Source organism: Gorilla gorilla, chromosome 14, assembly GCF_029281585.2.
Source record: "Gorilla gorilla gorilla isolate KB3781 chromosome 14, NHGRI_mGorGor1-v2.1_pri, whole genome shotgun sequence".
In the NCBI taxonomy this organism is placed as follows: Eukaryota; Metazoa; Chordata; class Mammalia; order Primates; family Hominidae; genus Gorilla; species Gorilla gorilla.
The window spans coordinates 58,627,115-58,689,106 of record NC_073238.2 but is presented as its reverse complement, the minus strand read 5'-3'; the positions used below and the strand labels follow the sequence as shown (position 1 = coordinate 58,689,106).

The 61,992-nt window shown below is 45.4% G+C and overlaps 1 protein-coding gene across 4 annotated transcripts; it reads right to left on the bottom strand.

The window, feature by feature from the left end:
• Window positions 1-2,416: 2,416 nt before the first annotated feature.
• SERP2 (stress associated endoplasmic reticulum protein family member 2) lies at window positions 2,417-42,159 on the bottom strand. 4 transcript variants are annotated; one of them, XR_010130560.1, is made up of 5 exons: window positions 41,907-42,149; window positions 41,555-41,665; window positions 35,993-36,065; window positions 23,009-23,163; window positions 17,878-18,320 (listed from the first exon to the last, which is right to left on the bottom strand). XR_010130560.1 is itself a non-coding variant. In XM_055359571.2 (4 exons), the coding sequence occupies exons 2-4, from the start codon at window positions 41,636-41,638 to the stop codon at window positions 2,479-2,481; spliced, it is 264 nt and encodes an 87-aa protein (XP_055215546.2). In that variant the 5' UTR covers window positions 41,639-41,665; window positions 41,907-42,159; the 3' UTR covers window positions 2,417-2,478. The 4 variants fall into 4 exon arrangements, 2 of the variants coding, with proteins under 2 accessions (XP_055215546.2, XP_030857314.1); XM_055359571.2 differs by lacking the exons at window positions 17,878-18,320; window positions 23,009-23,163 and adding an exon at window positions 2,417-2,585 and having other exon boundaries at window positions 41,907-42,159; XR_010130559.1 differs by lacking the exons at window positions 23,009-23,163; window positions 41,907-42,149 and adding an exon at window positions 25,013-25,233 and having other exon boundaries at window positions 41,555-41,898.
• Between the last annotated feature and the right edge of the window lie 19,833 nt (window positions 42,160-61,992).

Sequence of the window (61,992 nt, the reverse complement as noted above, 5' to 3'; positions counted from 1 at the left end):
GGCTTAAAATCTCTTTAAAATAAATTCTCACCAGACCTATATCTAAGCATATAAATAACTGAGTTTTATAAGCAATCTGAATTAAACATTTACTCGTGATGTTTCTGAACAAACAAAGCGACACAGTAAACACTGTATAGGACATTTGGAGGCACCCAGGGACACTGCTGAATCCACGCCTCGCTGGTAAGGAGTTGCATGACATTGGGGAGTCAACCACACTCTCTAAGCCTGAGTTTATTCACCGTAAAATGAATCGGTTGGATTAGAATCATGGCTTGGTTTCCTTTCAGCTCTGGGTCTAGCTTTTTTTTCTTCTTCCAGATGGAGTCGTCCTCTGTTGCCCAGGCTGGAATGCAATGGCACGATCTCGGCTCACTGCAACCTCCGCCTCCCAAACTCAAGTGATTCTCCTGGCTCAGCCTCCAGCATAGCTGGGATTACAGATGCCTGCCACCGTGCCCAGCTAATTTTTCTATTTTTTAGTAGAGACACGGTTTCACTATGTCGGCCAGGCTGGTCTCGCACTCCCTGACCTCAGGTGATCCGCCCGCCTCAACTTTCGAAAGTACTGGGATTACAGGCGTGAGCTACCACGCCTGGCCGGAGCTAGCATTAAGGGCAATGAAATGTGAACCTGGTTTTAGTTACCCGATATACTTGAAAATTAAATGTCAGGTCTTCTTTAAAAGCATGGATACAGAAGGCAGGCGGAAGGAGACAGTGGAGTCGCCGGCGCGCAAGTCTAGGAGTCGGCCAGCCGCTGCGCTGAGGCCACTCCGACTCTGACTCTGACCCTGGCTGGTTCCCAGTGTTACCAGAAAGGAGGGTCGGTGGGTCACTCGGTCAGCAGCCCAGCCTCCCAGACGTGACAGCTGCTGTGCTGGAAGCGCGCACACGCCCACTGTGTCCGGAATTGGTGGGTTCTTGGTCTCACTAACTTCAAGAATGAAGCCGCGGACCCTCACCGTGAGTGTTACAGCTTTTAAAGGTGGCGCGCCTGGAGTTTGTTCTTTCTGAAGTTCGGATGTGTTTGGAGTTTGTTCTTTCTGGTCGGTTCGTGGTCTCGCTGGCTCAGGCGTGAGGCTGTAGACCTTCGCGGTGAGTGTTACAGCTCTTACAGCAGCCCGTCTGAAGTTGTTCATTTCTTCTGGTGGGGTCGTGGGTTCGCTGGCTTCAGGAGTGAAGCTGCAGACCTTCACAGCAACTGTTACAGCTCATAAAAGCAGTGTGGACCCAAAGAGTGAGCAGTGGCTCATTTGCAAAGAGCCAAAGAACAAAGCTCCAAAGTATGGAAGGGAACCTGAGCCAGTTGCCACTGCTGGCTCAGGGCAGCCTGCCTTTATTCTGTTATCTGGCCCTACCCACGTCCTGCTGATTGGTAGAGCCCAGTGGTCTGTTTTTGTCAGGGCACTGATTGGTGCGTTTACAATCCCTGAGCTAGACATAAAGGTGCTCCAAGGCCCCACCACAGGAGCTAGATACAGAGTGTCCATTGGTGCATTCATAAACCCTGAGCTAGACACAGGGTGCTGATTGGTGTGTTTACAAACTTTGAGCTAGATACCGAGTGCCGATTGGTGTATTTACAATCCCTGAGCTAGACACAAAGGTTCTCCACGTCCCCACCAGACTCAGGAGACTGAGAGCTCCAGCACTGCGCCTGGAGCAGGAGGCAGTGCTCTTCGGGGAGGCTTGGGCGGCAGAGGAGCCCACGGAGGGGGTGGGAGGCTCAGGCATGGCGGGCTGCAAGTCCCGAGCCCTGCCCCGCGGGAAGGCAGCTAAGGCCCTGCGAGAAATCGAGCGCAGCGCCGGTGGGCTGGCACTGCTGGGGGACCCAGTACACCCTCCGCAGCCGCTGGCCCGGGTGCTAAGCCCCTCATTGCCCGGGCCGGCAGGGCCGGCCGCCTGCTCCGAGTGCGGGGTCCGCCGAGCCCACGCCCACCCGGAACTCACGCTGGCCCGCAAGCACCGCGCGCAGCCCCGGTTCCCGCCCGCGCCTCTCCCTCCACACCTACCCGCAAGCTGAGGGAGCCGGCTCCGGCTCCGGCCTTGGCCAGCCCAGAAAGGGACTCCCACAGTGCAGCGGCGGGCTAAAGGGCTTCTCAAGTGCCGCCAAAGTGGGAGCCCAGGCAGAGGCGGCGCCGAGAGCGAGCGAGGGCTGTGACGACTGCCAGCACGCTGTCACCTCTCACCATGACCACTGCAAACACAGTCGCTGCCCTTGTTGTGTTTCCAGTTAGTTGAGGAAGCGAGATAGTGAACAAGTTCCAGAAATGAATGAAAAAATTCTAAGGCCATGGGTGAGTCACTGAATTTCTCTGGGCTTCAATTTCCTTCCCTGTAAGATGAGATATAAAATGTTTAACTCAAGGGCTGTTATGAGAGTAAATGTGCTAACGTGGTTTATTCGCATTTGGCGGGGCTTGTGGAGATGCATTCAGTACCAGGAGAGTTAAATAAATGAGGACAGAGTGGTCAAGTTATAAGGACATGAAGGCAGGGTGAATGAATCTTCAAACAGCAGAATGGTGGCCCCCAAGAGTTGCAAGCAGTGGGCTGCAAATTCAGTTCCTGATTCCAAGCTATCAAAGAAAGAAGGAAAGATGATCAGTCTGATGGCATTGCTTCTGGCTTTGAATTTTTCAACAGCTTCCTGTGGCTCTTAGATAAAATCCCAGCCCCTTCCTCTGTCTCACACCCTCCTCTCCTCTTGCCAGCTCTTCAGTTCCACAGCACGGAGAAACCAAATTTCTCCCTTTCTGGGGCCAGCTGTGTGCTGTCTCATTCTTCATTCCCAGCTCTGCTCACCAGCCCCTTCCTCTGTGACTCTTCTCCGCCCTGGGTCAGTCGCCGGAGGCTTCCTCGTGCGCTCCCCTTGCCTGCCTGTAAATGTGGGCCTGTCTTCTGTCTAGTCACCACCCCATCCCTCTCAGGGTGCTTGACACCGAGTAGGTGTTCGGGAAATGTCAGTAGAATGAGCGGATCTGCTGAAAGTACACAGTTTTCCCCATCCTGAGATCTCCGTGTCAGGATCCCCCCGGATCTTCAGAAAGAGAGAGCCACGTAACGTGGTGGACACACCGCTTGGCCCAGGGCCTGTCTGCTCAGATTGCAAAAATGGTGATCTAAGAGGACCGAAGGAGGTTGGTGGAGAAACAATTTGAGATGATGAGACCTGAAGTGGGAGTTTACTGAAAGCAGGGAGGGAAAGGAGAAGGGGCAAACAGTGAGTTTTAAGGTAGTTTACACAAAACTTGCAAAGGGCGCATTAGGAAGCCTGCTTTCTATGACCACCGCCTGTAAGGTACATCTGTAAAAGTTAGTGAGGTTTTTGGAAGTAAACAAAAGGTCAGCCCCAGAAAAGAAAGCCGAGGACAGTACAAACCCATAGAGTCAGGGGACACATTAAGGCAAAGATCACAAAGGTGAAGGGCCAGTAACTAGTCATGAATTATCCACAGTGTAGACGGCTAACAGGAAATCAGAAGTTCACATGGTAAAAGCTTTTCAGACATGTTGAGCTGGGAAGATGGTATATATGGTAAACCTCAAGGTAAAATATCGCCAGAACCTTGAAAAGTCATAGCAACCACTCCACACAGCATTTCACAACTAGACAGTGCTCCAAAGATCTTTATTTCCTCTCTCTCTCCCTCCCTCCCCTCCCCCCTCCCTCTCTCTCTCTCTCTCTCTCTCTCTCTCTCTCTCTCTCTCTCTCTCTCTCTCCCTCTCTCCCTCTCCCCCTCACTGTTACTCTGCCACACTGGAGAGAGTTGCTTCAAAACAGTAGAACATGTCCTTTTCAGACATCTTCCACAGTAACGATTCCAGAATCTTCACACCATACTGCTTGTTGAATTACATTGGATTCAAAGGATTGGAGATGTGTAGTTTTCAGATGTAGGGAAGACATGCTAAGTTTAATGACATAGGTCAGCATTTCAGGTGGTTTAAAAAGAATTATTGGCCGGGCGCAGTGGCTCACACCTGTAATCTCAGCACTTTGGGAGGCTGAGGAGGGCGGATCACTTGAGGCCAGGAGTTTGAGACCAGCCTGGCCAACACAGTGAAACCCTGTCTCTACTAAAAATACAAGAAATTAGCTGGGCTTGGTGACACGTGCTTGTAATCCCAGCTACTCTGAAGGCAGAAGCAGGAGAATTGCTTGAACCCTGGAGGCGGAGGTTGCAGTGATCCATGATCATGCCACTACACTCTAGCCTGGGCAACAGAGCAAGACTCCGTCTCAAAAAAAAAATTACCCACGCACACAAAAATTACCACTTGTAAAAATATTTACTTGCCAATTAAAAAATGATCCAGAGCCTACATGAAAAAAAACCTTAGGGCTTTAAGACAATACTGTTTTCCATGTGAGCCATCACAGTGAGATGACTTCCAGGAAAATCCTCAGGCCCCATGCGGTGTGTTCATAAAAGTGTGTGATGGTGCCTTCCTCCATTGGAGTATTGTTCTGTTGTGGGCCCTGTGTCTTCTATAGGACATGGATAAACTCAGAATGCTTTCAGGGGGAAAGCGATCATGCTTTCAGGAAGGAGAAGACCCTCAAAGTTATGAGATGTGGGAAAAAACGGAAGCAAGATTCCATTCATGCCACCATCCACCTTCCCACCCAAACCGGAAACTTGCTACTAATTGTAGACTCTTGTACTTTACTCAGTCCCTCTGGGATCCAAGAACCGCTCTCCATTCCCTAGGGTTCCCAGCTGAGTTCTGGTGCCTGCTGTGTCTCCCGCGGCTTCCTCCGGGCTGGCTCACCTCCACCCATCTTCCACACAGCTATCAGAGGGAGCTTTCTAAGATGCACCTCTGTGTGTGTCCCCTCTGTTAAAATCCTTAATGAATACTCATGCGTTCCCCATCTGACCCAAGCCTTTCATGATCTGACCCACACTCACTGTGAAGCCTTCTCCTAGGTCCCCATTCACAGGCACCCTGGGTTCTGGCCAGGCCATACGCCCAGCAGGTTCCTCACCAGGCCAAGTGCCTTCTCCTCTCCATGCTTCTGCACCTGCAGGGTGCGCTAGGACAGAAATTCAGCTTCAAGACTGCAAGGACAGAAACTCACACTCAAACAAAAAGAGAAACGATCAACATGAATACAGTAGTATATGCCCAACTAGAAGGTAACCCTCAGTGAAAAACATGTCCCAGTAAAATTTCTGCCCCACCCCAATTTTTTCCTAAGTTGAATATGTATGCTTATTGGGATAGGGAGGAGATGGCAGAATAGTTTCAACTCTGCAGCCTCTCAGTCTCCTGAATTCAGAGGCAAGAGACAGTTTTTGTCACTAGTGGAAGATCCCCAGGGAAGACTCTGAGGGGCTGTGGCCAGGGAATAGGAGCATACTCTGATTTGCTACCCTGTACCAGAGAAGGACGGCACTGTTCTGAGATCCTACTAGGACCACGTGGAGGGAGGGAAGCAGGGAAGGCAGCTCTTCAAAGGAAAGGATGCTTGGAGACAGAACACTGGACTTCTTTCTTGCAAGCCTTCCCCAACCTCCCCAGGAGTTGAGCGCTTCCTCCTGGGTGCTTCCGGAAGTCGTCATTAATACCTCTCTTCCAGCATGAGTTATGGCACCACTGTGGTTTTTCTGATGATGTGCCTTCTCATCCATCCAATTCAAGTTCCCAGCAGGCAGTAATTTTGTCTGTCTGCCCTCCATATCCACCCTCCACCCTTTCCCCACTGCTCTCCCATGTGGATGGCACCCTGGTGTCCTGTGCCCTCTGGCTTCTGGGGGCATTTGGCCAATGCGGCTCACCATCAGCAGGAGATGAGAGCTGAGCTCTTGGTCTCTCTGGCAGCTTCCCTACAGGGTTCCTGTGAGCTGGTGGCCTCCTGACTAAAGGCGACAGCCTCTCTAGCTACATATACCCCCCCACATAGCTTCAGGTTCTGGAAGCAGCTCCCTTCCCTCAGCCTTGCCCACCTTGTTCTGCTGTTCATGGCCCTGGAGTCTGCACTGTCTCCTTAGGGTTCCCTATACTCTTCCCACACTGAATCAATATGTCCTTTATTAAACTCTTCTCCTATGAGCCAATCGGGGTGTGCCCTCTACCACCCTGGTTCCTGCCTGGACTGTGGCACACAGTGTCCTGTTCATCTTCATTGCCCCAGGATCCAGCTCAGTGCCTTCCACACCACAGGTACTGAATAAGCTCATGGACTATGGAATGATTAAACGTCAGCTCGATATGGGAGTATTGAGACCTATATAGAAAATGGATCAGAGTAGCCGCCTTCAAAATTTTTTTGACCAGGTCTCATAGTAAGAAATATTTCATAATGCAATGCAGTAGACACATCATAATTATATATAACTGAACAAGAAATTTCATGAAGGAAGACTTACTTTTCTATGTGCAATGCCCTGTGGTCTTTTCTATTTCATTCTGCTCTATTTCAATTTTCAAATGAAATTCTCATTATGGTCCGCTGCATTGATTTCACGGCATGCGAAATGATAGCAACCCACAGGTTAGGAAGCATGAGCCTAGTGATGTTTAGCTTTCCCTCTAGGTTGGAGAATCTGTGATTCCTGAAGTAGAATTCGAAGGCACAATGAATGAGGATGCAGTAATGTCGCAGTGACGATGCATTTAGTGGGAGTTGACTTTATTGCCTTGAAAAAGCAAAGGAGGGCAGGCGAGGGGGCTCATGCCTGTAGTCTCAGCACTTTGAGAGGCCGAGGCAGGCAGATCACTTGAGGTCAGGAGTTCAAGACCAGTCTGGCCAACATGGCAAAACCCCATCACTGCCAAAAATACAAAAAAATTAGACAAGTGTGGTGGCACGCGCCTGTAGCCCCAGCTATTCAGGAGGCTGAGGCAGGAAAATCACTTGAACTTGGGAGGCGGAGGTTGCAGTGAACCAAAATTGCGCCACTGCACTCCAGCCTGGGCAACAGAGCAAGACTCCATCTAAAAAAAAAAAAAAAAAAAAAAAAAAAAGCAAAGGAACTTGCCATTCTATCTTCAGTTTTTCATAGAACTCTTACTCAAAGTTGGCTTTGTTTTAGGTAAACCTAATTTGGGAGCAAGGAGGTGGGGAGATTGGAGTCCTTTTTTTTTTTTTCTAAGACAGGGTCTCACTCTGTTGCCTAGGCTGGAGTACAGTGGTGAAATTTCAGCTCACTGCAATCTCCACCTCCCGGGTTTAAGCAATTCTCCTGCCTCAGTCTCCCAAGTAGCTGGGATCACAGGTACCCACCACCACGCCCTGCTAATTTTTTGTATTTTTAGTAGAGAATGGGTTTCACCACATTGGCCAGGCTAGTCTCGAACTCCTGGTCTCAAGTGATCCACCCGCATTGACTTCCCAAAGTGCTGGGATTACAGGCATGAGCCACCACGCCTGGCCCTGGAGTTCATAATGCATGCCAATGTCCATGAGCAATTTTAAGCATCAGGTTCATAAGCATTAGTGTCTAGGAACCACAGACCCTGAGAGCCAGCCGCGCCTATGAGGGTTCAGGGTGAGCCTGAAGTGGAGGCTAATCAGGTGAGCTTGCCTCAGGCCTCCTGGAGCACTTCCCTGTGTCCTTGCTGGCACCAGCAGCTTCTCTTTAGCAAACACATTTCTTAGTGCCCTGGTTATGTGCAGGGCTAGACTGAATGCGCAACACAGGCCCATCCACATCGCCAGGGCTCTGCGACCCACTTGCGGTTGGATATTCTCTCAATGCTTCAAACTCAGCTGAAGTCTGTGATCTTGTCCACCTCAAAAATCGTATGATTCTATTTTAAAAACTGAGTTACGTATGTTCACTAAAATGGAATCTCCCCTCTTAATTCACTCCCTGTCATTCTTCTGGTATCTAAACCGTAAGGCCAAGTTAAAAGGGTAGAAGATGATCATAGATATATAGCTGTGATTCTGAGTCAAATTCCCAAACCCTGTCATCACCTCCCTGCAAGGTTCTTGAGAGAGAAAAATGCAAAAAAGGTAAGCCTCAGTAGGTGGGCTTGTGGCCAGGTGGGGGCATTGGGCTCAAATTTCCAAGGGGAGCCCTGGCAAGCTGGGTAGACACCCCCATTTCCTTGTTTCCTCATCATCCTTCAAATTCATATGAGCACCTACAATCTTTCAAGCATAGGGGAGAGAACAGTGAACAAAACAGAGCCCCTGTCCTCCTGAAGCTTATATTCTAGTTGGGGAAACAGAAAATAAATAAATAAAGATATATATACCAGCATAGGAGATGGTGGTTAGTGCTGTGCAGAAATCTGCTACGGCACGTGGTGGGCAGAATGTGTGTGTGTGTGTGCGCGCACGTGCATGTACATGCTTTATTATAGTTAGTGGTGTCAGTGAGGGCTTTTTGAGGAGTGACATTTGAAGAAAGAGCTGAGTGAATTTCAGTCATGGAAATATTGAGGGGAAAAGCATCGGGTGAAAGGAAGAGCATGTGCAAAGGCCCTTTGGTCTCACGCCGGGGGGGTGGAGGCAGGCTTCGGGCCTTATCATAGAGGTCTGGGCAGCGTCATTTCTCCTCCCCCTCAACCCTTGCCAAACCCTGGCCACTTTTTGGACACATACTCAACAATTTTTTAAATTATTATTTTTAATTGTGGTGAAATGCACATAAATTTAACATCTTAGCCATGTTTAAGTGTACAATTTGGCAGCATTAAATATATTTATTATTGTGCAACCGTCATCATCACCCATTTCCGGAATGTTCTCATAATCCCAAACCAGAACTCTGTGCCCAGGAAACACCAACTCCCCGTTCCTTCCTCCCCTGAGCTGCTGGCAGCCACTGTTTCCTTTCTGTCTCTATAAATGGGACCACTCCAGGTACCTCACACAAGTGGAATCACACAGTATCTATCTTTTTGTGAGTGGCTTATTTCGCTTAAGCATAATGTTCTCCAGGTTCATCCATGTGGGGGCATGTGTCAGAATGTCCTTCTTTTTCATTGACGAATAGTGTTCCATGGGTGTGGATGTGCCACGTTCAGTTTACCCGTTCATCCTCTACGGTCGGTGGACACCTGGGTTGCTTCTGCCCCTTGGCTATAGTGGATAATGCCGCTATGAACATGGCTGTACAAGCATCTCTCCAAGTCCCTCTTTCAGTTCTTTTGGGGACATTCCTAGAAGTAGATAGACAGTTTTAGCTCCCTTTTCCTTGAGTTGATCCACTGTGCTTTGCACGCTGCCCCTTGTTAGTTTGTGTCACTGTTAGGGAGAGCGTGTTGATCAGCTCACCTGTTTCCCTCCTCTCAGCTGTAAGTTCCTGGGGAATAGGGAGTGGTGCTTGGCACTACACCCCCTGATGCCATGGAAGGCGCACAGTCTGTGCCCAACAGGATTTATTCAGTGAGCAAGTCTGGAAAGGGCTGCTCCAGAAGGAGGGTGAAGGCTGGGCTGCACAGAGCCTGCACCTTCTTTGTATTTTTACATTGGGCTTCTCTGACTGCCCCTAAAATAAAAATGGGGATAATCCATCTTCCTGTGAGAGAAATGAAAACCCATGAAGACTAAATGTCCTGTCCGCTGTCCAGGTGCAGTGAGGGGCGTGGCCAGGACCAGAATCCCTGCTTCCCTGTTCTCTAGTCAGTGCTGCTGCTGGAAACCAGAGTCTTCTTTTGTTTTCCCTGTCACCTCTGGGTGCCTCTCTCTCCCCTCAAAGGTCAGAGCAGTGTCAAGGACAGAAGAGAGAGTAGATCCAGCCTTGGCCCTGCTAGGCTGGGCAGCCTGGCAGGTAGAGTCAGCAGGGGTAGAGCTTGCTTTCCTGTTCACGATCTTCAACCAAGTTCAGGGAGGTCTGAGTACTGAGGCCTTCATAGCCACTGCACCCCAGGTAGCTCAGGAGAACCTCCGAGTGCAGGAGTGCAAAGGCTGGCATTCTTCAGGCTCTGAGGCTCTCCCTCCCGGTGGAGGTGAACTGCTTCTTATTGGTGTGGACAAGACTGTGGGTATGTGTCTGAGTGTGTGGAGGTGATACAGAGAGGCCTAAGGGGTGTGTGTGTGTGTGTGTGTGTGTGTGTGTGTGTGTGTGTGTGTGTCAGGGGGTGAGTGTGTGTATGAGAGAGGCAGAGGCAGCAGGAGAGAAAGAGAGCGCAATGCAGAGAAGAAGGCAGAACCTTCCTCATAGAGTTTTGGGGGTTACGTGATCTGAAAAGCACTTGGAACAGTACCTTGCTCACAGCAATGGCTGCGTTGATGATTTTTATTGTTATAGAGGCACAGACACAGAGAAAGGCAGAGAGGGAGAGGGGAGAGTGAGGAAGGAAGGTGGGAGGCGGCAGGAGCGAGGAAGAACTACATTCTGGAAACCTCAGAGATTTAACAAAAGGGTGGAATCTGGGAAAAGCTCCCCTGCCTGCTTGTTCTCTTATAAAGCTGATTATGCTTACCTTCCTCCCCCATGGTATTTTAAACTTAAATAACACAGTCTCCATTGTGTAAAGCAAAATAATTTTCCAGATTCCCTGTGTACCTCAGTGCACCATGCTTAGGGAATCTGCCCGGCAACACAGACAGACTGTGGGAGTCTGCCGCGGAGGCTGCGTCCCCCGCTTGCTGGTTAGGGTGCTCCTGTGTGCCCAGCCTTCCAGGCCTGGCCTCCCCCCAGCCCCCCAGCCAGCCCCCAAAACAAATCATTTGGGCTTTATCTTATCTTTAGCAGGAGAATGCTTCCCAGATGTGTAGGATTAATGGTGAATATTACACAGCATCCCCTGGACAGAGATGGGTCCTGGGTGACTCCAGGCCCTAAAAACCTTTCTCCAGCGTGGACTAGCGGGGAGCTCCAGCCCCCACCTGAGAGTGGAAGGAGCATCCCCTCCCTGCTTTGCGATGGCTCCAGAGACAAGACGTGTGCCCCGCCCCCACGCCACATCGTCTACTTTGATTTACAGCACAGCCATCACAGGGGGACCTTTTTGGTTAACATTTACAAAAGTGCTTTCTGTCTGGTTTCTAGATGGAGACTGACAGGATCCTGGCTTGGGGGCCTTCCGGCAGGGCTGGTTGCTGGGCTGGCAGGCTCTGGCGCTCCCCTTCCCCAGAACTGACTTTGTCCCTGGCAGCCATGGTGGCTGCACTAACCACATTCTTCCTCCACCTTTGCACTAAGAAAAGCAAATAAGCAGACCAAAGAACTGTTTGCATTTGCCCCAGATGCTCCCTGGCTGCGGGAAGAGGTCAGTAGGGAGCATGCAGGGAGAGGGGAAGGGAGACCAGCTTCTGCAGGGAGGGCACGCTGGCCACCTAGGCCTGGGGAGGGACGAAGGGAAGGCTTGTCCAGCCCAGCACAAGCCTGCGGAGGGGCACTGTGGGCACAGTGCATGAAGTCTGAAGAGGTGATGTGCTAGATACCCCAATCCCTGGCATATTCTGCATTTCAAAACAGAGAATAAGTAGTCTTGCCACTATAAAGTGGCAAGAGCTGTTCCTTAGCAAGAGAAAGAGACAGAAACAAAGACAGAGAGAAACAGACACAGAGAGACAGAGACGGAGACAGAAAAATACACAGAGAAACGGAGAGACAGAGAGAGAGACATACAGATAGACAAAGGCGTAAAGAGGCCCCCCCCGCACCCTAGGGATATGTTGTCAAGGGTGGCTTTTTTGTTATGAAGATTTGCAGCCTATTTTGCACGGCTGGCCGGCCTGGGCCTCCTGCGGTCATTGCTGCCCCAGGGAAGGCTGCTTGCTGGCTTCCTCCCATCCCCTTGCCACTGGCAGCAAAACCAAGCTGGGTTATGACATCAGCGACTTTTCCCCTTCTCAGCCTCGGGGTAGATGGGCCAGGTTGGAAAGCAGCAGGAAACTTTTCCAACACTAACAAACAATGAGCTCAGGTAGCAAGCCCTGATATTAGAAAACGGGAGAGACTCTTAGGGGTTTCACTCAGCCTGAAAGGGAGCCATGTCTTTCCCAGAGCCAAGTCCCAGTCCCTTTTCAGGGCAGCCGGCCAAGCTGGGAGATTGGGAGCTGGAAAGATGTCCCCTGAAATACAGGTTTGGTGACTCTAACCGTGAATGGCCCCGATTCACAGGGGAGGGTTGCTGTTCCTTTGCCATCCTTTGCCTATTTGCAGCACTTGCTGAAAGATAGAAAGAAACACCCAGACAGGAGCTTGGGCTGTATAGGCAGGGGACAAATGAAATGTTTTCCTACTGTGTAAAAAGTCCAAGTGTTCCCATATATGCAGAGCTTGGAACAATGTCATCAACTCCTCTTCGTTTTTTTCCAAATAACCTCCTTTAAGACACAGCAAACAGCAGTGCTGCGGAGGTATGTCTAATTGCAGATACATTTTGTTCATCATCATATTGAACGTCGTTGCGTGTTCCAGCAGCCATCAACTTCCTCAGGAGGAAAATTCAATTGTGCACTGAGCGACAGCGTGAAGAGACCGGGCCAAGCAGGCAGGGTGCTGCAGGTCAACAAGGTGCTGCTGTGCTCCTGAAGCCTTCAGGAGCCTCAGCCTGGGAGCTCAGGAAAGGGTGGGGCTCCAGCCCACCTGGCTTTCTGCCTTACTGAGCTCCAAACACAGGCTTGTTCCACGTCACGGAGAGCCCTTATCCTGCATGTGCATCTCGCTCCCTGACAAGCCTATTTGTGCCTTGTCACCAGAAATGTACCTTTTTTCTTCTCTCATCTGTCCCTGACACCCCCAGCTTATCTAGCCGGAAGAGAGGCTATCAAAATGGTAATAGCCAGATGGAAAACAAGGAAAAATAAGCCCTTTCCCATAAGGAAGCAATACGGATTTTGGAACCGGAGAAATTTCTACTATTCTCCCAACATCATTCCCTCCGCCTTGGGTGTGCTTCCGAGAGGGTTGGACATGTCACCTGCCGTACCCTAGGACTGGCTGAGGGAAGACACACCTGGAGATTTCCTGTAAATGAAAAAGTGAATCACTAAAAGGGGGAGCTGTCATCCCCTGGCATTTCTCTGTGCACAGGCGACCTAGTGTTGGGATGGCAGCAGAACCCAGACAACTGAGCCAACAAGTGGAGGGAAGCCCTCACTAGCCTGCATTCGACTTGTGTGAGAGAGAAGTGAACGTTTACGTGCAAAGCCACTGAGCTTTTGTTGTTGTTCCTGCAGCACAGGGCATTCTAACCTGCCTAATACTGAAACGAGTACTGTTAGGCTCAATCTGTGAAGAGGAGAACATAAAAGACCTGCATATTCTCTTTTAGGTCCTAAAAATGCAGTGCTCTCTTCTTGGCCTTGCTCTGACCAGGCTGTTTAAAATCTGTCACCCCGCCAGTTGCCACTGTATTATCTTGCTTTATTTTTCTTCATAGTATTTATTGATAATTTATGTGCTTATTACGTCTCCCTGACTGGAATGTAAGTTTCATGAAGGCCAGGACTTGTGCCTTAAAACAGGGCCTGGCACAGAGTAGGCACTTAATGTGTATTTTTGAAAGTGAATTGTGGGCTGAAAATTCTGATTTTTCAAAAAAGTTAATAAAGGTGAAGGCCTTCCTTGCCTTTATTAAATGCTTAAAATGGATCAGTGGTGGGGTAGAGATGGAAGGAGTCACACACATACTGTACCTTCAACGGGTTTCAGTCTAACTGGGAGACAAAATATAGAAACATGAAACAAGCAGAGAGCAAATCTCTAGGTACATAAGAGTTAATTAAGTACTAAGGGTGTACTTAAATTTGTGAGGGAGAAAGGGGAAGAGGACTGTCCAGGGGTATGGCTAACCACCAAAAACTCTCTGGAGCAGACAGGTTTGGCAGCAGACTGAGAGCAGGGTTCTCCAATTTGAGCTTGCAGAAGAATCACCTGGAAGGCTTCTAAAACCTACACTATTGGCCCCACCCCCAGAGTTTCTGATTCACTAGATCTGGATTATACCTGGGGATCGTTTTTTTTTAGACAGAGTCTTGCTCTGTTACCCAGGCTGGAGTGCAGTGGCACTATCATAGCTCACTGCAACCTCGAACTCCCCGGTTCAAGGGATCCTCCCACCTCAGCCTCCCCAGTAACTGGGATTTCAGGCATGTGCCACCAAGCCCGGCTAACTTTTTTTTTTTTTTTTTTTTTTTGAGATGGAGTTTCATTCTTGTTGCCCAGGCTGGAGTGCAATGGTGCAATCTCAGCTCACTGCAACCTCTGCCTCCTGGGTTCAAGTGATTCTCCAGCCTTGCCTCCTGAGTAGCTAGGATTACAGGCATGTGCCACCACGCCCAGCTAATTTTGTATTTTTAGTAGAGATGGGGTCTCACCGTGTTGGCCAGGCTGGTCTTGCACTCCTGACCTCAGGTGATCCACCCACCTCATCCTCCCAAAGTGCTGGGATTACAGGTGCCCACTGCCGTGCCCAGCTTAATTTCAGTATTTTTAGTAGAGATAGGGTTTCTCTATGTTGGCCAGGCTAGTCTCGAACTCCTGACCTCAGGCAATCCACCCACCTTGGCCTCCCAAAGTGCTGGGATTACAGGCCTGAGCCACCACACCTGGCTTCACCTGTATTTTAAATTGAGTTTTACTGGGTAACAGCCATGGTCATTCATTTACATATTGTCAAAGGCTGCTTTCAAGCTACAACAGCAGAATTTAACAGTCTCAAGACCATATGGCCTGCAAAGCCTAAAATATTTACTGGCCCTTTACAGATAAAGTTTGCTGACCCCTAGAGAGGAAGTCATGGCCCATTGCTGGCAGATGGAAGCCTCAGGACCTGAAGATTTCTCAAAGAAAGGGACCTGCTGCTGACAGCGATTAATATATGTTCACAGCTTGCAGCTGAAGCCTGATGATGGCTGTAGGAGAAAGGACATCACCCAGATGACATTTTGCCTCCAAAGCTCTGGGGACCAATTGTGGAAGAACTGCAGGGATATTATGTTAGAATGTTCTTGTGTCTGGATAGGATGAGAACTGTCTATAACAAAGTGCAGCCCCCATGTCTGAGGGCATGTTTCCTGTGTTTAGGCACTTCCGAAGCAGGGAGCACCTTCAAGGGGCACTGGCCTTCCCCGAAACAGTGTTTGACCTGTGATGATGTCCTGGGGGAGGGGACCTAGGAAAAGACCTTAGCCTTTCCATAAGGCACGATTATTCTCCTCTATAGAGCCTCAAAAGTCGAGTCAAGTAGCAAGCACACTGTGCTCCAGTCTGTGGCCACAGACACACACAAGGACTGGAGCAAAACCAAACATAGTGTATCATCACCGCTGAACCCCCAGGAGCCCCCAGATGCTTCTGAACGTCAAAGGAGAAAGAAGCTGTCAGAGATCAGGTTGAATGTGGTGGGTTAGGTGTGCGGCATTGCCTCTGGGTCCCTGCTTTGGTTTAATTAAACTAAGTCTGGTGGTGAATTGGTTCCCAAATGTTCATTGGTGGATGGGCGGCATCAGAATTGTCTACATCTTTTAAAAAACACGTACGCAAAACCTATGCATGTCTTCCTCTGAGAGTTTGATTTTCAGCAGGCTTGGGGTGGATTCCTACTTTTAAGAACTCCCCACACCCGTCCTAAGTGATTGTGATTCCCAGTAAGTGAATGCTGACAAATTGAACCTGCCAGCATGGACATTTATTTATGAAATAAATGGACATTAATTTCACAGTCTTTCTATGGATTCGAGGTGGTGCTGGATCCACAGGCTCACCTGGCCCCCTAGCTTTCTCTGCAGAATCTGCCAATGTGCCTTCAATCCCAAAAGAAGTCGCTTTTCATGTGCCGATGGAGCTTTTGATTGGCGGTGACTGAGATGGGACTTTAAGTTCTCACCAGGATGCAAAGTGGGGTTCCAACTTTACTGCTTTCTGAACCCTGCTGATCTGTCCCCAACCAAGGCTTGATTTTCTTCTGAAGTGCAGTATTTTTTAAACTGTGGTTGAAATCTATTCATGGGTTATAAAATCAGTTGTTCAGGATGCAACCATTTTAAATTAATTTTTAATTCAAAAAATTAGACTAGAAATTTTTAATTTTAATTCAAAAAACAGACTAGAAAAAAATTAGATTGCATCATGTATGGTAGGGATAAGTGTAATTCTTTCTGTAAAACTTGTTTTGGAGGGTATGTTGTGCATTGGGCTTCTGTGTATTTCTTACTAGGTTTCACAGGGAAACTGCTGTCATCTCTGCAGTACAATATAGATCAACAATGGCGCTAACTTCCTTAAGACAGCTCTCATGTCTGCTTGCAGAGAACAGATGGAAAAAGTCACCAGGGAGGGTAGACTGCCATATACAAGTACTTCAGGGAGGCTACCTGGAAACTAATAGAAAACCAGTTTGTGGGTGATTGCAGAGCCTGGGGAGAGAAATCAATCTTGGACAGTTTTATGGATGGCAGCCAACAGCCTACCATGCTCAGCCCATCGCACCTGACACCTGGGGACAAGCAGGGTCTATCTGGAACGGACTCTGGCCAGGATTCAGTTTCCCTTTCCTCGAAATGGGGATAATCACCCTCTTGACTATTGCTGTTATGGGAAAGGCCAAATTAGGGGAAAAAATTCTGTCCAATAAGGGATGAACCACAAAGCTCAGGCCAGTAATGGCCTCTATGGGTGGTTTGGGAGGTATGCTTGTATGGGCATTAAGGGAGAAAGAGAAGGTCTGCACTCTAATCAAGTCTAGGCAATGTGGGAGTTGGAAAGAGACACGTGGGAACACAGACCCAGTCACCTGAAGGCAAGAGCCTTTCTTTTTCCTCCTCTTGGCAGGCAGCATGGGCTCCCGGGCCCCAAGCAGGATCCCTTAGGGCTGATCTCTTACCACACACTGGTCTGACTTGGTGACCTAGAAGAGGATAGTCAGAGCCAACAGGATGAGGGGACCAGCTTGGAGAGCATCTATTGTATGCCACCCTTGAGTGGCTGGAAATGTCTTCTGCCACTTTCCAAGGGGCTTCGGGCTGGGGAGTGGGAGTGGCAAGGGAACACGGGGTGGTAGACTGTTCCCAGGGCTGCTGATTTTGGAGCAGTCTGACTACCCTCTCTTCTTAGTGGGAAAGAAATGAGGAAGAAGGGGGAAGGGATGCTTTTGGAGGGGAGCTCAAAGGGTGGGAGAAAAGAAAGCCTGAAAGAACATCACTAAAGGGTCTGAAGTTAAAGACTCCAATGAACAAAAAGCCCCCTAATTCAAACAGTGCCACTAACACCAAAACCTGTAAAGTGGTCCAGAGAGACCCTGGTCATGTCTGTCACTTTCCTTTTTAAAGCTCTCATGAAGTTAATGAATGAAAAAAATTGCTAATGCAAAGATGGAAATTAATAAAAACAAAAGCATGCTTCATATTGCAGGGTGACCACCTCTAATCCTACCAGTGATCCTGTGGCTGTCCCTGTAACTTCCTTTGGCAACACCATGCTTTGAGAAGCTGTGGGGAAGGCTGGCCAGGGAGAGAGCCTCACCCCCCAATTCTGCCAGCTGATCCCCCAGAGGGCTGCAAGGCTCCTGATTTACCCAGACCTCTGGAGTGGCTGAGGCTGGGCTCTGGGGTTGGATGGTTCTCACCAAGAGGCCTGGGACATCTGCTTTGTGCTAAGCTCCGAGGCAGACCACAGAGGAGATAATGACTAATCGGACCTTCACATACATTGTACATGCCTTTTCTGAACTGAAAAAGAGAAGAACAAACAAGATAAAAATATTGAAAAAAAAGAAGAAGAATCAAATGTGTAGAAAATGCAAGGTCATTAGAACTGCCCAGGGCTTCATTCAGGCAAAGATCTTGAGGGTCTGGCCAGGGACCTGCTGAGTAAATCTAGCTCTGGTTCCCCTCCCACAGATTCCCTGCGCCTCCTCCAACTGCATAACCAAATCTCCCCACCTCCCAACTTTCCTTGAGCTATTTTGCTGTTTTCTTCACTTTAGTTTTCTCACTATAACCCACACATGGTATAAGGTTGAACGAAGACATTTATTTGTAAAATCAATTCTCAATGGAGGAGAGATTGTATCCATAGAAAGTAAACCAGTGATCGTTCAGAGGGCCACATGCACGCATTAGTGAAACCAAGGGAAAAACCAAAAAGACAGCACTGCTGCGGACGACCCGCGTGGCTACTAATCCTGCCAACAGAAAAGCAAAATGTCCTTTCCGCTTGAGAACACGGATGCACCAAGATGTCCTGTGAGAAGGCAATTTGGTCTGACATCCACGATGAAGTGATCAGGGAACAAGTGGGGGAGCGTTTTTTTCTATTCCGTGTGGCCTGCTTGTTTCCCGCAGAAACTGGCTGACCGCTTCCGTTGTCCTCCCCCCTCCAGTGGGAGGGAGGTGGTGTCAAATCCCTGGCTTTCTCACATGCCCATCCTTATGCTCTGAATGATCTGAAAGATAGCTGAAAAGAGGAAAACACCACAGCTCAGACACCAGACTGCACACAGCTGGAAACCCAGCCCACAGTGAGCCCGGCTTCTGCAGACCCCTGGGCCCTGACGTGTTAGCTCGCAGCTGATTAGATATTTCCTAACAAGGAGTTAAGTTAACAAGAGGTCAGTGAACTTCTTTAAAAAGGCAGCCTCGCTCAGTCGGCTGATGGATGCCTCAGGGATTTATAGATAACTCCTGCTAATTCCACCAGCAGTTAAGGCCAGAAATCCCTCAGGCACTGAGAGGAGATTTGGCCCCCTTCCCCAGCAAAGTTCTGGGGCTGCCTGGGAGAGGGATATGGGCTTTCGTGCAGAAACTGCACTCATTAAACAGGTCAGTGAGTCTGCCTTTTCAAAATGGCTGTGACCTGTAAAACAATGAGCCCTGTGCTGGGAAGGCAGACCAGGTGCTCGGAGCAGCCCACGGGGCCCGGCCTCTGGCTGCCCAGAACCCTCCATGCATGAGTATCTTCCAGCTGCTTGGAACTCTCTGAAAGGCAGCTGTCTCTTATGGAGAGCGGCACTTATTTATTCAGGGCTCAACCTTTAATAACTGGAGTTGTCAAGGGGGTGGGTAGCTTGTAAGCCCACAGAGAACTCCTGGGACCCTTGCCCATGTGGATAAGAGCTGGTTACATAGCTTCAGCCTGCTTCCAGCTATTGGGTTTCAAATGTGTCCCAGGAGCAGAAGATCCCAACTTCTTTTTCACATCTTCCCCAGTGAGCAACCTTGGTCAGTGTTGACAAAGATGATGGTAATGATAAGAGTAACTACCATGTATTGAATGGCTTTTTTTTTTTTTTTTTGAAGGAGGGTGGGTATCATCTCATCTAACCATGTGTAAAAACAGAATAAACACTGAGCTCTCAGGGGTCTTACCCCTTCTCGCCTTCTTAAAGTCATCCTGGAATACATCCAGGATCCACGGTAAAACAGAGTTATCCAGAACCCTAGGAAACAAGCCATTCAAGTTTCATCATCTGGCATCAGTGAGCACATCCTATGTGTCAGACACTGCACTTCAAGGATAGAAAGAGAAATGATGCACAGGGCCTTGGGGAATTGTTCTTGGACAGCTGGGTTTTAAGAGTAGACAAACATGAATGCATTTTTTGGCTTTTTTTCCCTGTAAAAACACTGTACCCATCATCACTAACTTTCTAAATTGGAGATACCAACATATTTCAATGCTAACTTTTCATGAGTGTTCAGTGTCACCATAATGAAAACCAGTAACTGATGAGACGTGCTGTGATCTCATTACAGAGGAGGCAGCGTGTGATCTGACACTGAAATGCTTCTGGTCAGCTGCACTTCTGGGCTCCCATTTCTGCTTCTGATCATTTTTTGGGTCTCTTTCTTCTCATCTCTGGTCACATCTCTTGTATTACTACACCAATCTGCAGTGGGTCCTCTACTATTATTTTGTTGCTGTAGACTAAGCTGAAAACAAACTGTTAGAATTATGAGTCAAATCAGAGTCAATCAGCTCCATGTGAGTGTCAGGGACTCATCTGTAGATATGGTGAAGGTGTTGGTCCAACAACTTGTGATATTTAATTCTGGATGTGCTCAGATGTTTTCTTAGCTAAGTTTGGGTTCTTGGGTGGGTCTTTTTTTTTTTTTTTTTTTTGAGACGGAGTGTTGCTCTGTCACCCAGGTTGGAGTGCAGTGGTGCGATCTCGGCTCACTGCAAGCTCCGCCTCCCCGGTTCATGCCATTCTCCTGCCTCAGGCTCCCGAGTAGCTGGGACTACAGGTGCCCGTCACCATGCCCGGCTAATTTTTTGTATTTTTAGTAGAGACGGGGTTTCACTGTGTTAGCCAGAATGGTCTCGATCTCCTGACCTCGTGATCCACCCACCTCAGCCTCCCAAAGTCCTGGGATTATAGGCGTGAGCCACCGTGCCCGGCCTTGGGTGGGTCTTAACAGGAGCAGTTGGAAGAGAAAGTACCCTACAACAATTTATAAGCTTGCAGAAATATCTGATGTTTCTTTCCTCCCCACCAAGGCTCACAAGGAGTAAAAATTAAATAAACATTCTGTATTCTGGCTCAATAGGAATGCCAGGAGGCAGCTGTATATTCAACATTAGGAAAAAAAAATTACATCTACCATGCCTCAGACTTTGTTCTTGTGATCAGGGAACTATCGCTAATCCTGACAAACAAGTTGACTTTAGAGCAGAAAGTTAGGATCAGATGGAATTGGGTTGAATATCAGCTCTTTGCTGAAAAGCTGTGTGACTGGACAAATAATTAACCTCTTAAAGGCTGCTTCCTGTTCTGTAAAATGAGGATCATGGCCTTTGCAGGGCTGTCACAGGGATTAAACCATATGACATATAGGAAGGGTCCTCACACATGGAGGACTCACTGCCTGGTAGCTACTGCTATCATCACTGTTACTATGACTACAACAACTGCTGCTTCTCCCTGTCCCAGCATGTAGACCAGTGCTTAGCACTATCTGCCACCCTACAAAGCTGTGAACTTTGGGAAATTACTACACAGTTCTGAGCCCTGCTTTCTCTACCTGTAACACTGTGGATATTAGGTACCTCAAAGGATGGCAAGGAATAAATACGATGACATAAGTAGATGCTCAAAAATATTACTTCTCACTTACTCTTGCCCTTAGACAAAAACTTATCAGCAGGATATAAGTCAACAAATAGGAAACCATCTGTGTCTTAGTCCATGTAGCCCCCATATTAAGTTAATTCATAACTTCAAAAGTTCGAGGTAATAATAAGAAACCATGCAATTCTTTTTTAAGGAACTGTTACAAATCTCTTTAAAGAATCTAAGACAGTCCAGCTGTGGTGGCTCATGCCTGTAATCTCAGCACTTTGGGAGGCCAAGGTGGGCAGATCATGAGGTCAAGAGATTGAGACCATCCTGGCCAACATGGTGAAACCCCGTCTCTACTAAAAATACAAAAATTAACTGGGTATGGTAGTGCCAGCTACTTGGGAGGCTGAGGCAGGAGAATCGCTTGAACCTGGGAGGTGGAGGTTGCAGTGAGCCGAGATTGCGCCACTGCACTCCAGCCTGGGTGACAGAGCAAGACTCCGTCTCAAAAAAAAAAAAAATAAAAATAATAAAAAGAAAGAATCTAAGATAAAGTTTGCACGTCTCAGAACAGCGACACTGATATTAAAACAACTTATCTAGTTCTTTGAGTTTGCTTTAAAAACTGAGGATCATTCCTGATCATAATTGAATCCATGAATTAACATATAAGAGTCCAGCGATCCTTAACATGTTCACAGATGAACCTTCTTGGAGACACTACTTTGAATAAAGTCTATTTTTTTAAGTTCACCATTTACCTCCACAAGATAACAGAGAGATGACTGTGTTTATTATTTCTTTTTCAGTTGTATCATTGTCTTTAAGAAAACTTACACATACTAATTATATTAACTGTAATTCTGTGTACCTGCCAATACTGACCTGCAGAGTAACCTCAGCCTTCCAAATGCTGACTTTCTGAGGCGGCAAATGGGAAGGGAGCCAGCAGTGAGTTCAAAAGAGGGAAAGGAAGCGGGGAGTCTAGACCCTGACAAGTTAATAACTTAACAGTGGGTGAACAAAGCTGAGAAAACAGCAGAACAGGCTGCAGGAGAGGAACTGTGGGCAGGCGAGACAGCGGGGAGGAGAGATGCCAAGAAAGGGAGGGACAGCAGGCGTTCCAGGGCAGGCGATCAGGGCGTGGGCAGGTCCCAGAGGTTCAGAAAAGTCCAGGGGAGAGCAGGAGCTACCAGACCGATGAAGCCTCTGCATCCTCCTACCTGTGTCAAGGATCCTGGCCCTTGGTAACCTTAGATGATCCCATTTCTCTTTTTTCAGCACCCCTTTCAACAAAGTCTTTAGGCTTTAACATGCTAGGAGCACTCCCACTGAAAAATCAAATACACCAGAGCTATCTGCCTGACTCCACATCCCCATCCACGGGGCCCTCTCTTCCTCTTCACAACCATTTCTAAAGAGCTGTCTATGCTCACTTTCTGCACTCTCTTACCTGCTATTCTCGCGTCAATCCACCTCATTTTAGCTTCTGCTCTCTTCCCTCCATTGAATATCTTTTGCTAAAGTCACAAATGACTTTTGAGTCACTTAGTGTAACAGGCGTTCTTCCACCTTCTTTTGCCTTACCCCCTGCTCACCCCCGCTGGGCACTTCCTGCTTGAAACTCTTTTCCCTTGGCCTCTGTGAAACCATGGTCTTCTAGGTTCTAATTTTCCTCCTTCTCTTGGATCTTTCCTCTAAACTTGTTTTAGAGGAAACAATCCACTTGACCATTAAACATAGCGCTGACATTCTGCAATGAACGTCACTGGCTTTCTTCTCCTTACGTTCTTTCTCCTTAGGCAATGCCACCCAGCCCACAGTTTGAATTGCCACCTAGCTGTTGATGATGCACAAATGTGTATCTCCAGCCCTGACTTCTCTGAGCTCCAGCACACCTTCCACTATCTAGTTGATATCTACAGCTGGGTGGCTCAGAGGTACCTCGGACTCAACAGGACCTTCTCATGATCTCGTCCCACTGCTAAAACTGGCATCATTATCTTCCATCTTGGATGTAGACTCAAAACACCACAGTCCTTCCTGACACCTCCAATTGATAACCAAGACCTGTGGATTTTACCTGGGAATCTTGTGATTATGCACCCTTCTTTCCATTCCTCAGAAGCCACCTTAGTCCAAGTTACCATCATCCTCCCCAAGACCCCAGTGAGGCCCTCCCAGTGCTCGACTCTTGCTCTTCTTCCGTCCTTTCTCCATACTGTAGCTAGAATTATCCTTTCAATAAAAGCAAATAATATATTGTCACTCCCGTGTTTACTGCACATCAAAAGCTTCCCGTTGCCCAATCCCTGATGAGGCCTCCATGACCTGCACATCATGGCCCCTGTCCAGATCTGTCAGACTCAGCTTGTATCACTCTTCTCCTTGCTTGGGGTACTCCCTCATGTTTTCAAAAGCTCCCTGCTCTCCTGCTCTCACCACAGGGCTTTTTTTTTTTTTTTTTTTTTTGAGACGGAGTCTCACTCTGTCACCAGCCTAGAGAGCAGTGGCACGATCTCGGCTTACTGCAACCTCTGCCTTCCGGGTTCAAGCGATTCTCCAGCCTTAGCCTCCTGAGTAGCTGGGACTACAGGAGCGCACCACCATGCCCAGCTAATTTTTTTTGTATTTTTAATAGAGACGGGGTTTCACTGTGTTGGCCAGGATGGTGTCAATCTCTTGGTCTCATGACCCACCCGCCTCGGCCTCCCAAAGTGCTGGGATTTACAGGAGTGAGACCACAGGGCTTTTACACATGCCATTCTTTCTGTCTGAAATACTTCTACCCCACCCTATTCCCTAGTTTCCTTCATCAACCAAAATTTAATGTCTTCAGAGAAGCCTTCTTTGATCACCTGGAGCAGAGGTTCTCAGACTTGAGCATGCATCACAGTCTCTTGGGGACAGGTTAAAGTGCAAATGCTGGACACCTTCCCCCCAAACCCTGGAGTTAAGGGACTGAGAATCTGTGTTTCTAACAAGTTCACAGGAGATGTTGAGATGCCTGTCCAGGGACCACACTTTGAGAAGCACTTACCTGAGAGTACACCAGTCCTTTGCATTATATGATTTCATAGCCCCATGTGCCTCTCCTTTACATCGTTTCATGGCTGAAATTGTACAGTTTCATGGCTGAATTGAAAGTGTTTTGGTGTGATTACTTGATTAACTCATCTTTCTTTGCCATTAGACTATAAGCTCCAGGATAACAGGGACCAGGTATGGCACAAAGTAGGTCCTCTGTAAATATTATTGAATTACTGAAAAGTGAACGATTGCAAAGAGCACAGAGGAAATTACATTTTAAAAACCTCAAATGACTACTTTGCAAACCCAAAGAGTCAGCATCAAATGGCTGCCTTTAGATCCAAATGTCTCTAAAGCTCAGTCTTCGAAGGGGAAGTACAAGACCATAAACTCCTAAAGGCCTGATAATGGGCCATCCCAACCGACTCTCACCCTGGGGACTGACCCTCCCCAGCTAAGAGGGAGTGCCAGGACACAGGGATGACATAACAAGTGGGTCCCATAGGAAAGTGTCAGAAAGCTGGAACCCTGCCAGATAACAGGAGGCTTCCTAAAGCCACTTTTATTGACAATAAATTGATGATAAAAGAGATCAAGGGAGTTGCTGAGAAGAGAGATTAAGAGAGGCCGGAAGAAGAATATCCTTTAGGAGAAGAAGACAACCTAGAAATCATACAGTTTTGCTTATTTTTCATTAAAGAAAATGAAAATGATGAAAGAGCTGGTAGAAAGCAAAGTACAGGCCCTCTGAGAAACAAGCTGAAATGTTAGGAGACAAGACATTGCAAAGTGGATCACTAAGTTCTCTAAAAGAATCAGCACAAAGAAAGTCAAAAGCAAGATGCCATTTTCTGGTGGCTTCTCTAGAGATGGAGAAGAGGGAAAAAAGAGAGATGCTGGAGACAGCCAGGGCAAGGAGGCACTATTAAAACCCAGATGTTATTAGCAAAGAATGTAAAGCTTTCTATCCGCATTAAAATAACAGAAAGATGCTTCTGAGAGAGAGCCTCTACACAATCCCAAATGCCCCCAGGGCACAAAGGAGGCTGCAGGTCACCTTAAGGGAGCCGATGGCTGATGAGATGTCTTCAGGCTGTGCATCTCAGATCCCAAGGATGAACTCCAGAGCAGATGAATGGCCTCAGTCTTTCCTTCAGGGCCAGCCAGTTCCTGAAACATCTCAGTTGCCGGTCTTGGGGGTGGGGTGACTCCCTCTGGATGTTACAACTTTGAGAAAGTTCTGGCAGTCTCCAGGAAAGGCCAATTTATGTGGCTGACCTGCAAATATGGCGAATTCAAGTCTGTCCTGGAGCAAGTGTCCAGGGCAGGTGGGTGGGGACACCGGTGGCCCAACCAAGAGGCAGCCTGTGGCTGGGTCAAGTCTTTCTCCATCTGGGAGCAAGACCCAGGATGGCTGCACATCAGGAACCTCTGGAAAATACACTTTTTCTGGCAGGAAAAATAGGGGATGTTTTAGCAGGAGCTTTTTTCAATACACAGTCATATGCTAAAGGCCTAAATTGGTGGAAAACTTTTGCTCCATAGAACTTCTAGGGAAACAGTAAGAGAGAGGGAATGCAGGGTAATGGAAAACAGATGGGTTTTAGAGTCTGAAAGAAGTAGGTTTGGGGACTAGCTCTCTTACTTTTTAGCTATGGGACATTGGCCAAATTCCTCTATGAGCCTCAGTTTCGTGATTTGGAAAAATGAGTGTAATGGCATCTTTGCAGGGATTGTGTGACCAGAGGAGAAGATGTATGTGTAGAGCCTGGCATTACAAGTAGTCAGTCCTCAATAAATGGTAGCCAAAACAGTTGTATGAACAGATCTTGCTCACCCTCATGGGCTAGTTTATAAAGAATTCTTTCTAGACTTAGAGAGGTTCTAGCTATCCCTGTAGAGGTGACACCACTGACTCTCTGGTTTACAAACCCTATCCTTTATCTATCCAGGGGGGCTGCTGGTCTCGGCTCATGGAGGTTCCCCAATATCTCAGTGCTATGCTCACCCACTACAAATTTTCTCACCATCAAAAAGCAAAGCTACCAAAATGGGCAAAATTTTATTTCTTCCCTCTTAAGCATTCAGAGCTTTAGTAAGGACCTTCCCAGGGAGGTGGAGAGTTGGGAGGGCAGGGTGAGCAAGACCATAAACATAATTACAAGAACAGCAAACACTTATAAAGCCAATACTGTCACTCCACTAAACATTCCACATGCATTGCCTCAGTTAATCCTCAGGATTAATAGTCCTGAGAGTCTCAGGAGTTAGGAACCAGTACCATCCTCTTTTAAGAAGAGAAGAACTGAGTCTTAGAGTCGGTGTAAGTATCTTAGACAAGGCTACATAGCTAGTAGGTGGTTTCAAATACACAAAGTCTGGCCCTGAAGTTGTAGCTCTTAGCAACCATGTTAACTTCCTCCCTATGGCATGTGCACATGCTAGTGTGGTGGCTTTCACCCAATACACCACAAAATATAGACCTTCCTCAAATTTTGTGTCCCCAAAAGATTTCAGAGAGCACCTAACATTTCACAAAGAAACGTTTCTTAGTTGTTGCAAAAGGCTCCATTCTGGCTCCTCAACCTTTGGGCTCAAAGACATTTTGCCACAAAACTTGTAGCCACACGGGGAGCGGGAGGAGAGAGCACTGAAAAGAGTGTCTCTTTGGCCTCCCATATGTCCCTGGCATGTGTGTGACGTACTTTTCTTCTTCCTCACCATCCTTAACAGAACAGCCAGTCCTGGGGCAAGTTTGGGTGTGGCCCTTCCAGAAATGGAGAGGCCTCCAGCACATTCATACAGGGAGAGACCTGGACCATCCAAAACACAAGGCTGGGAGAATGGGAGGATTCAGGCCCTGCCAAGGACATCTCAGAGAATCACTTCTTCACATCTGTTCTGAAAAGGCTGTCCTGAAAAAGGACCTGTCTGTGACATGATCTCTCTCCCCTCCCCCGACCCGCAGCAGGCAGAGGCCCTGGAGAATACAGGGGGAAAGTGCTGCCTGTTAACTGACAGACGAAAGGAATGTCCTTGCACAGAAATGGCAGAGCGACTCCCAACGGATGGTGCCTGATAAACCTCACAGGCTCTTTGTTGAAAGGCATTAACTCTGCAATAACAGAGGCCAGCCCTGGAGCCAGGCACAATTTCCTATTTGATGGGCAAAGAGAGTCTAGATGTGTGCTCCCTTTTGGCGATAAGAAAGTCATAATATCCAGCAACATAGGGAGATATACTGTACATACACACAGACATGCAAGCATGCATATGCATGCATATACATACGCACACATTCATGAACACACTAACACATATGCATTCACAAATACACACACATGGAAACACACACACAAAAAAACCCACATATACAAACACACACACACAAATGCAAACAGAAACATACACAGACTTCACTTCAACCAGAACAGCTGCTGTTTCATTTATTTCCCTCTAAGATTTGAACAAAGTTCTGCAGCTTAAAAAAAAAAAAGACCAAAAACCACTAGTCTAGATTTTTTTAAACACATTTTTTTCTGCTTATAAAAGTAATATATGCTGATTGACAAATTTGGAAACTATAGGAAACTGAAGAAAATAACAGTCACTAGTTAATCCTGTTACCCCAGAGGTTTCCCTTTGATGGGAATAAACGTTTGTCAGTTTCAAGAATAGCCAGGCTTTGGTCACCATTAAGATCCTCATAATCTCTAATTAGGAAATGAATATCAGGGTTGGCCAGAGAAAGAGAAATAAAATTGAAATTAGGAATACATGAGGGAGAAATAGTCTGAGGGATGGAACTGGGGCATGGCTGGTATTTAAGAGTTTCCCTCTGAGAGTCCAAGGATGATGGGAATTAGATGGTGACTCCATTGATGCTGCCTGAAACTATCACTGAGACATCAGGACAGAGAGAAATACAACCGTATTGCAAAGAGTGGCATCTCAGATTGCTGCATCCTGTCAATGTAGGGTATCACACCCAGAGCTCAGAAAAGGTAAATAATACTGTGAGACCACAAGAAACATGTATAGGCTGACTCTGAATAAAATTATCCAAACAGGTAGCATATTAAGGAAAAGACCTCGTTTCACCAAGTCCAGGAGGCATTCTGGTCAAAGAGGAAAGCTGGAAATGCCGAAGACAGCTGTCTTGTGAATACCGTGGCAATAACCTTATAAAAAGTTTAGGCTAAGGACAGCAAAGATGAGGACGTGGCCCTGCCAGCCATATTGTGTTCAGGACAGACATTACCAATCAACTGCAGCCCACTTTCCCACTAAGCATTGGTATAGCCCGAGAGTCCTTCTCAGTAAGGCTCACACAAGAGCTGGGGACAAAAGGGAAAGAAAACGCCCAGAGGAGAGGGCTCTGGGCACGAACAGCAGTGACTAGGTCCATGAATGGGCTGGGGAAGCATGTCAAGTCTGCAAGTGCCTTGAGAAGATAGCAGTTGACCTATCTGTGTGACAGTATCTTTGTGGGGAACGGTCTCAGACAGACATTCCAGCTAATGCTTGCCTCTGAGTCTTGAGATAAAAGCAAGCATTCTTCAGAAGCTTTCAAACAGCTCTCCAAAGAGGCAGGTTTCAAAACCCGGGACTGACAGAGCCAGGATGAGCTGCTTATCTGGAAAGAGGCCCCACTGCCTGCAGAAATGGAAGATAATACTTGTATTAAAAGGGGAGAGAAAAAAAGGGCAAAGTCTCTTATGAGGGCACTGAAATCCCTTGGCCTTCGATGTGGATCTGGGTCCTAGTAGATCAAGTAGAGGCAAATCCAGCCAGTTAAACAGACTCAAGCAAAACAAAATCCCAGGCTAAGGTTTGACAAGAAGTTTCTGGCCTATTTGGGTTAATAATCTGAGCAGACCCATAACAGGTATTGATTAAGAAATGGGTTTTTGATTTCTTACATAATCTATATATTAACAAAGCTGTCTGGGTGCGGTGGCTCACGCCTGTAATCCCAGCACTTTGGGAGGCCGAGGAGGGCCGATCACTTGAGGCCAGGAGTTTGAGACCAGCCTCAACAACAGGGTGAAACCCTGTCTCTACTAAAAATACAAAAATTAGCTGGGCATGGTGGCGCATGCCTATAATCCCAGCTACTTGGGAAGCTGAGACAGGAGAATCACTTGAACCCAGGAGGTGGAGGCTGCAGTGAGCTAAGATGGTGCCAATGCACTCCAGCCTGAGCAACAGTGAGACTGTCTCAAAAAAGAAAAAAAAAAACTGGTTATCAAATTAAACAACAAGAAACAAGATACAGCCCTGAGATGTTCTAATTGGATAATACCGTGTCTCAGAAGAATATACTATTCCCAAAGCTTTTGTATCTCATAAAGATAACTTTTACAGCAAAAGAGTGGTGGATTGGGGTTGCTTTAAGGAAATGAAACTCACATTTTTTTTTTCCTGACATTCAAATTAAAGGACAAACTGCTGTTCATTGATTGTGGTCTGCATATTGGTGTTCCTTCTCCCTCTGTGGGGAAGACTTGACGCTTTATCACATGGGAAAACAGCCTCATGCATCCAAAGTGTTATCACTTACATTGCTCCCACTCATCCGTGGAGTGAAGAGGCAGGGCCCATGGGTTGCTGATAGATTGAGACCAATGTGAGAGGTCGAGTCTGCAACTGAACATGCAGCCTGGAAGGATGAAAGGCATGTGGGAGTTGAAGCACCCCACAGCACAACCGATGGTCCCGTGGTGCCCCTGTTTCCCATGAGGGCTACAAGGACAGAGGTGGTGGTGACTGTAGCTGCAGGCTTTGGGCTTGCTATGGGCCTGCACTTAGATCCCCAGAGCTGCTCAATGCCAGGACACCTTGGGAGGGCTGCTCATTATCCCCATTTTCTTGATAAGGGAATGAATACCAAGAGTAAATACCTTGTCCAAGGTCATTCAGCTGACAAAAGTGAATCTAGGCCCAAAACTGACATCTGGCAGATCCTGAAACTATCCTCCCTTCAGAGGCCTCCTATTCTGAGTGCCAGTTGGTCAGTTTTCAAAGCAGTCCCTTGCCTAAGACAACTTTTGCAATCATGGAAAGTAGAAATTTGCTTATTCTGAAAAGGGTGTATTTAGATAACCTCCCCAAACTCCCTCTCACCAGGGCAATGTATTAGAGGTTTCCACCAAGTGCCTAAGACAGAACAGGGCTGGGGTTCGCTCAGATCTGGGGGGCGTGGGGCAGCCCCGGGAGGTCTGTTGCTCCCATCTGGCTTTGCAGTGAGGGGTGGCATTCCCTGAGTGCGTGTTTATGCCAGGGGTCTCTGGGTGCCTGGACTGTGTCCCCTCACTACTCTCCCAGTCCTCATTCCTTCCTTTTCATTATCTTGCTCTTACTAGGATGGCAGGCATGAAAGGCACATGCAGAGGAGGAGGAAGCCACAGGAGAGAAGCTGAGAAGCAGGAGGCAAGTGATGGCAGTGACCCACAACTGTCTATAAGAAAGGGGTCCTGTAGACTTTTTACAGGCTTGTTAACCTGTTTTTCCACATAAAACAGAGAAAGGGTGACCAATAAGTGAGCACATACTTAAATGCCAGCTTCTTACCAGTCCTAACTCTTTCCCAGAAGACAGCCAGAAAAACAGATAAAATGTGCATTCATTACTGTCTGCCTGACCTGAATATTTATTTACCCTAGGTACACTGGCACTATTTCTAAAAAGAGCACTTTGCCCAACCAATCACCAATGAGAAAAGTGGGTTAATAGAGTAAGGTAATGAAAGCAAGTGAGACTGTCAAGAGACTCACATCAATGATCAACATCTTTATTAATATTAGAAGATTTCGCCTTTTTCCTTAGCATCTGTATAAAAACATATAAAATAAGAGTAACCAACCACATGAATGCAAAGAAAGGCCATATGACCTCCAAGGTCCCACTGGAACCTGGTGAAATGGAACTTGAGCCTGGCATAGGGGTGTATCTTGTTCAAAGGAGAGCTAATAGAAGGGAATAGGAAAAGGGTCTATCTGTCTGCAGATATGTGGAAATCCTACAAGACACTCCAGTGCATTTGGCCTGAGTGTTGCAGGCCAGGGCAGGTGTGCGGGTGCAGGTGTGCATGCTGCAAACAGGCAGATGTGAGATGTAGGGGATTTTCCTATTTCAGATTACAAAGCTGGAACAGAGGTGAGACATACCACCGATGAGAGCTTCAACTATCCCAGCACCTACCAGAAAGCTCATTACCTAAAGCAAAGCAGCTGACAAATGGGCTAGACTTGAGGACCGCACATTCGTTTAAATGTAGAGAAAAGAAGGGTAGGCACTTATGGCCTGTGACCCTAAAACAGGATAAACTCAAGAGGGAATCGTCGGTTCTGCAAGAAGAAATGAATCGTGACTAAGTCCAGAGAGGTGGCAACAGGGACGGATCTAAAGGAGCTATTGTGTTTCCCATGACATGTTCCGTTTAGAAAAGGACATGTACAAAGATAGAAGGAAGAGCACAGTACCAAGGACAAGCTGAGAAGAGTGACACATTTCTGTGAGAACCGTGCCCGACTTGAGCTGAGGCTTGCAAAAAAATTGCTAAAGTTGGCAAGAAAAAAAAAAGGTGGTGGTGAATTATTTTTAGTTATGATTAAAAAAGGGATGAGGCCCATTGCTTAGGGATCACGATAGCATGTTAACAGAAGACAGAGAAAGTAAGATGGCTCAACTCTCGTTTCATGTCTAACCTCTCCATAAAAGCAAAATGGCTTTATAACTAGAAAGCTTTAAATCAGCATCATTGAAAGAGCCCTGGGTGGCCGAGCGCATTGGCTCATGCCTGTAATCCCAGCACTTTGGGAGGCCAAGGTGGGCGGATCATGAGGTCAAGAGATCAAGACCATCCTGGCCAACATGGTGAAACCCCATCACTACTAAAAAAAAAAAAAAAATTAGCTGGGCATGGTGGCGCGTGCCTGCAGTTCCAGCTACTCAGGAGGCTGAGGCAGGAGAATCGCTTGAACCTGGGAGGTGGAGGTTGCAGTGGGCCGAGATTGCGCCACTGCACTCCAGCCTGGCAATAGAACGAGACTCTGTCTCAAAAAAAAAAAAAAACCAAACCTCCAGAGAGGTGGAGCTAACATACTTAATCCCTAGGAAACCGCTGGAGACCAGGAGAGTTCCAAAAGATGCTTGTTAGCAAATGTCCCAATTTACCCAAGAGGGAAAGATACAGGTCCTGCTGTATGGGCTGGTAAGCCAGGCAAAAGTTTAGGCCATATAATAGTTTTTTAAGCCCTCCAAAAAGGAAGAGATGGGTTTTGAGAGTTGGCATGGGTTTGAGAAAAATAAGCCACGCCAAATGACTTTACTGGCTTTTTCCCTTATAGGCTGCCTAAGGGGGAAGACTGGAGAAGGCCACAGTTACTGTGTATCTTGAAGCCTATATATATCTTTATCTACTTAGACCCTTGACAATACAGGTGGCTTGGTCACGGGGCTCAGGGATGCCTGAGAGTAGGCTTTGGCCATTCTGAGCACCTTATATTCTTGAGCCCAGCACATTCTCTGAAGCCACCATGCCACCGCCACATAGTGTTCCCATGCAGAGTCACCTTCCTCACACCCTTTGTCTGGCTGTTTGTTCTTCAAGACTCCGCTCAAACAGCACCTCCCCTTGGAAACTTTCTCTTCTGCTGAGTATGATTTAGAAGTTCCTTATCCATGCCAGCCAAGCACCCTGTAAACTCTGCTGTCACTATCGCAGTGCGCTTTCCCTGGGCTGCAACTGACAGCTTCCTTATCTGCCTCTCCCAATGCCTGCAAGTACCCAAACAGGATTGTATTTCCAAAGCCCGGCACAGTGCCAGGCACAGAGGGGACCCTCAAGACATGATGATTGCTTCAATGAGTTTTGCTTAGAGGCTCAAAGTCAACCTGAAAGAGGTTGTCTCTAATTGTGTTCTGTGGGTTTCTCCAAGTCTAGACTTTTATCAGTGACTTGGAAGAATAATATACTTTCAGAGACCATAACACTGGGAAAAAAGGGTAAGTAGATCAGAGGCTTAAAGTTCAAGGTCTGACAATCTACAGACTGGTCATACAGCCTGAAAACATAGCTAACTTTTTTGTACAGGTTTATTTTCTTGATTTTCCTGTGGTATGATAAAGGCATAGTTTTGTTTGTTTTTATTTTGTTCTTGGTTGAAAACCAGAGACAGATCATCTGAGGCAATGCATCACAGATGAATATGTAGGTATTGATGGAAATGCTGCATTAATGTACCATATTCATTGCAATTTTGCACAGTGCTTGGACTTACACATTACTAATGAAGGACAATACATGAATATCTCATGTAATGTCATTGACCATATTATATATTATAATGTAATATCAGTAAGCCATTTATTATACATGTTAATCTATGTTTCTGAACTTTATGGACATGGCATAAAAAGATAAATGATAACCAACAATAAATTTTTTTTTTTTTTGAGATGGAGTCTCGCTCTGTCGCCCAGGCTGGAATGCAGTGGCGCAATCTCGGCTCACTGCAAGCTCCACCTCCCGGGTTCACGCCATTCTCCTGCCTCAGCCTCCCAAGTAGCTGGGACTACAGGCACCTGCCACCAGGTCCGGCTAATTTTTTTGTATTTTTAGTAGAGACGGGGCTTCATCGTTGTTAGCCAGGATGGTCTTATCTCCTGACCTCATGATCTGCCCGCCTCGGCCTCCCAAATGCTGGGATTACAGGAGTGAGCCACCGCACCCAGCCTAAAATTTTAATAGAAGTAATCATTCTTCTTTGAGAATTAAAAAAAAGTCATAAAGTTTTATATTAGGTCTCAAAAAAGGTCAACTAGATATCTACAGTATGAGGAATATCTGGCTTTATCCATCCATCCATCCATCCATCCATCCATCCATCCATCCATCCATCCATCCTAAGCACTAACTATTGCTAAATACTAAACTAGGATCTACAAATTTAATGAAAAGTAAACACTGTCTCCCCTGAGCTTATATCCTACTGGAGGGAAATGAACCTAAGTAAGTAAACTAAATAACTGCAACTGCTGATGAGGGTCATGAGTAAAATAAAATAATATGTGATGGAGACAGGAGAGACTTGGGATAAAGGGGTATGTAGATGTGTTTCTGGGGTTGCAGGAAGTTTATCTGAGGAAGAGCTGGGTGGCACCTGGCTGGCCATCAGCTAGACGTGAGTCAAGGATGTGCTGCAACTGTTAAAAAGTAACTGCAAGCCTGGGTCACATTAATAGAGGCAGAGAGGTGAGCAAAATCAAGGGCAGTGACAATCCTACTGCCTCTGTGGTGGTCACACTGCTTCTAGACCACCTTCTGCAGTTGCAAATGCTATACTTTTTTTTTGAGACGGAGTCTCGCTCAGTTGCCCAGGAAGGAGTACAATGGCATGATCTCGGCTCACTGCAAGCTCCACCTCTGCAGTTCAAGTGATTCTCCTGCCTCAGCCTCCTGAGTAGCTGGGACTACAGGTGCGTGCCACCATGTCCAGCTCATTTTTTGAGACGGAGTTTCACTCTTGTTGCCCAGGCTGGAGTGCAATGGCGCGATCTCTGGCTCATGGCAACCTCTGCCTTCTGGGTTCAAGTGATTCTCCTGCCTCAGTCTCCCAAGTAGCTGGGATTACAGGCATGCGCTGCCAAATGCTACCCTTTAAGAAAGTCATTGAGCAGATCCAGAAGAGGAGTCTAGAAACCATATCTTATGAGGCAAGGTCGAGAGATTTAGGGAAGCTTAGTTTGCAGAAGGAGCCACCAGGCAGTCATCTTTAAAATATCTGATGATTCAAGGTGCTTTGAGGAGAACGAGTCCATTCCGTGTTACCCTAGGAGTTCAAATCTGAACAACTGAGAAGACAGCATAGTGTAATTCAAAACAGGAGAGCTATTTCTAATAGAATTCCAGCAGACATGGAATAGGCTTTTTGAAGAAGTATTCAAATAGGGATTGGGTAAACAGCTGTTTAAAAGACATCCTTAAAGATACTTCTTTGGGAATAGAGTAGAACTGTGTTTCTTTGAGTGTAAGATTTTCTCATCTTGGAATGCCAAATCATCTTTAAAATATTTGAGCCACAAGCAACAATAATGCCAAGTACTTTGGATCCTTCCTTCCTCCTAAGAGTTTTTGCTTCTTTGGAAGAGTGGTCTCTTGAAGATAAAAGGAACTGATCCATCTTAAATTTTTTTTTTAATTTTCATGATTTTAGGTTTGAATGCATGATTCATCTTTAGTCATGGGCTCCTCTTGTCATTGGGGCAGAGGCTGTCTTGCTGGGAGGCCTAAGCCTGAGCAGGAAGATGTGGACCTTCTGCCTCCCTGCCCTCAGTAACAGTGAGATGATGGAGGGTGGGAATCCCTCAAGGCATGCTGTGTAGTTAGAAGAAGTGACCTCCACTCACAAGGATTTCTGAGACCCAACATATGGGGATCAGGAACCATGTCAAGGCTAGTTCAGCATGTAACTAGAAACAATGGCACAATGCTTCTGCTCATCTTCCCTGCATTTGTGTGTATGTGTGTATCTGCATGTGTGTAAGTAAAGCTCTCAACTTGCCACCTTACAGTATCAGGTGACCCATACCTTAAGGCTTGGGTCAAAGGCTCAGTTGTATCTAGGAAGTTGTATCTAGGAGCTCTGCAGAACTTTCTCATAAGGCATAAGGCCTCTCCCTTTCTCGGAATGTGGATTTATCACAGGCACACAGGTGTTTCACCTTCTGTTCTAATGCCCTTTTAAGGCTATGTCTGCACAAAAAGACTTTACTGAACTCTACAGTGTATACAGCCACTTTAACTACTCAGTGTAATCATTTTATGATTAGGATTTGATAGTGTATTAATTCTGTCTCTACCTATATTTGGAATAGAAACTAAATCAAAACCCATTAAGATTAAGGCTTAAGGCAGTGATAAACTTGAATCCCATACCAATATGTTTTTCATCTATTTGCTTTGTGAAGAAAACGTGTGTTTTTCAAAGTCCAGTGGAGAACATGGGATATAAGTTCAGTGAAACACCCATACCTGAGCCACAGACAACAAAAACAAACAGTGCCAACAGCCATGGTCCCACAGGATATTTCTCCTCTTGCGGCCTCTAAAAGGGAATGGGAAAAAGTAAGATTAGGTTCATTGACTCAATAAACAATTATTTGAGTATCACTAGGCATTGTGCTAGGTGCTGGGGATTCTACTGCGAACGAGACAGACTTGGTTTCAATCCCTCAGTGGACAGATACAGATGAATGAAGTCCATTAAAAGGATTGAGATAGGTTTGTAAAAATTCATCCATAACCTTATTAACATCCCTGTAACTCAGTGAACTTGGTGGTCTTAAATATTCTGGGGACAGATATGGTATGAATACATAAACCAATACGGCGATTTAGGAACCAAAATGATATTAATAATAACTTGCCATCTGCTGAGGTATGCTCTGTGTCAGGCACTACACTAGGCAGTCTGCATTCATTATTTCTGGCAAGTATTATTATTTCCATTTTGGAGTTGAGAAACTGAGCCTCAAAGTTTGTTAACTTGAGCAAGAGCTGGGATTCAAATTTAGGTCTGCCTCATTATAAAGCCTGGGTGTTTTCCATTAACAGATTCAATATTTAGTTTTTGCATCTGTGAATTCCAAGCAGGATCACAGAGCACAGACATTTTCTGAAAACCTTTTACATACCCCCAAATTAGGAAGTCAGTACAGTGGAAATCCTTGCAACAATAGAAGCACCACAGCAATTGTGAATGGTTATGAGTGAAGCAGCATTTTGTAATAAAGCTCCTAAGCCTTAATAAAGCTTGCACTTGGGAGAAGTCTCTGAATTCTCCGGGAAGCAGAAGGGGACTGTCAAAACTGCATGAATGAAGCCCTACAGACCTCCTGCTTTTTCAAACCAAAAGCACAGACATAATAAGATCTTCCCTCCAGAACACCTCCAGGTCTATGTGCAGGTAGGGCTTGGTCCTTAAACCCAAATCAGTCAGAACAACAAATATTTTCTGAGAGATGCATCAGAAAAGAAGTGAATGTCTCAAATAGAATGGGAGAGTGAAAAAAAAAACAACAACAAAGAACTCACTAATTATTTTCTGATTAGCTTGAAAAATAGGCTGCATTCAACACACGTTAAAGAATTCACATGCAAAACACACAAAGAAAAACGTGTTGGTAGAGTGGAATGTTCACAAGTATTGATTTGTGGTTGATCTCATAAAACCCAATTCCAGATTTCAATTAAATGTTGTTGACATTTAAACATTGTATTCAACATTGTAAAATATGGGCTAAAAGGTATGTTCATATCCATACAAATACCACAGCTTGACATTCAGACTGAAGGTATGTAATGGTGTTTCAAAAAAAACAAGTGGTGCTATCATCAAGGATGTAAGTTTTTGAAATGTTGAACAAGTTTTAGTAATGTTTCTAACAAAAACGTCTTTAAAAAAGGATAATCTTCCTTTGATTTTCACTGTAGTTGCTTTCCTAGAAAATTTATCATATATTAAAACTAAAATCTATATGTGTTGTATTTATATGTAAAATTAAGTTCTAGGCTAATGTAAATATAAACTGGCTTCTCATCTAAAAAAGGAATTTATTTTATCATAGATAAGGCAACAGTTCTTTAGTTTTCAGCTTACCAAAGAGCCCTTCTCTTTTACCTCACTTGGGTCCACTCGTCACTTGTATGGCCACATACTTTTTCTTGATAGCATGTGTCACAGTTTGTAGGTCTATATTTATTCTTGTGATAATTAATGTGTTTAATATCTGTCTCTCTATGAGACTACAGACCCCACAAGGGCAGGGACTATGTCTTGTTCATGTAGTAATATATAGAAATGCCTGGCACAGAACTTAAACATAGGAGATAATAAGCGTTCATCAAAGAACAAATAAACATACAAGTTTCATTAAATAAGATTTCTTAGGTTAGGCAGAGTAAACACAGGTTCTAGGAAGGATATTGTCTTTTTAGTAATAATTCCTAATTGGTGTAGGATTATCCCTGTATCTCTCCTACACGAGAAATATGGATTAAAGTGTCAACGGCAGGTAGACTTTGACTAAGGATTAAGACATTCACTTCTCTGTCCTTGACTAAGCCTGTATCTACCACCACTTACATGCCGGCAAGTCACACTGCAAAGGAATCGGTGGCTGCTCTTAATCAGACGAGGACAAGATCAGTCTTAAATAATTGCATAAGATAACTGTGCCATTTTTTGGCCCTTAAGGCCAGGCCAAGTTCAGATCCGGTAAACAACATTCATAAAGCTACCTGAACAAAGTGTGACATTCCCCCTTCCCACCCTCTTTCACCACCTTCCCAGGAACTTGTCACAGTTGCCCAGAAACCAGTTCTGTTGCTGTTGTGCCACTGATGCTATATAAAAAAATTCATTTTATCTCTATTTCCAGCAAAGCTAATAAGTGAATTCAGAAGCCTATAATGAATTACTTGCCCAGGACAGATACCAAATAGAGTCCTTTATTTTTCATATGCAGAAAAAACAGATGATCAGCATGTAGAGCTTGGAGCATATAACACAAAAACCTTTTGGATGACATTCTCCAGGGAATCAACATTATTTGGGGACTTTGGCTGATCATAGTACCCATATATCTTTTTTTTGACAGCTTTGGGTGACTACTTTTTAGAAGGGGTGCCCAGCACAATCCCATTGGGACAATTCACATAAACCTGACTCTATGGCTGGAAAAGGTGGGGAAAACTAGTAGTGATTCTGCAAATGACATGGTTTACTCCAAACATGAGTTTGCTACTTCTTGAGGCTCCAAAAATGTCAGGGAATGGCTTTCCCTGTGATTAAGATACCCGTAGGGTAACTCAGAACTCTGAAATTTAAATTCCCCCTTCATTCTGGAGAAGTTACTACTGTATAATCACAAAACGATTATTCCATTTCTCTGTTTCCTTTTTTTTTTTAGACGGAGTCTTGCTCTGTCACCCAGACTGGAGTGCGGTGGCGTGATCTCGGCTGTCTGCAACCTCTGCCTCCCGGGTTCAAGCGATTCTCATGCCTCAGCCTCCTGAGTAGCTGGGATTACAGGCGCCCACCACCACGCCTGGCTAATTTTTGTATTTTTAGTAGATACGGGGTTGTGCCATGTTGGCCAGGCTGGTTTCGAACTCCTGACCTCAGGTGATCCATCCGCCTTGGCCTCCGAAAGTGCTGAGATTACAGAAAGTGCGGAGCCACCACGCCCGGCCTTGTTTCTTGGATTAGTCTGCTATCTGGGAGAATAATATTAATTTATCCATAAGCTATTAGCTAATAATAAAATACTGAAGCATCTGCATACAATTAAAGAAGTTTATTTCTGAATAATTAGTCTGAATTTTCAGTTGGAATCTATACTTGTTCCCATTTAATGAATTTCATCCTGAATAGTGATCTTTTGCAAGTTACTTTTAACAAAGTATAATCATATTTGACTTGTAATTGAGAACATGAGATTTAGGATTTATCAAGTTTCTCTTTGAAAGAAAATTTCATTTTTCTATTGGATGGTAATCTATTTACAATTACGTTAACCAAAATCCCCCCAAGCAATGCAAAGCAAACATTGATTGTGGCTTGGTCTGGAAACCTTTCATTACAAATTTAGCTGGGCCATTTAAAAACTCTTATAGGTGCAAGGCACTATGAGAGTTTCTTGGGGGCCACCCCATGACATATCAGAGCATATTAAAATGAACTCATACTGTACATTAAATATAATTTAAATGTAGCTCTGAACATTGAGTTGAATGGCAGGTGACTGGTACCTTTTCTAGGTATTTAAACAATGTTTTCCCAATTTTTGCATTTTCTTCTTTTATTTTGGAGCTAATAATTTTTGTTTTGGGTCCCAAACATCTTCTAGTTTTCTTGAAGAACTTGAGGTGGCAGACACTGAGTCTACAGAACCTAATAGATACAACAGCCTTAGAAATTAGTTCTTGTTTTCTTCTTACTTTTGTAATCAGATAAGCTGTCAACTGAGATCTGACAACTGAACTCTGGTTTTTTAGTTCATGAAAAAGAGCCACATGACTAGTTATTTTTCACTGTGTCAGTTAGCAGGTCTGATCCCTTGAGAAGGAAGAATTGATCTCTTAGGGTTATAAAACCCTGCATGCCTTAACATCAATTATAAGTTGCTTCTCAATGTCAACCCGGGCAGCCATTTTTTTTTCCTCGGTAAAAATAGGGAAAACATAAATCAATGTGACAAAATGGTTCCAATTTGATGGCATCTTGGCATTTTGCTGCCTAATCACAACTGAGTGATATAATTCCTAAATGAGAGAATTTTAAGGATTACTTAGGTCTTGTGTATAAAGCTCTGAGTAGAGTTGAGTTATGCTTAGACTTGTGTATAAAGCTCTGAGTAGAGTTGAGTTTGGTCCTAGAGTTTCTCTGCCATAATACTGCTTGGTTTTGCAAGAATTCTGGTGTGATGATTACAGATCTAGCTTTTTGCTTAGTTAATCAAACCAATATAGTTTCTTTGGCTAAAAGGAATTGATTCATCAAATCTGCAAGCTTTCCCAGCCAAACTCCAGGCTTCAGCTGGATTTCCACTTAACTGTACGGGGTAACAGATCCCAGGCGCCTTTGCTCATATACTTGGAGACCAACTTCGCCAAACTACCCATGCGACTCATGCCTCTGAATGTCCAAAGTCACAGGCCTCGCATTTTCTGTTGAAGATAATCTGCTTTGCTAAAAGAAACTCCTGAGTGTAAGACACAGGTTTTACTTAAAAGTCCAGTTGCAAAGCTTGAATTTACAGTTCTAGGGACACCGAATGCCTGACAATAAACTGGTCTCTAAAGTTATACCATGAGAATGAGTCTGAATTCACCAAGTGGAAAGAATAGTAATGCTGCCCTTAGACTTTAGCCTAGGGGCTGAGGGAGGTCTCGCTGGAAGAGAGGTAAAAGAGAAAAAAGAGGCTGGAGGGAATGTGGGTCCAAATCTCACTCCCCATTTTGAGCTCTTTCAACACCTCCAGTGAAACCCTCACAAAGGGGCTGGAAAGAAAACTTGATCCTGGTGCAAGTCTGTTGGGGAGGGAAGACAGGTGGAGTCTGGGAGGAGGAGATGACAAGTGGCCTCCATTTAGCCATTGATTCATTCATTCATTCAACAAACGTTCTAGAACATACTAGGTTCCAGGCTCTGTGTCATGCAGTTGACTTAACTGGCCCCTAAGGATGAGGCTTTCCGTCTTTCTCCGGGACAAGGCCCAGCTGTCTCCCGGGCAGGGGGACGGGGGGTGCGGGTGGGGGAGGAGGGCTCCTCTGCGCCTCCCTGGTAGCCCAGGCGGCCACTCCCAGAGGGGCCACGACCAACCAGGGCCCTCTCCGCCCACGAGGACGCCAAGCAGACCGCGCCGCCGTGAACCCAGCTCTCAGCCCCCACTCTGCAGGACCCCGCAGAAGGGGCGGGCCGGGAGCCGGGAGGCCGGACCCTGCGCCGATACCCGCCCGACCCCGCCCCCCCTCCGCCCCCACCCCGCCCGGCTGCAGGGCTCTGCCCGGCCGGCGCCGACCCCGCCTTACCAGGGTTTTGGCTACGTTCCCCCTCTGGGTGATGTTTTTGCTGTGCTTCTCGTTAGCCATCCGGATCCGCTGTTTGGCCACCATGGCTTGTGCGCTCTGAAATGCTCCCACCTGCAAGGATTCCCCCTGCGTTAGCTCCTGCGACAGGGCCGAGCGCGTCCCGCCGAGGCCCCAGCGGCCCACCCGGGCGCTGCAGGTGGCAAGGCGTGGCCCCGAGCCCTGCGCACCCCGCTCCCCGAGCCCCGGCTAGCCGACTCCAGAGAGAGGCCGCAGCCCGGACGGAAGTAATCTCTCATCTCAGGAAACCCTCTCCGACTTCCTCGCCATCCTTCCGGTCCCCGCAGCCACCTACCCCGCGCGGCCACCGAGGCAGGCGCGACCGCGCGTCCTCCCGCGCCGAGCGGCCGGAGCGCAGCGCGCAGAGCCGGGGCCCTGCAGTGTCGCGGTCCTGTAGCCGAATGCTGCGGGGCCGAAGGTTCGGGCGACCACGGCGTTTGTGAGCGCGTCGGGGACGGGGGCGCGGCCCCTCCTGTGTTTGTCGGCCGGTGACCCACCCCAGCCCTGGGGAAGGGATGAGGGCGGCCGCGCTTCAGGCTGGGCCGCGCGGTCTCCCCTGCACCGCCGCCCCCTGGACGAGGGCTGGACCCAAGGCGGTGGTCAGGGACCTCAGAACACAAGTAGAACCAGGCCAGGCCCGGGCCTGCGCTGCCCGGGTATGGTGCACCAAACGAGCCTTCTCTTTAAGGGTCTCGGGAAGGGCCCCACGCTGGGGGACCCCACTGCAGAACTGTTCGTGAGGGCTGCAAGGAGGGCCGCGTTGTAAAATAAAGAGGAGACACGAAGCGGCATCCCCTGAGGGTTGGGGATCAGGCCGTGAGGATGGAGTTGGGACAGGCCTTTTTGCTTTGGTAGTTGTAGGGGTTACATTGGAAGATGGGCCAGCGGCAGAGCGGAGCATGCAGGAAAGAGGAAGAGGCCTTGGACCTGCAGCCCAGGTCGGATTTGGTGGTTACTGTCTAAATCTGAAGCTTTGGCCTGCCTTGACTCCCCACCCACCCAGGGCAGCTTGGACCTCTCTCTAGCCACCCTTGTGCCGAGGGGTCTGAGTGTCTCCCAGACTAAACTGGGCATTTTCTGCAGTGGAAGGATAAAAATGGAAGCGTTTACGCGCCTCCCAGACACTGGTATTAGGGCTCAAGAGCTCTACAGATTGCCTGGGGAGGTAGGGGTGGAAGGGGTTCAGTTCCTCACTTGGAGTTAGCTCTTAGAAGCTCAGAAGAGTGGAGGCGAAGAGGGGACATTCAGCCTGGGAGATCTGGGGCAGGGGGAAGTGGGGATACCGGGTTGGGGTGAAGGCAAGCAGCAGCACCCCCAGCATGGGGAAGAAGGCCTGAGGCTGTCTCTGGCCACTGCATCTCTAGGCCTTCTCTTGCAGCGGGAGGTGGCTGGGTTTCCAGGGAATTTTGTGTGAGTAAAATTTTCCCATGTCATTGGAGAGCTAGGAAGAGCTCCTCTTTTGGGGCCTTTCTCCAAGCAGGTCCCCCTCACCCCGCTACAGGCTTCTTGTCACTCAGGCTTCAGTAAAGGCCATTCTGGGAGCTGCTTGCTGTAACCTAGAAGACAGAATTACCTAGCATCATTAGTAGGGTCATTTTTTTTTTTCCTACTCTACAGGCCAATTAATTTGAAACAAGCTTCTATGGTCTTTTAACTGTTAGCATCACCACTGTTGTAACAGGACCATAAACCCAGTCTGCCCCACTCTAGTCCCATGTTTTTAATAACTGTTGGCTCTTTTTTAGGGGTTTGGGTGGGGGGATTCCTACCTCAGTGATCCCTGCTGAGCCTGGCTGTTGTCTGTGGTCCAGAAGGTTCCTTTACCTGACTCACTCCTCTCAGATCATGTCCAAATACCAGGAGACTGACCCAGGTCCTCACCAGGTGAGTAGAGGTCTGGCTCTGAGCGACATTAAGGAAAAGACACAGACAGAGCCTGTTTTCTCTTTGGGTCTTCACGTTCAGTGAGTACAGTTAAGAAGTGTTCTTAACTGAGAGAAGCCCCTTTTGGGGAAAATTTTTCTTTACTCTTGACTCCTTTTTCCTGCTATGCTTCACTTTTCCGGCATTTTAAATTTGTTTTAATTATGAGTAGACTACATCCACACAGTAAATAGTCAAACAGAAATAGGATAGAAAATGAAAAGTAAAGGTCTCTCTTTCCTTGCCACCCTCCCCAAAAAGTTCCCACGGTTCCTGGGTTGCCCTTCCAGTATATACAAGACTATTTGTATATTCCCTTCTAAAAAAAAAATGGAATAGTATGCAAACTGTTCTGCCACGTGCTCTTCTAACTTAATATATCAACATTATCATATCACTTATATATGACCTCTTTCTTGTAGTTGTGTTATGTCTCATAGTATGATTATACAGTAATATATTGAACTGATATAACCATGGATGATTATTTCAAGTTTTTCTTTTTTTTTTTTTTCTTTTTTTGTGGTTGCCAACAATGCTTCAGTGAATATCCCTGTACATAGATCAGTGTGTACTTGTGCAGGTATATCTGCATGTGATATTGTGAAATATATATTTGATTGTATTCCCTGTTTCCTGACCTAAAACTCTTAAATTCCTTGGACTCTCCAGAGTGATGAAAATATCTTACCTTTTGTATGCTAATGAGATGGTTGGTGACTTGGAGCCCCTAGATAGCTTCAGGATGGGGACTGGTCACCAGAAAGATCAAGGCAGGATTAGAGGGTTGGGACTTTTAGTCCCACCCTGTCCCCCCAGACCTCCACAGAGAGGAGAGGGGCTGAAAGTTAAGTTGATCACCAGTGACCAATGATGTAATCAATCAGACATATGCAATGAAGCCTGTATAAAAGCCCAAAGGATAGGGTTTGTTGAGTTCTGGAGAGCAGAACATCAGGTTCCTAGAGGGTGGCGTGCCCAGAGAGGATATGGAAGCGCCACAGCCCTTCCCACATTTCTTGCCCTATGCATCTCTTCCATCTCACTGTTCATCTATATGCTTTGTAATATCCTTCCTCATAAATGAGCAAACAGAAGTAAAGTGTTTCACTGAGTTCTATGATCCACTCTAGCAAATTAGTCCGAACAAGGAGTGGGTTGGGGGAACTCCAGTTTATAGCTGGGCAGGCAGAGGTACAGGAGACAACCTACTACCTGGGATTGGCATCTGAAATGGGGGGCGGTCTCATAGGATCAAACCCTGAGCCCCTGCTATTTCCAGGTACATAGTGCCAGAATTGAATTGAATTAAAGGACACCCAGCCGGTGTCTGTTGCAGAATTGCTTGGTATGTGGGGAAACATCCCCCACACATCTGGTGTTAAAAGTGTGCTGGCTGTGTGAGAGTGGGAGACAACACTTTGGTTTCTCCTATATCACAACACTGGAATTAGATTCCTGGAAGTGAAATTGCTGCAACTTTTTATGTCCTTGGTTGGATGAAGAAGCCTCGTGCTGTGACCTCCACTTTACCTACTCACACCCCTGCTTTTGTCCTCTGCAGTCAGGCCAGCTCCTCTGCAGGTCTCAGTCCTGTTTATTGCCTTGAGGATCACCATCATGGACCAAGCAGTTTCCCAGCATGGATCCTGGCCCTTCTTATACTCAGCCTCCAGACCCTTCTGTGGGGAGCTGGGGCTAGAGTCTATAAGCTGTGTTCCTGGAGTTCCAGAGTCACTACTAGACTACGAAGGAGCAAAGCATGGAGTCGTCTTGCTCTTTCGAGGACTTAGGAGGGGAAAATGGAAACTTGATTAAGGAGAACTTCTCCTGGGTTCATCTATGGTAGCAGCATGGAGTTTTGTAATATACCACTAGCATGCAGTGCTCAACCACAACTTTTAAAATTGTTATGCGCAAAGTACCAGGAAACTGCTAACTAGTTAAAATTTAATTTTGGCTGGTAAAATTTTCAGCCTTTATTTTTTTATTTTTATTTTTGAGACAGAGTCTCACTCTGTCGCCCAGGTTGGGGTGCAGTGGTGCAATCTTGGCTCACTGCAACCTCTGCCTCCCAGGTTCAAGTAATCCTCCTGCCTTAGCCTCCTGAGTAGCTGGGATTACAGGCGTGCACCACCACGCCTGGCTTTTTATATTTTTAGCAGAGACAGGGTTTCACCATATTGGCCAGGGTGGTCTTGAACTCCTGTCCTCAAGTGATCTGCCCACCTCAGCCTCCCAAAATGCAGGGATTACAGGTGTGAGCCACCATGCCCAGCCAATTTTCAGCCTTTAGAGCAAGAAATCCTAACAAGCCTATGCCCATTAATCATAAATCTGCCCCACTTAGGGCACTGGATGTGTGGCTGTACAGACTGAGTTTTACCCATCTTTATAAATGATGCTACACTATTAAACTCTGATGCATTGGACATCTCTCATTTTTCTGTGGCTGACCAGCATGCAAACATTCTTTATATTTGGGGCACTCCATCACTGTGAGAGTCTTAGGACCTTCTTTCCCACCGTGGAGCATAAGGGGGCCACATACTTGGTCTCCCAACCCCTCACAGCTAGGGTGGCGTGTGATCTGGCCAATGAGATTCTCCTTTTGGGAACTGTGCATCTTGATCAAGTGGTGCAAAGACAGAGACACATTAAAATTCATCTTGGTGGTCGAGTTTCTAGAGACTGGTAGTACCTAGCAGTCATGGTGGAACCAGTGACAGTATCCTTTTTATTCCGTGGTACCTGAAATCCTTACAATAAATTCTTCCGCTTCAATCAGCCGAGTGAGTTTGTCTTATTTACAACCAAGAACCCTGACTCATGTACATGAAAACAAACAAAAAACCAGAATGTCTTCCTTTGTCATTTCCCCTTCCAGATCTGGAGTGACTGTCATGTCACTTGAAGCTTTCACACATTGTTAGCTAGTGGTCTCTCTTCACCTTATCTCACTAAGGGGAACTGAGTATAGAGGCCTTGACGACAGGTGCTGTGGGTGGCTGGTCTCAATTATGGATGGGAGTGGTTAACAGGCACACCCTGTGTAAATAAAACCAGCAGATAACCGACACTTCAAATGAATACTTTCTTCTTTTTCCAAACCATTTTCAGTACTGCTAGAAAAGAGGAAAATTTGGCAAATCTCAGGTCATCTCCTTTTATACATGTTACTTACATTCTGGTGGAAATGTTCATGAAGTTGTCTCAATAGTGGGCAGAGAAAAACAAGAAAGCTGACAGCAAATGTTATCTGCCACATGCATTGGAGTCAACTCAATGCACTAGATTATGATTTTATGGAATCATGTTATGTTGTAACTGGAAGGAAACCCAGACAGTCATTTATTCATTCGTTTAGTGTTTATTGAGTGTCTGCTATATACCAGACACTATTTTAGACACTGAGAATTCAATGGTTGCTAGAAGAGTGTCTGCTTTAGAGAGCTCTAAGTTTTGTGGAGAGGACAAGTAAATGTCGTGAGATTGTCCAAATTTCACAAATGAGTAAAAGCCTCAGAATTGCAAAGGGAATTGTAGCAGACCTGAAAGCAGAATTGTGGCCTCCTGACGTCTCATTTTTCCCAAAAGTAGCTTTACTAGCTAAACTTGAATGGGAGCCAGGGTAACAGGGCACCCTCATGGCTGAGCTTTGGAGCAACTTATACATGCACAGAAAATAAATCTCTCTCTCTCTCTCTCTTTCAGCTTATACATGCACGGAAAATAAATCTCCTCTCTCTCTGTCTCTTTCTCTTTCTGCCTCACCCTGCCCCGCCACCCCCCCCCCCCACCCCCCCACACTGCAGAACAAAGATAAACTATTTCAGACCTCAAAGGCTTGAACTTTGGTCCACAAGTGGTGGCACAAGACAGACTTTATCCATTATGATAGCTATGTAATTCCTTGACCCTGGAGGTGATCAGATTAAGCTTTAAAATGCAAGATGTGATCAACCATCTTAAGTCTGTAATTGCCTGGCCACATCTGTTATTAATAGCAGTAAAACCATCATATCCCGAAGGAAAAAAAACACACCCTGCTACAGTACTTTCCCTAATGACCTCCCATGGCAATTCACTCACAACTGAAGAAAGGAGAGATGCTTCCACATGTTTGAGCCCAAGCTGTGGCCGTGTGTCTGCTACAATTTCATCAGTTATTTCAGAATAAAGCCACTTTGTTTCTGTTCAATCAGGTGCATGTTTTTAATGGCTGGAAGAGTTTCCTGGTAGGGAAGAGTTTCCTGGTAGGGCAGGAATAACATCGGTAATCATATCTAGCGTTTCCTAAACACCTACTGAGGGCCAGACACTTCACCTGCACTTTCTCACTCCTTATCACAGCCTTATAAATGTACATGCATCCTGGAAACAGACACATCTTCCTGACTCTTCCACTTATTAGTTTGATGATACAGGTTTTCTTCCTGTCCAGGTGTGGTGGCTCACCTGTAACCCCAGTGATTTGGGAGGCTGAAGCAGGAGGATCTTTGAGGCCAGAGTTCGAGAGCAGCCTGCACAATATAATGAGACCCTGTCTGTACACAAAATTTTAAAAAAATTAGCCAGGCATGGTGGTACATGCCTCTAGTCCCAGCTACTTGGGAAGAGGGGGGTGGGAGGGAGGCTGAGGTGAGAGGATCACTTGAATCTAGGAGTTTCAAGCTGCAGCGAGCTATGATTGCACCACTGCACTCCAGCCTGGGTAATACAGCAAGACTTTGTCTCAAAGATAAAAATAAAAAGTCTCTTTTCTCGTCTATAAAATGGGGATGATAGCAAAACTAATCAGGGTTGTTTTGAGATTGGATAAAATAATCCACATTAAAAGCACTAAGCACACAGCCTGGACCCACGCTAGTTACTTAATAAATATCAGTGACCACTATTAGGATCATTTCCATTTTACCATTGAGAAAACAGGTTTACAGAAGTTACAGAGCTTGCCCAAGGAAGGTCCAAACAAATGAGCCATAGTCCCTGCCCTCAAGTAGTTTGGAGTCCATTTGAGGCACTCAAACATACTGGGTGTTGTAGGCACAGATGAGCACCAGGAGCCACTGAAGTGGCAGACAGGACGTGGGGACAAAGGTTTTCAGGTCATTTTTATCTTGTTAATTATTCTACAGTTCTGGGGGAAAAAAAAATTCAAGCATTACCATACCAAAGGAATATAGAGAAAAGTAGATTCTCGTTATCCCTGACACTAAATTCAAAGCAACCTCTGTTACTACTTCTGCAGGTGTCTATGTATATTCAAGCATGCATGCATAATGTATTTGTGATATATGTGCATATATTATATGCTCGTTTGTGTATCATATATTTTTAAAAACTTTTATTTTTTAAAAGCTCATTTGTATATATTTTAAAAAATTCTTTTAATCCCTTTAAGAATCTCAATGGTATCATGTTATTCATTATAACCTGCACCATATTTTTGCTTTTTTTTCAATTAATAATAGTTCAGAAAGACTGATCCAGGGCGGGCACGGTGGCTCATGCCTGTAATCCCAGCACTTTGAGAGGCCAAGGCAGACAGCTCATGAGGTCAGGAGTTCGAGAGCAGCCTGTCCAACATGGTGAAACCCCATCTCTACTAAAAATACAAAAATTAGCCGGGTGTGGTGGAGAGCGCCTGTAGTCCCAGCTACTGAGGAGGCTGAGGCAGGGGAATTGCTTGAACCTGGGAGGTGGAGGTTGCAGTAAGCCGAGATTGCGCCACTGCACTCCAGCCTGGGAGACAGAGCAAGATTCCGTCTCGGAAAAAACAAAAAAGATGATCCATATCATTACATTTATATCTATTTCGTTCTTTAAAAATGACCACATGGTGTTGCATTGTCTGATGATACTGTAATTGATTCAACCAATTCCCTATGGATGAATATTTAGATTGTTGTAGTTTTTTGCTGCTATAAATTGACAGATAGCCTTGTATATGTGTTTTTGCAAACACACATGTGTATGGAAAGTCCTACTGGAGGACTTCTTAGAAGTGTAATTCACTGGGTCAAAAGTTATATGCATAGAAGTGACGGACGTTGCCAGGTTATCCTCACTTTCTCCAGTTGAGAGGTTTATCACTTTATATTCCCTCCATAATGTATATGAGTATGTTCAGGCTAGTTTTTTTTTTTATAGTTATGTGACATTGGACAAGCAATTCTGGGTAAGTAGCATTACTTCTTTCTGTTTATAGACTTTACTAGTTTGATTGAGTGCTACGTTTATGAGGCCAAGGTCATGAATTTGTGTACTAAGCAGTCAGTTCATTTGCCGTATCCTTAATCAAGGTCACTTCTTTCCACAGTCTGTGAGTCACAATAGGAACCAGAGGAGAAAATGGACAGATAGGCATTGCACTGGTAGCTTCTTCCTAGACCATGTGTGTTCATCATGGTATCCCCAGAGGTTAGCATCATGACGTAAAGACTGAAAGGATTAGGGGGATTCAGGTATTGATTACACTAAATATCTATTCAGTGGTTTATATAATTTGCATTTCATTCATTTAGAGAACATGGCAACTTGTGTTAGATACACAAAGCAGGTTCATACTCCAGGCTGTGACATAGCCATCTAAAATAGATCATTTAAGCCCTCATTTAATTGACTATGTTATTTTCCTTTGATCGAAATGAAAAGTTAGATTACCATTTTAAATACATGAACATACATGTTTAATATACTCCATTAACTTATTCCTCATCATAGTTTTTTTTTTAATCTCTGTCACATCAAATTTAAAGAAAAGTCCACACCTTTGCAATAACTTCATCACCAGGTTACTCAGAAGAAGCTATGCAGATGCTCGGAGTGCCACCAGCCTTTCTGAACATCAGCACATTAAACCTAGGATCTCTGCTTCTAAAAATTCTGGAAACCTGTCACATCCAATATACTTTAAGAGGGTTTTGTAAAGAGCTTATTGTCAGTGATGTATGTGGATTAGTAAACCATCTGCGGAAACCCCAGGTGTTTTCAGGGACCTGTTTGCACCAAGACCACAGCAACTTATTAATCACACAACATTCCTGGGTAATTATGTAGGTGGTGAGCACTGAGCCACTCTGGTTTCTCCAGCTTCATCTTGGTGGAACTGCTTACTAGTCAAAGATTTCCTTAAGGTTGATCAATATCACAATGAAACCTGAGCCAAGATTAGGAAATAGGTGAGGGGCAGGAAGAGGAAGCTCTGAAGGTATCTCTACCTGGTGCACATTAGAAAGAAGCATTGCAGGCTTCATGCCATCTGGAAATACAAGCCTGGGGCCAGAGCCATGGTCCCTCTCCCGCAACAGACATGCACACCCAGTTTGTCTGGGAGCAAAAATCAGGAAAAGAGTCAATCTGCAGGAAGAAAGGAAGTGATTCAGAGCAGTGGGCAACTGTCAACACCAAACCAGTTCCCAGGAATTCCTCTAAGCATGATATTGGGTGTGTGGTTTAAGCTGCCCTTTGACTCCAGAGCCCTTTGTCCAAGTGTGACAAAATATCAGCAAAGGGTGACATGAGCTACAGCCGCCACCCTCGGGTCAGGCGTTGGGGGAATAGTGTGAATTCTTTCTGACAGGGAGAGAATCCTATTGTCTACTTTTCAAGGCATTTCACAGGGCTTAATTAGTCAATCCCCACACCACTACTACTGGGAGAGAGAGGTCGGTGTTACTATTATTCCAAGTTTACAGCTGAGAAACTAGCACAGATGGTGACCGCTACAGAGTATCTATATAGGAGGACCTTAGGGACAACAATCTGCTAAGAAGTGGGGCAGGGTGGACAGTGGCTGGAATATGTCTTGAAGTTGTGTTTGCAGAGCATTTTTTTTTTTTAAATAAAATTAAGAAAACCTCAACTATGCCCAGTCCCTTCCTGTCACTGCCCTATTGGCACCACGATTGCCTGAGGGCCGTACCAGTGTTAGCATTGGGTGAGGGTGAGAGTTGTCTGGCTTCTCTGCTCTTTGTTTGGCAGTGTATGACCCCACCTCCTTCATAGACTCACGGCATCTCGGTGTTGAAAAGGACCTTGGACACTTACCAGTCCAATTCTCCATTAAAGGCGACACAAAGGAACCATCAGAAGATAGAAACACAAATCATGGCAGTTGCTTGGTAACTGAGAGTGATGATTTCCATATGCAAAAACTGTACTCAATGAACTTGAGAAGTGTGAGCGCGCGTGTGTGTGGTGTGTGTGTGTGTGTATGTAAGGAAGGGGGACTCATTTTCTGCTGCTTTCTGGATCATTTTGATAATATGTAGGACACAAAAAGTTAAAATAAAATGTCTTCATTTTAACACAGTTAATTATAATCCTCCAGTAAAAATCGTACACAGAGTTTGGCAGTTAAAGGAACAAAGTCTAGAAGGAAAAAAACTGACTGGTTCGGCTGAAGGTATTTTGTTCCTTTGCTCTGAAGTAGCAAAAATATGTTTCCTTCAGCTTGATGGTGGTTAATGATGTTAGTGTTACTGGTTTAATAACAAATGTTCACAATTTTCCTTGCAAACCTGGTGCTCCAGGAAGCTCCCATTTTTGATTCTCTTTAAACTTTGTTTTGCTTTAGCAATTTGGGGCTCCTTTTGGGCTTTATTCCTTTGTCCTAACTGGTACTCCATGAGTGTGTTCACTTGGTTTGTATTTGCTTGGTCTGCCCTCTCTTTCTCTGGCCATGGTCCCTACTGCACTTTTCACAGTGTTTAACAGACCTTTCAAAGGCCAGGACGCTTAGGCATGTGGCCTTTTGATTGGCAAAGTTGTCCTAGATTAAGAATGGTGTTGCCTGAATGCACATCTAGCATTTTGACCCCATGCTATAAGAAAGAGCTTGATGTTTATATGGATAGCTCTCAAAAGGGAAGACTTGACTTACAATGCATGTAGCTCATTCTGCAGCTCTGTTATAATAATCCGACATGGAAAACAAAGCCTTCATCAATTCCTTCTACATACGGCCAGCCACAGCTGGTTTTTTTTTTTTTTTTTTTAAAGGCTCTGGTTGTCTTTGTGCTCGTGCCACTGTGAAGAGCTCATGGAAAGACAAGGTCCATCTGGGTCTTTCTTCACCTCTTGATGGCCAAGAGGGCCAAAGAGCAAGAGCCTGTTTACCTTCCCCAAGGTCCACATTTCCTCTTGCTTCTTCATCCGTCCGGAGATGCTACCATCTGGGCAGCCCATGGGAACATCTCCGTGAGTGGTTGTGTGGCTCTGTGGGCCTCTGGGTTTGGTTTGGGTCAACCCTTTCCGCTCTGCTCCATCAAGAATCGTCATGATTGGTATTATGTCATCCTTTCACAGTTCCTCCTGTTCTCTGGGCGCTCTGGGTTTTCCTTTTTCCTTCCCTGCCCAAACCCACAGAGTCTAATCAGTACCCAGCAGAGCTTTATTACACACTTGGCTTTCTCAGTGACAACTTAATAAAAAGGGACCTTAACTCCCCTTCTTGTTTCTTCCCATCCATTTCCTTAACCTCGACTCCACCCCGTGTGAACTTGCTGTGATAAATGGTACGGTTTGCTCTCTCCATCTCTGGCCTGTTGAGGTCTGGAAACAATCAACTCGTCTGACACTTATTTCCATAGCTAAACCTGTCTAAATCAAGTTGTGGTCTTCTGTGCTTCGCTGGCTATTTGTTTTCTTAACTCTGAAATGTGTCTCCTCCTCACCATCCCCCTCCATCCTGTCTATTTTGTTTATTCAACGTGGGTGGTTGCCAATATAAAAGGCAGAAAATGATCAGTTAGGACTCTAAAGAGTTCAGGAGGAGGAAGAGGAAGGGGACAGGAGGCCAACGAGAGAGGGACTGGGCCACTTGGAAAACTTCTGGCTGACAAGGGCCAGTCGGTTGCCTGGGACACATGTCTGCATAGTTGACTGACTAAATGCTGCCTCATGTCCATAATAACCTGTTTTGTGAAATATAATGCCCTTCCTCCCCTGCCCCACCAATGTCTGCCAATTCTTTTTTTTTTTTTTTTTTTTTTTGAGACGGTGTCTCGCTCTGTCACCCAGGCTGGAGTGCAATGGTGCCATCTTGGCTCACTGCAACCTCTACCTCCCGGGTTCAAGCGATTCTCCTGCCACAGCCTCCTGAGTAGCTGGGATTACAGGCGTGCGCTACCACACCCTACCGTATTTTTAGTAGAGACGGAGTTTTACCATGTTGGTCAGGCTGGTCTCGAATTCCTGACCTCGTGATCCACCCGCTTTGGCCTCCCAAAGTGCTGGGATTACAGGCTTGAGCCACCATGTCTGGCCATCTGCTAATTCTTTATTGGTCTTTTTCCTTAGGATTCACTTTTTCTTTTTTCCAGAAGGGATCTTTATTTTATTGTTGCAAATAGCTGAAGTGGTCTACCTTTTTTAAAAAGCTATGGTAAAATATACATAACATAAAATGTAACCATTTTAAAGTATACAATTCAGTGGCATTAAGTACATTCACAGTGCTATGCGACCATCACCACTATTTCCAGAACTTTCTCATCCCAAAGGGAAACTCTGTACCCAGTAAACAATATCCCCCCATCCCTTGGTAACCTCTATTCTACTTCTGTCTCTATGAAGTTGCCTGTTCTAGGTACTGAAATGTATTTGGTTGGTGCAAAAGTAATTGCAGTTTTTGCCATTAGTGATTTTTGCCACTAAAAGTAATGGTAAAGGCTGAGCATGGTGGTTCGCGCCTGTAATCCCAGTACTTTGGGAGGCCAAGGCAGGTGGATCACCTGAGGCCAGGAGTTTGAGACAAGCCTGGCCAAAATGGCAAAATCCCATCTCTACTAAAAATACAAAAGGTTAGCTGGGTGTGGAGGCGAGCACCTGTAATCTCAGCTACTCGGGAGGCTGAGGCAGGAGAATGGCTTGAATTTGGGAGACGGAGACTGCAGTGAGTGAGAGTGAGTGACATCAGGCCATTGCACTCCAGTCCGGGTAACAAGAGTGAAACTCTGTCTCAAAAAAAAAAAAGTAATGGCAAAAACCGCGATTACATTGGCACCAACCTAATACTTTTGAAGACCTGGGTTTCTTAAACTCATAGCAATTGGCTGGAAGCCTCAAGGCGCTTCTGTTAGACTTCTGAGTGACCATTCTGGGAACTGAGTTTTTCCCTAAGTAATCCAGGAAACAGCCATGATTCACCTGAATTACTCATTCTGTGGCTCCTAGCAAACAGTTTGACTTTTTTTCATGTTATGCACAAAGCCATCATTTCTTCCTTCCCTTCTTTATGGGAATTTTCTAAAAGTTTACTAAAAATTTGTCTGTCATAAAAAGGTGTCTTGTTATGGCCCTTAGGAGATGATTTTAGTAACTGGTTTAGAAACAAATTCTCTTCATTCCACTCTTTAAAAGAAATTGTGTGAATATACACAATGTAAAATTTACGATTTTAACCAGTTTTAGGCATACTGCTCTGTGGCATTGGCATTAAGTATATTCACATTGTTATACAACCATCACCAACATTCATCTCCAGAACTTTCCCATCATCCCAAACTGAACCTCCATACTCAGTGAGCACTAACTCCCAATATTCCCCTGCTCCCATCCCTGGCAACCCCTATTCTACTTGGTGTCTCTATGAATTTGCCTATTCTAGGTCCCTTATATCATTCCCTTTAATGAACTCAATGTATACAAATCCCATTCAATAGCAGAAATAGGATTCCACATCCAGGGAAAAGGAACTGGTAAAACTTATGGCCTTTACGTCAGGCATATATTTTGACACAGCTGGACTTGTAGGCAGAATTTTAAAACCCCAAGGTTCAGGCTGGGCGTGATGACTCTCGTCTGTAATCCCAGAACTTTGGAAGACCAAGGTGGGAGGATCACTTGAGGTCAGGAGTTCAAGACCAGCCCGTCAACATAGTGAGACCCTGTCTTTACCAAATAAAAATAAAAAATTAGCTGGGTGCAGTGGCATGCACCTGTAATCCCAGCTACCTGGGAGGCTGAGGTGGGAGGATGACTGGAGCCCAGGTGGTCAAGGTTGGAGTGAGCTATGGTTGAGTCACTGCACTCCAGCCTGGGTGACAGAGCCACACCGTCTCTAAAAAACAAAAACAACAACAACAAAAATTTAAAAATAAAAATAAATAAAACCCAAGGTTCCTGATTGTAGATGAGCTTTTGGTGATTCCTGTAACATGATAAGGAAACCACTTTTACAAATGTTGTCCATGTTGGGTTAGTTTCTTCTTGGGAAACAGGAATCACATGGATGGGCTAATGTTTCTTTAACTGCAGCCAAGGCATGCTGAGTCCTAAAAGGGAGGTTATTTCCTTGAGGGACTCTGTGACTTAGTTTAACAGTTAGTGTGTGGGCCCCTGGACTCATTCAAAGGACTTTCAGACTCTGGGGCAGGCCACTCAAGTAACCGTCTCAGTGTTGTGGTTAGATAATTTGTTGTTATCTCTCTTTTTTATTTTTTTGAGACAGAGTCTAGCTCTGTCACCCAGGCTGAAGTGCAGCAGTGCAATCATAGCTCACTGAAGCCTTGACTTCCTGGGCCCAAGCTATCCTCCCGCCTTAGCCTCTGGAGTAGCTGGGACTACAGATGTGTGTGCCACCACACCTGGCTAATTTTTAAATTTTTTGTAGAAACACGGTCTCCCTGTGTTGCCCAGGCTGGTCTCAAATTCCTGGGCTCAAGAGATCCTCCCGCCTCAGCCTCCCAAAGTGTTGGGATCACAGACATGAGCACATGGCCTTGTCATTATCTTTCATATTTTGGAGGGTGAAAAGTAGGAGGGAGGGAAGGATTTGAATTCGTTTTCTCCCATCTTGGTCTAGAAAGGATCAAGGTAAATGTGCAGAGGCAGAAGTCCCAGGCTGAATTGTCAGAAAAGGCTTCAGAAGCCTTATAAATATTATGTATAAATAAACAGAAGAGCAAGAGCACAAAATGCTTCTCTTAATAGAATACTCAGGCCGCACCTGCCCTCCCGAAGGCTCTTCTGACAGTTCAGCTGGGACTTCTGCCTCTGCTGACATCCTGCTGCTCTCTTTTTGAGTTCTCCGGCTGAAACACACATTGCCCTGGAAAATGCTTATCTTTGTTTAAGGTCTAACTTATGCCTCAATAAGATTATAAATTCATCTAGAGCAAGAATCAGGTCTAATCAGCATTATCTTTGCACCTGCCCTTCAGCAAACATCAAACACCAAACCGAACTTAGTTCTGCCCACAGCAGGTGGTCAATTATCATTTGACCAGATTGTTACTAGCAAGGAAAATATCTGTTTTAAGCTCTCTGGGATTTTTGTTTTTCTTCTGAGTTTTCATTCTTTACCATCACCTCTTTTCCCCTCAACACTTGTGCAAATTCCTTCTTTTCCCTCCATGCTACCTAAAGCAGGAGCTCTTTAGCTTTTAGGGGCAGCTGAGGTAGAGCAGAAAAAACACTGAATTTGGAACCAGAAGTCATGGGTTTGGGATCTGGAACTCTGTGACTTGGGAAGGCCTTGTTGTTCTATCTATAGAGATGAGTTAACAGTTTTCCCTCCATGGTGCTGCTGTGAGGATGAAGTGTGGAATAAGATGTCAAAGTGAGTAGTACTCTGTCATGATATGTAGGGAGGCACTAGGGTGGTTAGGGATGTGGCCTTGGGCACCAGCTTGCCTGGGTTTGGATCCAACTCAGCATTATTGCTGTGGCTGTGCCACAGACACTCTGGGTCTCAGATTCCTGATCCATTCAATGGGGATGTTAACAATACTCACCTCACAGGCTTGTTCTGAGATTTCAACAGTTAACATGTGTGTAGACTTATAGTAAGCACCATGTGAAATGATGATGATGATGCAATTATAAAGGGTTATTATTACAGGCTGCAGATAAATTCCAATTGTATCCCCGTTTTTATATTTTATCATCTTTTTTCCCCTCAATCTGCAAGGTCCTTTTCTTCTTTCCTTCTTCTCTTCCCCTTCCTCTTCTCCTTCCTTCCTTCCTTCCTTCCTTTTTCTCTCCTCTCCTCTTCTCTTTTCCTTTCCTTTCTTTCTCTCTCTTTCTTTCCAGGGTCTTGTTCTGTTACTCAGGCTGGGTTGCAGTGCTGCAATCACAGCTCATTACAGCCTTGAACTCCAGGGCTCAAGTGATCCTCCTGCTTCTGCCTCCGTAGTAGTAGCTGAGACTGTAGGCATGTGCTACCATGCCCAGCTAATTGTTTTTTACTTTGTGTAGAGACAGGGTCTCCCTATGTTGCCCAGGCTTGCAAAGTGTTTCTACTGATATTTTACCATCATTTAAATCTCTATGTCTAAAATGGGTTATATTATTGCAATCCAAGTTTCCCCCAAACCTTTGCTGCTGCTCAGCTCTACTACTGCCAGTGAGGGATGGTCCTCAGTTCTTAGTTGCCCATGTTTATCCCCACGTGTCTATGCCCACAGTTATCCTTGACTCTATTCTCCCTACCATCCTTCATGTCCAAGCCATCAATGGGGTGTGTGCTATTGCAAACATACTTATGCTTAGCCAAAAGGGATGGAGACAGTGTCTTTTGTGATAAGAAAATTACTATGAGACCAAGTCAGTGGGGGACACACTGGATTCAGTTCAAAAGCGCTGACCACAGACTCAGTTGGAGATCCTTATTCTTGTTGTTTCCTCAGCTTTAGAAACAGCAACCAAGGCTTTGCTCCATGGATTGTGGATCACAACATTTCCTACTTTGAAAGCTTTGTCTTGACCTCCAGGTCTCAGTCAGGGTCCCTGAACAGGTACCAGATGTCTCCTTCATAGGATTAAATGTGGTATAGGATGTTAAAATGCATATATATATATATATATATTTTTTTTTTTTTTGACAGGTTCTCACTCTGTCACACAGGCTGGAGTGCAGTGGCATGATCTCAGCTCACTGCAACCTCCACCTCCCAGGAACAAGTGGTCTTCTCACCTCAGCCTCTCGAGTAGCTGGGACTACTGGCACATACCACCATGACTGGCTGATTTTTGTATTTTTTGTAGACAAGTTCTCACTGTGTTGCCCAGGGTGGTCTTGAACTCCTAAGTTCAAGTGATCCACCTGCCTCAGCTTCCCAAAGTGCTGGGATTACAGGTGTGAGCCACTGCTCCCAGCCAAAGGGTAATTTTACCTTTTTTTGTGTGATTTGATCAGTGTTGGTGTCTCCTTTGGGCTGTAAACTCCATAAGGATGGATACCTTACCAGCTTTTACTCACCATGTTATCCCCAGGACCAAGCAGAATAAAGAAAAATGGTATCAGTTGACTGAATATATAAGAACCAAAACACACTAATATTAATAAGATTAAAGAGCTACTGACCATTTAGTCAGAATTCCAGACTTCTAAATCTTCAGTCCCCCCACCCCCTGCCCTTTTTTTTTGAGATGGAGTCTTGCTGTGTTGCCCAGGCTGGAGTGCAGTGGTGCGATCTTGGCTCACTGCAAGCTCCACCTCCCGGGTTCACACCATTCTCCTGCCTCAGCCTTCTGAGCAGCTGGGACTATAGGCACCCGCCACCGCGCCCGGCTAATTTTTTGTGTTTTTAGTAGAGACGGGGTTTCACTGTGCTAGCCAGGATGGTCTCCATCTCCTGACCTCGTGATCCACCCGCCTCGGCCTCCCAAAGTGCTGGGATTACAAGAGTGAGCCACGGCACCCGGCCTTCAATCCCTTTTTTAAAGATAGAAGTTCAGATCAAATTAAACTCATATCAGAGTGGCTAAGGGTGTAGGCTTTGAGTTCAAATCCTGACTTTCTACTTATTAGCTAGGCGACTTAAGACAATTACTTGACTTCTCTAAATCTCAACTTCATCACTTGTAACACCAGTTTAATAATACTTAATCTCCTCAAGTAATGCATAACACTTGGTGCAAAGTAGGCATTCAGTGAAAAGTAGCAATTATTATTGACCAACTGTTTTGGCTGGAGGTTCCACAGGATACAAATTAATCCTTTCATGTCATTTCTGCATAAGAAAATAATGGATAAATGACTAGCAATGGGCCACAACTAGTTTGCTAAAGATATAAACTATTACTTTAAAGAGTTCTGGGAATCTCTCTTGGTTTGAAAATAAAAACACATTTGTGTTTTTGATTACATATATCCTAATACTATCTGAACTGTATTGAAAAAAAACCCCTAGCACATGCTTAACTTGACACATGTTTATGATCACATTTTCTCAGAGCAATTTCCATTGGATGTGTTGTTTCACAGATTGTGTTACTAGCGAGTTAGGCAAAATGGAAAATAAGATATCAAGTTGACATCTTGGATAGATGAAAATACAGATTAATGGGGCAGGGGAATTCACTCAGGGCTGTAAGGAAGTACACTGTAAGTTGAGCAGTAATTTCATTAGAATATGCCAGAAGATACAGGCAAATTGCCAGGCTGGGATATGACAAAAGTGAATACATTGGCTTTTACTGTCACAGCAGATTGTCAGATTTTTTTAAAGGAATGATTTTATGGGTCTATATATTGGAAGGAAAGAAAAAGAGAAATTCAGGGCTGTTGCTTATGAGATACATTGAAAGGGTGATCAGAAAAGCAAGATAAATAAAATATTTGGCATGCAAGCCCATAAGAGGACACAAATAAAATCTTCGTGTTTTTTTTCCTTGGTTGCTGTTAGAGCAAAATAAAACAAAACAAAATAAACAAACAAAAAAAGAATGAGAATTTGAACATCTGGGTTCTACTCCTATTTCTACTAGCTATGTGATCTTAATAAACCACTTACTTCCATGCCTAATTTGTCTGATGTGTAAAAAGAGAATAATATTTATTCTTTTAATTCATGAAATTTTTGTGATAATCTATCAAATAAAATAGATGAAAAAATCTTCGAAAAATATAAAGCATAATGTGTTCTTATTATATACATTTTCTGGGACTTTTATTTTCCTGTTACATTTTTTATGTTTCAAAAGTTATCCAAATTGTTCCTCATTTCTCAAAAATGCTTAGCTAATACTTCTGTTGCTTATTAACAAACTAGATCTGAAGATGAGCTTGGGGTTTGTTTACAGCTTTATTGTGTACTTAATGCTTTCTTCAGATATGCCTATCTTGCCTACCTTCAGTCTTTCAGGAGAACCATAAAACATGTTGAAGTTATGATGATTGATTTTAGGGATACATCCTGTCTAGGGCCAAAGCTTCCACTGTGGAGGGAACCCCGTTTAATTTTTTTTCTCTAGGAAGGCTGGTATGACTGATTAAAATGAGGTAAGTTCTTATGAGCGCTTTTCTCAGGGTTGACGATACAGATTAGATAACAGCCTAATAACATTACTGATTAATCTAGATTTACACATACCTACTATATGAAAGAGGAAAGTCAGAACTACTATATTTAACAGAATTGAAACCTCACTAATTATAAGACATATTTTTGTGTTGTTCGTGGTAAGAAATAAGAAAAAATTCCACCAATTATAATTTTAAGATACTATAGATTATAAGTAGACCCTGATTTCAGAGATTCTTAAATGGAAGAAACTGTGTGACTTAGAAGTAATGAAATATGGTCAGGATTATAGGTGTCTATTTTGCCTGAGGAATGAATAAGGACAGACCTTATTCATTCGTGAAGTTCCCACAACAGAGCCATGAGGAAGAGATTCCTTTCCGTATTTTATGGTGAAGGAGACTGAGATGCAAATATATTTCTCTGCCAAATGATTCAAAACAAGGAAATAATGATCCTGGAATTTAAGTCCAGGTCTGTCTGATTCCTAACTCTATCACACCATGTTGGGATTTGTTGTGTATTGACTTATCAGGAAGTTTTACTCTTTCTCTGACTGTATTTTAAGATTAGAGAACTTAGAAAACTTTCTTAAAATACAGCTGGCAACGTTCTACATCCTAGCTAGACTTTCCTCCCTTTTTTTTTTTTTTTTTTTTGAGACAGAGTATCGCTCTGTCGCCCAGGCTGGAGTGCAGTGACGCAATCTCAGCTCACTGCAAGTTCTGCCTCCTGGGTTCATGCCATTCTCCTGCCTCAGCCTCCCGAGTAGCTGGGACTACAGGTGTCCGCCACCATGTCCGGCTAATTTTTTTGTATTTTTAGTAGAGACCGGGTTTCACTGTGTTTGCCAGGATGGTCTCGATCTCCTGACCTCGTGATCCGCCCGCCTTGGCCTCCCACAGTGCTGGGATTACAGGCGTAAGCCACCGCGCCCAGCCTACTTTCCTCCTTTCAAAACCTCAAGTTACATTTGACTTTCACAGAATAACTGACCCCAGAATTGGGCTGGACCCAATACTTGCTCAGGTCCTTACCAGAAGACAGGCGATGTACACCCTGATTGGGAAGGAAGCTGCCTGCACCAGAGTTAGGAGGAGCTAAGATGGCGCAGCCAAGGTGGTGAGCAAACTGCTTTCCAGATCAGTGCTTTTTCAGGATACCATTCTCCTTTTTATTTTGGACAACAAGTATGTAAGTATA

Bases quoted from the DNA above. Each gene is read 5' to 3' on its own strand.
- SERP2 (XM_055359571.2), bottom strand. From the start codon at position 41,638: ATGGTGGCCAAACAGCGGATCCGGATGGCTAACGAGAAGCACAGCAAA. The intron at 36,066-41,554 runs GTAAGGCGGGGT...ATTCCCTTTTAG, and splicing joins GGAACGTAGCCAAAACCCTG to AGGCCGCAAGAGGAGAAATA. The intron at 2,586-35,992 runs GTATGGGTGTTT...TTTCTTTGATAG, and splicing joins TTTTGTTGTCTGTGGCTCAG to CTTGGAATCAGGAACTGAAT.